The 60,948-nt window shown below is 39.2% G+C and overlaps 2 protein-coding genes across 7 annotated transcripts; both read left to right on the forward strand.

Moving 5' to 3' along the window:
* The first annotated feature begins 12,720 nt into the window (after positions 1 to 12,720).
* SNM1 (DNA repair metallo-beta-lactamase family protein) lies at positions 12,721 to 37,070 on the forward strand. Of its 6 annotated transcripts, XR_015693577.1 has the most exons (10): positions 12,722 to 13,652; positions 29,792 to 29,972; positions 30,643 to 30,882; positions 30,991 to 31,135; positions 31,369 to 31,503; positions 33,449 to 33,512; positions 34,708 to 34,785; positions 34,872 to 34,924; positions 35,045 to 35,798; positions 36,718 to 37,070. XR_015693577.1 is itself a non-coding variant. In XM_087695921.1 (9 exons), exons 1-9 carry the CDS (start codon positions 12,869 to 12,871, stop codon positions 35,147 to 35,149), a joined length of 1,785 nt encoding a protein of 594 aa, XP_087552047.1. In that variant the 5' UTR covers positions 12,722 to 12,868; the 3' UTR covers positions 35,150 to 36,232. The 6 variants fall into 6 exon arrangements, 2 of the variants coding, with proteins under 2 accessions (XP_087552064.1, XP_087552047.1); XR_015693590.1 differs by lacking the exon at positions 36,718 to 37,070 and having other exon boundaries at positions 12,721 to 13,652; positions 31,369 to 31,508; positions 34,033 to 34,785; positions 35,045 to 35,062; XR_015693579.1 differs by lacking the exon at positions 36,718 to 37,070 and having other exon boundaries at positions 12,721 to 13,652; positions 34,033 to 34,785; positions 35,045 to 35,062.
* A 7,483-nt stretch (positions 37,071 to 44,553) lies between these two features.
* LOC148040023 (putative protein S-acyltransferase 7) lies at positions 44,554 to 50,448 on the forward strand. The gene is made up of 5 exons (XM_087695953.1): positions 44,554 to 45,453; positions 47,298 to 47,480; positions 47,596 to 47,895; positions 48,068 to 48,304; positions 49,090 to 50,448. Exons 1-5 carry the CDS (start codon positions 45,352 to 45,354, stop codon positions 49,606 to 49,608), a joined length of 1,341 nt encoding a protein of 446 aa, XP_087552079.1. The 5' UTR covers positions 44,554 to 45,351; the 3' UTR covers positions 49,609 to 50,448.
* The last annotated feature ends 10,500 nt before the right edge of the window (positions 50,449 to 60,948 follow it).

Raw genomic sequence — 60,948 nt, forward strand, 5'->3', positions numbered from 1 at the left:
CTTTGCCATGCAAGTGGGTGTACAAGCTAAGAAGTACCCCTGGACACCCCAAGCCGACATACAAGGCTCGATTGGTTGCTAAGGGTTTTAAGTAGGAGCATGGTGTTGACTTTGATGAAGTCTTTTCTCCTGTGGTCAAGATGACCACCCTATGCTTAGTCTTGGCCTTGGTTTCATAACTTGACCTGGACTTGTACCAAATGGATGTCAAGATGGCTTTTTTATATGGGGACTTGCATAATGAGATTTACATAGAGCAACCTAAGGGCTTTGCAGACCCTGGAAGGGAATACCTAGTGTGCAAGCTAAAGAAGAATCTATATGGCTTGAAGTAGGCACCGAGGGAATGGTACCATAAGTTTGATGTGTTCATGCAATCACATGGCTACATCCGCAGTGCTATGGATCAGTCCTTATATAGAAGAAAGCCCGTGACGGTTCTTTACGGATTTTGGTACTCTATGTGGATGACATGCTTTTAGTAGGGACAGCTCATGAGAAGCTAGATGCTCTTAACGCTCAACTCAAAAAGAGCTTTGAGATGAAAGATTTGGGACAAGCCTCTCATATACTTGGTATGCGCATTACACGAGATTGATCTCAGGGACTACTCTATCTATCACAGAGGGAGTACATTCATAAAGTCCTTGAGTGCTTCTGCATGCAGGATGTTAAGCCTATTGGTTGTCCATTACCTTCTCATGTGAAGGTTTCATAGGCTGATTGTCCACAAACAGATGAGCAGAGGGCCGAGATTGCCAAGATTCCCTTTGCATCAGCCATGGGCAGTCTTATGTATGCCATGATAGCCACCCGTCCAGATATTGCTTTTGCAGTTGGGGTTGTGGCACGTTATATGGCTACACCTAGCAAGAAACATTGGGATGTCAAGAAGGGTATCATGAGGTACCTGAAAGGCACAACAGATATGTGTCTTTGTTATGGCAGCTAGGATACAGGAGCCGTGGGGTACACTGACTCTGATTATGTAGGACATGCAGATAGTAGGAAATCCACTTCTGGCTATGTGTTCACTTATGTTGGAGGGGCTATCTCTTGGATATCTAGGGTGCAGAAGTGTACGGCCCTTTCTATTATAGAGACAAAGTATATTGCAGCCACAAAGGCTTGCAAGGAGGCTATCTGGTTAGGCCGTTTGATTGCAGACCTCGGTATGACAGATGCTATGCCTACACTGCATTCGGATTCTATGAGTGCCATTCAGTTGGCCAAGAATCCGGTCTTCCATGCGAAGAAGAAACATATTGAGGTGAGGTATCACTTCATTCGCGAGGTCGTTGAGGACAAGTCTGTTGACCTTGTCAAGATTCCAACTGAGCTGAATCCTATAGACTTGCTCATGAAAAGCCTCACTATCGAGCGCTTTGCCTTCCTCAGGAGATTGATGGGCATTGGATGAGATGACGTCTTTTTCCTCATCCTGTTGTACATGTGTACATATTGTACTATCTTTTCTTTTTTCTCTCACTAGGGCAGATTCGCCTTTAAGTGGGAGGTTGTTGGGGGTAAAGGTGCCTCTGTCTAGCCGTCCGTGTATTACTACACTGACAATACCTGCCACACTGCACATTGTAGGTGACATGCGCCCATCACAGTCACTTATTCTTTATTCTTTTAGTGACAGTTTGAAGAAAGGAAGACCCGACCACACATTGTGGTTGTTGGAGTTTCCATTTCTTGACTCTCTCTTTCTTGCTCTTGCTCTCCCGACATAGCTCTCGCGTGCAAGCTTCGATCCTTCTCACCTTTCAAGCATGTGCATGACTTTATAGGCAAAGGTTGCTTCTGTGCTTACCACAGCTAGGTTATCTTATGCTTTTGGGCTGAGACCCTTATGACGGCAATCTACTTGGTTAATCAGACGTCATGTTTCTCTTTGGATGTTATTACTCCGCATGAGGCATGGAGTGGCATGAGACCCTCCTATGATCACTTGAGGATGTCACATGAGCCTATGTCACACAGATGCATACTCCTTGGTTATGGAGATGGTGACTTTACGACTTACAGGTTTTGGGATTTAGATGCCCAGTAGGTTCTTTTATGAGACACAGACACCTCTCAGGCCTCTTGATGCGCGTTCAATACGCTTTATGGCTGATTCTACAATCGTATGTCAGTCTTTCGCTTTGCTGAGACCACATATTGTCTTGAGACCCCATTTGACTTGTGTTCGGGATGCTGGCCCTCTTTCGATGATTGACCTTAGAGAGTCTATATGCTGTTCGCTATCTTTTATACATTGTGCTGATGCTATACACCACTCTGATGCTTTACAGTCGTGCACTTATGAGTTGTGTTGCTTGCTTCATGGAAAGTAGCCATGGATTGCTCTATTGTCTAGAACTATGGGATCGCTTATCTCCTAGGTGTCATGAACTCAGGGATGCTTGACTCTTCTTGTGAGGAGGTTCCCGCCACTTATTGCACAGCTCGCTTTCCGATTGGGTGTTGGGTGAGATGTCATGATTCCTCACCCTGTCGCTTTTCTTTTGTTTTGTTTTTTCACTCCCTGGCATAGTGGCCTTTTAGTGGGAGGTTGTTGGGGTAAAAGGCCCTTGGGCCTACCCGTGTACAGTGACCACCCATATTCTTTATTCATATATATATGAAAGTAAGGTTGTCATAACATTGTTGACAGCATCTACATTCTGTATACTCTTCTCTTCTGCGTCTCCTGCATCCCTTTCAATGGTAAGGTAAGCACATCCCCAGGTAGTGCATCTTCTTTTCTTTTCAGGTAAGTCCAAACAATGCAAGCCACCAACTTCGGAGGCCCCATCATCATCAACTCACTGTATTGTTGTAAGCAAACTCCAATAATAGAAGATATTTCTCCCATTGTGACTTATGTTCACTAACATAAGCTTTCAACATATCCAAAAGAGTGAGATTCATCACCTCTGTTTGGCCATCAGTTTGAGGATGAAAAGCTGAGGAGAACTTTAAAGTGGTTCCCAAATTCTCAAATAAAGAACGCCAAAAGTTACTTGTGAATTTGGAGTCTCTATCTGAAATGATCTCAGAAGGCATACCATGTAATCTGAAGATATGTTGAATGAAAAGTCTTGCAGCTTGTGCGGATTTCAATGTTTTATGACATGGAATAAAATGCGATTGTTTGCTGAATCTATCAATTATGACCCAAATCATATCATGACCTTGAGGTGTTCTTGGAATACCTGAGATGAAATCCATTGTGATAGATTCCCATGGATCTTTGGGCACTGGAAGAGGTTGCAACAATTCTGGAATCTTCTGCCTATCATATTTGGATTTTTGGCATACCAGACAAGCCTCAATGAAGTTATGTGTATCTCTTCGTAATGTTGGCCAATAAAAGTAGCGCTCAATTGCACTTAGAGTGGCTGCCCTCCCTCTATGCCCTGCATAAGGGGGTTCATGACTTTCTTTAAGCACCTTTTGTCGAATAGGAAGCATGACACAAAGGCGATTGTTCATGAGAAGGTAACCGTCTTTGATGGAATAATCTGAATGAGAACCTCCTTGCTGTAAATTTGACCAAATTGCTGCAAAATCAGTATCTTCATCATAAGTATTCTTCATTGTTTGAAAATCTTCATGATGAGCCACTGTAATAGTTGCAATACGAGGCACTCTAGAAAGTGCATCAGCAACTACATTTTGTTTCCCTGGAGTGTACATAATTTGAAAATGAAACATAGACAAGAAATTTTCCCATCTTGCATGTTTCTCCTGCAAATGCTTTTGAGTCTTGAAATACTTCAAGCTTTGATGACCAGTTTTAATAAGGAATTCATTGCCTAAAAGAAAAGCACCAAATATTCTAGCAAGGTGCTTCAAAGGCTCTAGCAAGGAAATCACAGGGGGCAATGTAATTCATTTTATAAGAGTGCCACGCTCCCTCTTGTGCAAATTGTAAAGTCTAAACGGACGTAGGTGAAGGGATAAGGCAACTAGAAGGGAATAGGGAAAGAGGACCTTGGTAAGATGCCCGGTCATGTAAAAAATGGAATGGGTGCCCAAGGGATTTTGGGCTTGTATATAAACCCAAAAAGTGAATGAGGAGCTCATTCTTTGGTGTGTGGCAAAAGTGGTCTCTTCTTCTTCTCTTCTTCTCTCCTTCTTGCTTGCTTGTGTGTGCTTGAGAGAGGGAGTGTGGGAGTGTAAGGATGTGAGGGTGAGGGATCATGGAGAAGAAGCTCTCAATTATCTCCTCTCTTCTCTTCTCTTCTCTTGTCTCGTGCACGGCTATGGAGGATGGAGCTTGGAGGCAGAGGCTCGAGGTTGCATCACGAATCGTGGAGCTATGGATTTTCTTGTGGGAAGAGGCTACTCATTCAGGGCATCAAGATAAGCTCACTACACCCCCGTAGGATTGAAAGCACGTCGGCTAGGTGAGAGATAGCCATTTGTGTTCTCTTGAAACACTTGAAGCAATAAGCGGTCCATGGAGGATGAGCATGAGCTCCCATTACACACTCCTTATTGGTTACTTTCAGAAATCTGAAAGTTTGCCAACCTTAAGCATGTTCATTAATTACTTAAGTATCATCATCCCATTTTGACCAATTGTAAGGCTATCTGTTAGCTATAAACACATAGATCATTTTCATAATCTATTATCTCATATTGTTCAACATCACATTTGAGCCTACTACTTATTAATATAAACATGATTTCATATGCTTTCACACTTCTTGGCTATTGTGTAAATTATTAGACACTGCCATTACCCATAGTGATTGGTAAGACTTCCCTATCATGGTCATGGCCTATGCCAAGGTTAGACCTCAAATCCTTAAGTTTTGGAAAATACTTTCATCCATGGTAGATATTAGTGATGTACAAAATGATGGAGCAGGCTTAGTGGCCCTTCATCAAAGGGACCAAAGTTATTGACCCATCCAACCCTAGTGATGTAGAGGATGATGAAAGTGCCCAAGCCATAATCGTGCTTCATCTGGATGTTCATCACATTGACCAGCTCTCCACTACCAAAGGAGAAATGTGATGAGCTTGAAAGGCTTTATGGGGCTAAAGGAAAGGACTCTAAATTTTTCCTTAAGATCAAAATTTTAAGCCTAGAGTATAAGCAAGGAGAAGACTTGGGTAAGTTTATTTCTCATATGAAGGGGCTCATGGCACAACTATCCTCAGTTTGAGCTCCAATTCATGATGAATATGCCATTGCCATTCTCTTAAAAGCTATAAAGAAGGTGTTCCAAATCCTTGTAACTACTTCTATCCCTAATCCGACCCTAGAAAGCACCATCCAATCTTGTTTGGATGAGGAGAAAATAAATCAGAAAGAAGGCAACACTGGTCAGGCATCTACTTCAACATGCCTGATCAACTCTTGCTTTATACCATTTCCATTAAATGCTCCTTTTGCAATAAAAAGGGACATATTGCAAGCAACAGTTGGAAAAGATATATTGACCAAATGAAGTGCAACAAATGTAAGAAGACAATTCATATCATGAGTAAATCCCCTACCACTCTTGAAGTACCAAAAGAATTGGAGGTCAACTATGTCTCCACAACATGTAATGATTATGTCTTCTAGATCTATAAATCCTCTACCTATAAGCACTCTTGTAGCCTGATTTATAAAGGCGTCCCATTTGATTGAGGGGGGAACATTAACATGTCTTGTAATCCAAGGCCACTCTAGCATTGAGGGGGGGTGTTGAGAGATAGGCATGTGAATCCATAGTATCCAAGGGTGGATAAGGGTAGATGAATTCGAATGGATTGGAGGGTAGGGGAAACCCTAACCCTAGCCATCCAGAGGCTATTTAAACAGCCTTAAGGGTCACTCTCAAGGTGTATGAGAGTACTCCTATTGTACTTATGAGTAGCTTACTAAGCAAGATTTTGTTCTTGTACTTTGAGCTCTCTTCTCCCTCTTGTGCACACTTTCCCATTCTGCTACTATGATATTCTAACATGGTATCAGAACATCTCTTATCCAACAAGCTCCATCCAACTCCATCTCACATTAAGTGCACATGAGTGTTTCATTTCTTTGTCATGCTTCTTAATCTCCATTGTTGTTTGCCATACCCACCTCTATTGGAGGACCTAGGGAGAGAAAAAGAGAGCATACCAAGCCCTGGTTTCTTCTAAACACCTCTTTCTCTACTCAAGGCATAGTAGAGTGACGTGACAAAGCTCAACATTATGCAAGTAGGAGGTTGGGATTGACAAAATTCGTGAATCTAGTGCAATTTTTGTAGCAAGGGAGATGACCTACAAATACTCTCCCTATTGAACCCCATCGAAGGGGCTTTCATAGGGCATTTGTAGCCCCCCAAGTGGGCTAACTCCACCTTAGGGGATTTCCTAAAATTCCATCTTTGCTACTCACACAGAGTGAAATCATAACTGTGTGTTTTGTAAGCAACCATAGCCAAAGCTTCAAAGCTTGGTCCTTTTTTAGTTTTATTCTCACTGAAGTTACTAATAGTGATTTTAATCATTTATTAATCCTCCATGTAGTTCACGATAGATCATAAGGCTCCAAGTTTAGAGCATTTTCAACGGGGCATATCATGAATAAATACTCAACCATCCCCAAGGTACCAAAAGAACTGAAGGTCAACTATGTCTCCACAACACCTGATGATTAAATCTTCTAAATCTATAAATCCCTACCTATAAGCACTCTTGTAGTCTAATTTATTAAGGCATCCCATTTGATTGAGGGGGGAACATTAACATGTGTTGTAATACAATGCCACTCTGGCATTGAGGGGGGTGTTGAGAGATAGACGTGTGAACCCACAATATCCAAGGGTGGATAAGGGTAGATGAGTGTGAATGAACCAGAGGGTAGGGAAAGCCCTAACACTAGCCATCCAGAGGATATTTAAATAGCCCTAAGCATCACTCCTAAGGTGTGTGAGAGTACTCTTGTTGTACTTGTGGGCAACTTACTAAGCAATATTTTGTTCTTGTGCTTTGACCTCTTTTCTCCCTATTGTGCACAATTTCCCATACTACTACATTGATGTTCTAACATCCAGTAGCTCACAAATAATTACAACAATGTGCCAACCACCTCACAATAAAGTTTCCAAAACATGTTTGCTCTCCTATTAATTCGAAGTCCCCCACATCAACGTGCCAACCTGATCACAATAGAATCCTCATGAAGACTCGTGAGGGCCACTCTACTACATATATATTGTTGGTAGATACTCTAGAATACCTACTGTAGCATCATGGCCACAGAACGTGCTGACATACATGACTCCATAGTCTATGATCAAGATAGTGTTAACGATGGACTCTCCATATCATTATCACCGGCTACACATTAGTGTGGACAAGTGACCATATGATAATGAGACATCATCAACCTCCTTTGATAGCATGCTAGAAGCCACATCTACAAGGGAAAGGGGTCAAAAATTTTGATGACCTATTCTTTAACAAATTACATGCTTGACTATTGTCAATGTTAAAAGAATTTATTCCAACAAGAATACTATATTCACCAACAACAATGGTTCTTCTTCGATAGCATTTATATCACCAACAACAAGACACTATGCTTCAATTGTCATGGCACAGTATTCATTGCACACACTTGAGTGCATCAACCATTATAACACTTGGTTTACTATCATCAATTAGCTTCTTAATCTCTTACACTTTCAATTCAATCTATGTGAGGCTCAAAGCCTAATTGCATGGCATTGTGCTTATTCAAATTTTTGAAAAAAAGAGAGAGAATAGAAGAAAATAAAAGGGAACGTGCATCCATGGCCATTGCACAATACCTAGGATTTTTGAAATAGGTACATTTGGTGGCTTGGGTGCCTTAACTTGGTTAGACCTATCTCCCTAAGTCACTCACATTATCCTCCTCTTCTTTTTTCCCTTCACCTAGTGCCAACACATCCATTTTGAATGCAAGATGGAAAGTCGCTTCAATAGGAAGAGACCAATTACTTTAGATGCTACTAGCTAGTGATCCACTGGAGAACCCTACTTTCCAATATCTATTTGGACTAACTTATCATCCTTTCCTTCCAATCTCCCTATGATCTTCTTCAAGCATTTGTTTTCCTCAACAATGTCAATTTGTACATCTTTGTCAACCCCTGTTTCCTTGCTTTATTGACCCCCATCGATAAGAAGAACCCCACGGAACTATCTTCTAACTAGATACTACCCTATGTAATCACAAGTAGTCACATAGCAATTGCTCCATAACCTATACATAGTTTGCATCCTCACATTTTTGCCTTCAAAACTCTTATTATTTGCTTTTATTGTATTCATTTTTTCTATGCATGGTTGTAACTCATTTCGACCATAACTTTCACATATGAACTCTAAATAGATCATCAAGGTAACCAAATCAAATCGAACAAACTATTTGACTAGCCTATGTGGGCAAAATTTGCAAAGAATCCTCTAAGAAAATTCAAAATGCCAATTTTTTTTTCAAATGCCTCACTTTTTGATATTTTTTGTGTTGCAAAACTGTACCACACCCAAAATAAGTGCTAGCACACTAGTAACAATCTCTAACACTTAATTTTGGTCACTTACATATTAAGCATATGAATTGGCACTTTCCATTGTGTCATATACTAGCTTGCTCTTGACAGGTCACATAAATCACCAAATAACTTATCCCATAGGCGCACACTAAAATCCTAAAACATTGAAGAACCTATCTTTGCCTACACTTTACACAAGCAATGTCTCAAGAACGTGTGTGTGTGTGTGTGTGTGTGTGTGTGTGTGTGTGTGTGTGTGTGTGTGTGTGTGTGTGTGTGTGTGTGTGTGTGTGTGTGTGTGTGTGTGTGTGTGTGTGTGTGTGTGTGTGTGTGTGTGTGTGTGTGTGTGTGTGTGTGTGTGTGTGTGCGTGTGTGCGTGCGTGCGTGCGTGCGTGCGTGCGTGCGTGTGTGCGTGTAAATGGAATTAGATCTAGACATGCCTGACAAAAGTAAAAAATTCAAGGATTCTATGCATCACACGTGATTGCGATGCCCAAGAGTAACTGGCCTTATCCATATGTAAAAGAACCCCAGTCCATATTTAATGTGATAATTAATCAAAGGAACCATTCTAGCAGTTGCAAAATCAAGTGTGGCTTATCTTTCTTGTGCTTTTACAATCTCCACTACATCACCTAAGAACACACTAGTAAAGAGAGGAGGTCACCATCATCTATTAGGCCTATTGTGAGAAGGAGGTTACCTTCTCTTTGCATTTTCACATTGGTTTCTTTAGTTTATCACAATGTGTGTATGTGGAGAGAGAGAGAGAGAGAGAGAGAGAGAGAGAGAGAGAGAGAGAGAGAGAGAGAGAGAGAGAGAGAGAGAGAGAGAGAGAGAGAGAGAGAGAGAGAGAGAGAGAGAGAGCTCTATTTACCTTTGAGAAACAAGTTATGGAGTTCAACATCTTGGGTGCATAGCTCATGGAGATTGAGGAGCGTGGAGATACTAAGAGGCATGGCTACCAATTTTGGTGGGAGCTTCGAAGCTTATCAACAAATGTCTAGATTACAACTCAATGAGTCTTGTCATTCCCAATGATATTCTTTTCTTGGTTTCAAGAGTAATGCTCAAATAGATTCTTGGTTAGGCTAAGATTGAGAGACTACCTTGGTGGGGATCCTTTGCGATATGAGAAGCTGAGAGTTTGTTTAGATTCAACAAATGTGGTTTGTAAACTACACCATATTGGATGTTGAAGATAGACTAGGTGCAGGCTAGGCTAGATGTAGGCATATATGTTGTCATAGGATGAGCTAGGCTAGGGATAAGCATAGGTTGGGATCCACTCGACCAAGTTAGGTGGGGCCTAGGCCAGGCATAAGCATAGGCCTATATTATGATCATGGCATATTATTACGATATTGTAATGAGCTACTACAACTACGTTGAGAAGCCCCGATGCATACCAATCAACCACTTGCAAATACTTACATGAACTTTGGAGCTTGCAAAACAATTAATGGAGGCTAAGATTTGCCACAAGGAACACATTTTAATATATTGGATAGGAATTGCCCATTGGTGTGTACAAAGAGACAAGGCTTGGCTCCAACTATAATAACGATTCAAAACTAGTGTTGGTGAAGGCATGAACTAAAGAGCTAGTGGAAGTAAAGAGACAAGGCATCGGACCAAGCTACTACATTTGAAAGGCTAGTTAATATTGAGGGAAAATTTTAGGGTAGTTAATCTAGACAAGATCCTATATTATGAAATTTTGGAGGTTATTCAATAGTGCCCTATAAGAAATTCACATACTTTTATTTTCCCTCTCTTAAAAAAAGTCAAAAACTACTATTGTTGAATAGGTACTTGACAAAAAGTATGGCCCTCGAGTTTTATTGTTACAAAAGGCACCGATGTCATCATATGAAGAAATTTAAAAATTCCCATCGTAATTTCAGATGCGATTTGGTGTAGATATTGGTATTTCTAGCACTATTAGCAATCTTTGCACTTTTAGCAAGCACATGAATTGCTCCAATCACCCAAGTGCGAGACGACGCCACTACTCAAATCTTGTTTCTAGCATTTCTTAAATCCTGCAAGAGCTAGTTACTTCTTTGACTTCTTTGTCAATCACTCATAGCTACTCTTCATGAGGTTTGTCTCAATCATTGCTCCAACATTTCAATTGCTTATGCAAACTTTCATCGCGCATCACATGGGAATTTAAAAAATAATGATTTTGAATGAGAAAGCCTACATTTCTATCTTTTTCATGTGGGAGGCATGCTACTCTTGGAAAAAGGCATATAAGTTGTTGATCATGGGCTTAGGCAAATGCAAAGATGATGCCTTCTCATTCAAATACCTACAATATGCCTATTACACAAAAGCATTCATGCAATTAGGACTTGGAATGCCCTTGAGGTAAATATCATTACAACTTCTGAACAAATAAAGTCTAAACGCATGCATTGATTCACAAAACTAAAATGTGCATGCTTTTATTAGCACCAACCAATTGTCTTTTGGAAGTAATCATAGGCAAGATGTGCAACTACTATGACCGACAACTATTCTCCAACAAAATGGCTATGTTGGCTTTCTCATTATTGTTTAGATGTTTGATAATTTTATAGTTTCCTTACACATATTGTAGTTGAGTTGGTAGTTTTAGGAGATGGTAAGTGTTTCCACCTTATCATGATACAATGACCTTTGTTTTATATTCTTGCTATTTTGGAAATTAATAGAGAATGTGTGGTGTGTTTGGACAAGGCTTATCCATATGTTGCTTGTGACCATGACAAACAATCTAATGCCACATGATTTTGTTTGAGTGCTCATTGCTTGTATGTCCTTTGGCTCAATTTGTGGCGAATAAACAAGTTTGTAATGTTGGTAAGCTCAAAAGTTGCATCAACTTTTGTAAAGCTAATGAACTATTTGCTATGCTTGATAGATGATGACAACATGCAAAAGGCTACAATGACTCGTGAACAAGAGCAACCTTTCGATGTTGGGATGATCAAGAACAAAAGTAATTGTCCTTAAAACTGCCAAAAATTGAAATTTTAAAATGCATGTATATCTTGCATAAAATGTTTTGGATGACCAAATCAAAGCTTTTATACACAAGAGCCATACCTTTGATAGATATGCTAAGAAGGAAAACAAATTGTTTTTCACTGACTAGGAGTAACACTCGAAGTTCTTCGAATGCTTGGATGACAAATTGTTGAGTTATGGTTTCCTTTGTTCTCTTCCATGTCAAAATCCAAATATGGTTAGAAAAAGTGGTGTACCTAAGAGGTTAGCTTCAATACATGTCTTTAGTATGAATATTTAGATTGGGATAGAGTCTACTTTTGGGAGCGTGCCTGGTTGTTTTCTCTTTTGTGAGGTACTATTTATCAAGAGGATAATGCTAGCCTCTAGTAAGAAGCGTAGTTGCATATTTTCACTTTATCCAACATTACATGTTTTGCAACTAGTGTACATCTTAAAATATGTAAATTTTATACGAACTGCTTGTCTTCAAGCATACAGTTGTAGGGTGAACATGGATGAAATACTCATGAACACATTCAAAACGAAATTTTGTGCCAAGACTTGCTAGCTTAAGGGGTCGTGGGATAGTGTGTTTAACCCAAGGTCAAGAGTCCATTCTTGCAGGTAGCGGTGAAGCTACCTTATGCAATGGAAAAGTGATTATGGCTTAAGTGGTAGTGGGATAGTGTGTTTAACCCAAGGTCAAGAGTCCATTCTTGCGGGTAGTGGTGAAGCTACCTTACGCAATGGAAAAGTGATTATGGCTTTAGTTGGTTGGTTGCGAGGATGGACATTGTAATGGGACCGCATGTTGAGTTGGTAGTTAAGGACTTGAGCAATTAGAAGTCTTGATGTAAGCTTTGAAAGCTTGACTACACATGTGCTACTAGATTTATAATGTACAAAGACTTAGATAAAAACTATCCTTTTGATATGCTTGTTTAGAATTTATGCACATAGGCTAATTAGGAGCTCTAACCAATTGGGCTACACCAAGTCATGGTTCAATTTACTAAACTAGACATAAACAGACCAGTACTGTTGAAAGAGTGTAACCTAGGGATCGAACTCACACACCCCAAATCCTCAACCCACATTCCATCCAGCTCGGTTAAAACCCCATTGGATCAATTTACCACATCACCTACAACGAGTAATAGTGGACCCTTCATCTGGTTGATTGAGTCGAGGAAAATATCTGGGATTTTCTGAAAATTTGAGTGAGAAAAATGGAAAGGGAGGAAACTTGAAGAGCAAGCGCGCGGGAAGCTGTCGTGCGTCATCAGCGGCGTGGCCATGGAGGGCTCGTTGCCATCGTCTTAGTGAGAGAGAGAGGCGCTCCTTCCATGGAGTCGTCGCCGGCTTTTTGCAGGGGAACCAACTGCTCATGCACACTCTCGGAAAGCCCTTCATTTTCCGGTCAGAAGCGCTGCTTTGACCTCCTCGACGATGAAGACCTGCTCCTCCTTGCGGAATCTCTCGACGCAGAGAGATCGGCACAGGCTCTCAGCGGTTTTGAGAAGAAGCTTAGCATCAACATTGGCAAAGTAGAAACAAGCACCAGATTGCTCCATTCTGAAACCCTTGTCCGCGAAGGCTCCCATGTTGCCGATGAGACCAGCCATGCCATTGATGAATCTTCAGACGGCCAGAACTTTAAAGAATCATTCTACAGCAGCGGCACGGATTGGAGCAGCCTCTATGTGGTTGACGAGTATGGGATGCCGTCGTGCAACGGTGGAGATGAACTTGATACTGCCGGGAGGCAGGAGGAAATTTCGGCGAAGCATGATACCAGTAAGGTGCAAGTGGATGAATTCAATGCCAACATAATTCACATTCATAAAGGAAATAGACATGGCAAAGGCTCTGTTGGCAATTTAGGGGTCATGGATGGGAAGCTTGTGCAGAGCACCCTAGCCACTTGTTGGGGCTTAAAGCCTTCAAATGGAAGCAAGTCCAGCATAAGATCTGAAGAAGTTACTGTTACAAACTTCAAGCCTAAAGCATTACCCACAATATCAGCAGCAAGTCTGTTCAAACCACAGGCGGCTATTGCACAGAAAGTAATTGAGAGAAAAGAAGTCATATCAGGAGGCCAGAGGTGCCCATTTTACAAGAAGATTCCAGGTATGATGGAAGTTATCTTTCTAAACTACTGCTTGTTCACTAACACAAGCAACTTTGGTGAACATGGAACATTTGAGTTCTGATATCATATGGTATCGTGCACACTCAACTCTGTGGACGGTGAACATGGTTAGTTCTTGGGATTTTCTCTCACGTTGGTACTTGCTGTTTTTTTCAACTACTATCTTGTGTTGGCCACATTCTCTAGCAGGTTTGTGACCTCTTGGTTGAACATCATCGTTGAACCTGAGTGTCAACTTTCTGACTCCTAGCAAAACCACCATTCTCTAGCAGCTCTGTGACCTCTTGGTTGAACATTATCACTGAACAACTTGAGTGTCAAGTTTCTTCAACTCCTAGCAAAACCACCATGCAATATTGATTTTAATGAATGAATTGATGCCTCATCCTTTCTACCCAGGAAATACTAAAAAGAGAGCCATGGAAAAAGTACTAGCAAAAACATCAAATAGTACAAGGAGCATGAAGGTGAAATTGTCCACTTCTTTGCACCTTGCACATCGCGGAAAATAAAAATCATATGCTCATTGGATGCACCTCAAAACAGAGTGTTCCATTGATAACCAACCAAGGTGTCACAAAACTGCACACAACATATTCAATAACACTCCAAACTTTGTAAGTAGATACTTCATTGGGCCTTGGCTTGTCTTTTGACTTCATCTCTCAACTTCATGTAGCATCAATCTTCAATGCCACTAAGGATGTTCATCTATGATATTTTGTGACTCAATCCTCAATGTGCATTCTACTTGGGGTCCAATCTCCTCTTTACCACCCTAAGAAGCATTGCCAATTTTATCCCACATTATCTCACACCAGTGCCAGCCATCGTACCATTCCTTGCTGCCAACATCATTCTTTCCTTCATCATATCCTCATTGCCATTGTCTTTTGTTCCTGCCTTGTTTTCCTTGGCCTCTACTCGCTGTCATAGGCCCCACTAGCAATTGTTGCCATGGTCTATGCTTTGACTGCTGTGTTTCTATCTTCTGTGTGCATTGTCCATGATATCCAGTTCCTACAGGTGTTTCCATTACTCTAGGCTGCCGCATTTGCACTCCCTGCTTGCAGCCCTGCCCCTTTGATACTCTAGCTGCTGCATTTTTTTCCCTCTAGCCCTCTCCTTTTCGGGTCATTAACATTGGTGGCTGGTTTTTGCTGCTAGACTCCTCTAAATTGGTAGATCTGCTGTGTTTTTTGGCTTTTTGCATCACTTCAGCCTTGGCATCCCTTTCTACATTAGGAATTGTTGAGTTTTGGCTCCCTTCTCTACATAGCTGCCTAGCATGTTTTTGTCTTCATTTGGCACTCAACATTAGCAGCTTGTGATAGTGGAGATTATTTTTGACGGATATTGATCAAAACTTCTTGAACCCATACCTATGATAGACAATGGTTGTTGGATAGCCATCCACTCCTTGATCTTTTGTTGAATCCCACCTTACATACTCGATTTGTTAGCATTGCTTGTTAGGGCATATGCTATTGCAATGGTTTAATGACAAGGTGGTGGTTCTTTGAAATGAGGATGTATGTTAGATGTTTGCAATTGATGGGCACATTGTAGACAATGTAAGGATGGTCTTTGCTCAAGGTCAATTTTGTAGAGAGGCAACCATTATTTGGGGAGGTTGTTGAGATGGCATGTGTGAGAGGGGAAGCCATAGCTCACCATTTCACCGTCATGAACCGCTAGTAACTAAAAATCATCATGAATCCATAGTAGCCTTGATGAAATGCAAAACAACAAAACACATGAGATCATGAAACAAAATTTGTATTTTTTTAGTTCAAACTTTCTTAAAAAAGTGAATAAGCACACAATGAATGACTCACCGTTGTACGCAATTGTCTCGTGTTTGGTATATGGATTCCATTTCTCGAGCATTCTTTTGAGTTCTCTTCTTTGTAGTGTTCTTTTGTGTTTTTCTCTTCTATCCTTCTGTTCAACAGTTTATTTCAACATCTATTTATGCTTCCATTGCTGGATCCACTTTTGACAGATCCTCTATGGGATAGCGCACAGGAAGGGCAATAAGCTCCCAAAGATCGAAGGTGTCAAGCATGCATGGGCAAATGTCTTTTGATGGCACAAAGATGCAAGCTTTTTCCTCACTTTTGTTATTGCCTTCCATCTAGGAACATGTACTAGGACAAAATCTTGTAAGCTTATGAAAAGGAAGAATCGAGCTTGAGAGTTGGGTTGATCCCATAGGGCTGTATGATCCATTGATGTTCCCTCACAAGCATTTTCCATGGAATGGGGTACAGGAAGGATAACAAGCTCCCAAAGATCTAAGGTTCCAAGGATGCATTCCATCTTATATGACTAAAGCAAATAGTTAGAACCATCAAGCCAATCCTCTTTGGATTAAGAAGGGAGAATAGGCACTTGGACAAGTAGTGCCATGTTAGGCATCTTAAAGCCAATAGAATAGACTTAATGTGAAATATGGAGAAAGGGAGGAGGAGAAAGGTTGCTCCAAATGATGAGACCGTACAAAAGGGCTCGATGACCTTTGATAATCATGCCATCATTCAAAGGATTGATAGGAGACCTCATTCGAGTCATCAAAGCCTTGGAACCAAGGATCATATATCTTTGTATAACTTGCAAACACTTAAAGGATATTGTGTTTTGCTACGGGAGAGCTTGAATAGAGGAAAAATTAGCAACACTTGCAAGAAGAGAGTTGGGGATGTCTTGCCTTTGTTGAATGTCACCTATAAAACACCAAAAATTTGCGTTTATAGTAGTGAATAAAAGGCTGAAATTTGAGTTTTCAGCAACAGTGTGGTCTTTTCTTTGGTTGGAAATTCTATGCTCTTATGTAGGTGATGATAAATGTGAAAATGCACAATGGAAGAGAATCACGAACATGGAGAGAGGAGAGGAGAAGAGAAAGTAGGAAGAGAAGAATGATTAGCACTAAACAATTAAAGAAAGTTGAATACAATGAGGACTAATCCATCCTTGCACACAACCCAAGGTGTCAGTGAGGGCCCTAGATCAAGCTAAATAATGATGACAACACCTGTGACGGTGATGGAAACGGTGATGGCAATGGAGACGGAGAGTGTGCAGCTTGTTGTCCACGACATAGACGAAGAAGACTGTAGCCACCTATCTGCAAGAGAGAAAGTGAAGTGATTTGCCTACTATTGCAGATTGCTATATATAGCTGAAAATTAACAAATCTAGCCAATTGTATTAAATGTACCAGCTGCCAAAATGCTGATGTGGCAATTGCAGGCAGTCACTTTGGGGAGAATCACTAGCAGGGTGGGGTTGAATATCATTTGGCAAGGCAACATAGGTTGACAAACACACAAAATTGAGAAAACACAATCAGATCTCCAAATGTCGTTGTTAGACTCTGACTAGGGCCCACAACTAAGAAATGACAAACTAATAAAATAAAGGCAGGCTAACAGTATCAATGGCAACATTGCTCATGTCCTCATCGATACGGGTAGCACACATAGCTTTACCAATGTCAAAGCCTTGTATGGGTTGAAGATGTTACCAATAGGTATGAATGCACTATTGAGAGTACAAGTAGTAGGTTGATCTTATAACTTTGGAGATTGATTCAATTGATGTGGTTATTGGCTATGATTAGTTAAGGACACTTGGGGAAATTTTCCATGGATTTGAATCACATGCAAATGGAGTTTTCTTGGAATGGCAGCAAGTAGTGCTTAATGGCATAAAGCAAAAGCAAGTGGAGTTGATTACCACGAAGAAGCTAACAAGGGAAATCAATGCCATGTTTTGTAGCTTCACTATTCTATTTTCTAAAGTGGATGAAGATCAGCCATCTTATTCTTTGCTGGAGAAGGATCCATGTTTGAGCAAATTGTTATAAGAGTACAATGACATTTTTTAGCCACCTTTTATTAAATCCCCTATAAGAGAAGTAGACCACCTGTTTGACTTGGTGCCAAATACTAAACCCATAAATAAATCGCTATATTGGCTATTAAAGTATGAGCGTGAAGAAGTGGAAAGGCAAGCCAAAGAGTTGCTGCAATTGGGGTTAATTTAGCCTAGTTAATCACCATTTGCTTCTCCAATGTTGATTATTGAGAAGAAGGATGGATCATTTTGAATATATATTGATTACAATGACCTCAATAAGTGTACTATCAAGAATAGATACTCGATTTCTTGGATTAATACTCTTTTAGATGAGCTCAAGGATGCCAAGGCTTCACAAAGATCCCAGATTGGGTTATCATTAAATATACATGTGTTGGGGAGATGAGTTGAAAATAGCCTTCTAGATTGAAAGGGGTCTCTATCACTTCTTAGTCATGCCATATGGCATCTGCTACATTTCAAGCATGGATGAATACATTGCCACAATCCTTGTTCAAAACAATCCTAGTCTTCTTTGACGACATCCTTATCTATAGTGAAAATTAGAAAGATTATTTACAGCATGTGAGGGAAGTATTTCACACGTTAAAGAAGCATAAACTCTTTGCCAAAGAGAGTAAATATACCTTTATGGCAAATGAGGTTGAATATTTGGGGGATAGTTGGCAAAAATGGTATTAAGGTGGATCCTAAGAAAGTACAATGTGTCAAAGAGTGGCCCATTCCCACAGATACTACTTCTTTGAGAGGATTTCTTGGACTTTCTTTATTCTATCAGTGGTTTATGAAGAATTTTGCTCATGCAACGACTCCATTGACCAACCAATTGAAGCGTAAGGTATTCTTTTGGGATGTAACTGCTACTAAAATCTTCAATGAGTTGAAAGCTCTTCTCATTTCAGCACCTATCTTTGCATGTTTGTATGTCTCCAAGAAGTTTACTATTTGTGTAGATGTAGTGGTTGCGGAATTGGGGCTATTTTATCCAAGACCATGGGGTTATTGCATATGAGAGTAGGAAACTCAATGATAAAGAATTGTAAATTCATATGCATGAACAAGGGATGCTTGCAAATTTTCATGTTGTTAAGAAATGGTACTATTACCTACATGCTAGCCATTTTAAAGTCAAGAGTGACTATCAAGTTCTTAAATATTTTCTCTTACAACCGAATCTATCTCCAAAGCAAAGATGGTATTTAGCCATATTGCAAAACTACGATTTTGAGATCTCATATATGGTAGGAAAGGATAATATTGCGGCAAATGCATTATCATGCTTGTGGGTATATTTAATCTCTACCATCTTTACCATGCATAAGGTTTGGATTCATGATAATTGAGAGGAGTATTCATGATAATCGAGAGGAGTATTTGTTAGATGATCAAGCTACCAACACAATGAAGAAATTATAGCGGTGAAGGAGAAGAGTATTCAAATTTTAAATTGCACAATCTTTAGTATAAAGGAGGAGTATATTTGATGTCTCAAATAACTTTGGATCTTACAAGAGATGCATTCTTCATCATTGGTGGGTTATCATGGGTTGTTTATGGTGGGTGTAAAGGTCCTTTGTTATGATTCCCGTGTATATATTTACTCGTACATGTGCACACATTCTTACAGGTGTAAGTGTACCATACCCTAAGTATAAATACATTCTTTTATGCTTTGTGTGTATCACATTGGTACACACCCTACTCACGTTTTTGCTCTCTATACTCTCTATTGCTTTGCACACACCATTCTTGCTACGCACACCCCCTTGAAACTGGTATCTAAGCTTCTTCAAGGTGTGCGTGTTTCCTGAAGTCCATGTGAGTTAGATCCAACTTATTCAGTGCAAGAAAATAATAAGGTCATCACTTTCTAGGTCACATGTGTGCTTGGATTGTAAGTTTACAAGTCATAAACCCTAAATTTGGTATAGGTGAGGTTGTTTTTTCTCAGGCAGGGAGGTGCAGGTTGCTTTTTGCTCAACAAGTAAGCGCAGGTTGTTTTTCCTTAGACAAACAGTCTAAAATCCGAAACTGAGATAGACGACAACTGGCAGTACCTTTTGGAACAAAGCGACAGTTGTCAGGCCCTCCTGTGGTGACGTGGCAGTCCTGCTGTCAGTTTTGGATTGACATTCACTAAACCTAGAGCAATCTCTGGACACTACATCAGTCAACTCTTTTGGGGTTTTCTTTGATTTTTCCCAATGAATGCTTGTGCAGTGACATTTGACCCCAAACTTATAGACTTTGTACATATTGGCTTTGGGATATTTGGGGCTTTTCATGTATCAGCAAAATTTTGCTCAGCTAAGTTGAATTCACTGACATTGGTGCACGTTTGGACTCCAAAAATTTGGGGCTTTTGTAGAATTTGTTGAATTTTTGCAACATTTGCCCTTGTTTGGCACTTGGAAGTTGGGAACTTGTATTAATACAATTGGGGTAGATTTGTTGGAGAAATTTTGGGACTGTTCACATCGGCGATGTATTTTGCGCTAATTCATACTTTGGCAATGAAATAACAATAGATTCATTGTTGAGTGGGAGAAATTGTTACTTGGGATGTATCAAATGTTGTCAAAAGGCAGCTTCCTTTAGTACATGTATTGCTGAACGCTCATTGTGCAGTGAAACAGTGGTATATACAGCACTTGGCTTGTTGCATATGGGCATTACAGTAAATGTATTATTGAAGTGGGAGTTGTCTTTTATGCATACTTATCACATTTTGTGCATGTATATGCTGTAATCAGTTTATTTGGACTGAAATTGCAGCAAATTATCCGCTTCTTGAGCACCTTTGGAAGTGCCTTTTGTGCATTTGCTGTTATATTCAGCAATCTTGCTATTGATTGACACTATTCAGCACTTCAGTGCAGAAATTTATTGTTGAAAATGGATGGTAGTGCATCCACTTTTGACACAAATAATTTTGAAATTCGGAAATTTGATGGCAATGGCTTTGATCTTTGGAAAGATCATATGTAGGTTTTTGAACTTTGAAGGATTGTGATAATGCGTTGTAACAAGAAAATCCTATTGCTTTGTCAAATGAGGAATGGACTAAGATGAATAAGAAAGCTATTGCTTACATCAAAATGGTGGTCATAGATAATAACTTGGTTGATATCAAGGGCCTCTTCACTGCATGTGAAGTTTGGGTGAAACTCAAAGCTTCATATGAGAATATGATTCCTGCCAATTAGGTCTATCTCATACGGAAGTTGGTTAACTTGGAGCTTGATGAGTCCAAGCTCTGTCTCAAAGCATTTGAATGCATTTATTGGGATTTTGAGCTAGTTACAAGATGCAAGCTTGCCACCTTTTGATCCCAAGTCGAAGGCTATCTTCTTGCTCATGGCTTTACCAGATTCATGGGAAGCATTGGTTGTCTCTTTGAGCAACAACCCCAACTCGACTTTTGATAGTGTTTGTGGTTCTATTCTCAATGAGGAGATTAGATGCAAGGCAAGTGGGGGTAGTAGTGGATCAGCCTATAATGTAAGAGGAAGGATTGAAAATAAGTCAAATGTTACAAATAAACACAAAAATTGTAGCAAAAGCAAGGAAAAATAGCAAGATGGCACTTGCTACTAGTGTGGATGCAAAGGGTATAAAAAGTTTGATTGCAGGTATTTTAAAAAGGAACAAGATGCAAAAAGTAGATAAATGCAAAAGGCAAAAAAATGAGAAAGATAGCAACTCTATCCCTAGAGAAAGAGAGAAGACAAATGTGGTATCTAAGATTGTCATTCAAGAGAGAAGAAAACAAAGATACTGTAGATTTATTGGTTGTGTCTTTAAATCCACATGCTTTAACAATAATAGACATGTATATCACTAAAAAGGATGTGATAGATGCTTTGCTGTTTGCTCATGATGGTTTGTTACAATTGTGGATTGTTGATAGTGGTGCTTTGTTTCATTTAACTTTGTCTTTGGGGTGTTTCTTATGCAATAGGTCATCTTTGTAAGATTGAAGTACATCGAGTAGAAAGAAGTGAACACGACTGATAGAGAGAGGAAGTGGTCATATCACGATAGTTTGCATGATAGAACGTGAAGTGAAAAGTACAAAGTACAACCCTTAGACTTTAGGGTTGTGAAAGTGACTTAAAGTGTGTTTATACATAAATGTGGGTATTGTGTGGTAAGTGATTAAAACGTGTAACACAAATACACAAATGAAAATAAAAGTGATTGGGGGAAAAAACCTCTCTTATGGAGAGTAAAAAAGTGTTCCAATGTTCTACAAGCGGATCATTGACACTCCTGTGTGAGTGTAGGTGTGAGTAAAACCTAATAAATCTCCTTGGAGTGATAGGTGATTAGTATATAAGGGTCATCCACCAAACAAGATCAAATTTAAAGCATTGCGGAACGCTTCAAATTTGTCACGAGGAAGAGCTTTGGTGAAGATGTCTGCCACATTCTTGTTGGTAGGATAGTAGACAAGGCTGATGTTCCTTGCATGTATCCTCTCTCTGACAAAGTGATATTGTATCTCAATGTGTTTCATGTGTGTATGAAACACATGGGATGTAGGAGCAAATGTCTCCTCATAATCAATGCCTTTCTTTTGCCCATAGCCTTTTGCCACAAGCTTGGCTTTGTACAAAACTCATAGAAGGGCTGTTCATGCGCAGAAACTCCGAACTGCAAAGTTGTTCATTGGAAGGTACTCTACGCATACGTAGGTTTGTTGAAGTATCTTCAGCATATGCAGAAGGATAAAACACAGATTTTTCAAAGATTTCAAATCCCGCAATAGTCGAAGACGAAGATTGTGAAAGCCACACCCAAAAATATATAAGCCTTGTATACCCCATCTTGAGCTACGCTCATCCCGCTAACTTGATTTTGAGAGTGAGAGGTCTTTTGAGTTTTACAGGATGACGGAATCCCATATGGATGATTCAATGGTGGCTGAAGGCGACCGACCTGAACCTACGATGGAACAAAAGCTGGACTTAATTATGATGCAGTTGGATGAAGAACGACGAGCTAGGCAAGCATTGCAAGTTCAATTGGCAAATTTACAAAGATCTATCAATGAATCCATCCCCTTTTCATTTCAGCTTATAAACCCATTTAGTACCAATGTAATGTAACTCGAATGTTTGATTCTTCATGATAGAATCATATTCAGCTTGCATTGCTGCTATCCAATACACACTCTTTTGTGCATCCTCAAAAGAATCAGGCTCATCATCATCATGTGTGTTTGCTGCCATCACAAACTCCATAGCATTAGCATAATCATGTAGACGTGTTTGTATTCGAGTACAACCAACAAGAGGAGCATTCAAATGACTATTTTGCATAGTTTGCAAATACCATCTAGGTATGTGCCTAGCTTCTTGATTATGTCCATGCTCTTGTTGAACTTGTTGTTCAACATCTTGCTGAATATTCTAAGTAGCCTTAGGTTGAATTTGCTGAACATTTTATTCATTTAATGGAGCTCCAACTATATCATCAAAAGAAATGGACAACAGCTCTTTAAACACATCTTTTGCAACCTGATGTGTCATAACCAACAAGAGATAATTTTGATTTTTCATAAAAAATCACATCTCTACTAACAAACTTGGAAACAAGATTGTACAATCTGTACCCTTTGCTTTCACTACTATACCCCACAAATATACATTTGACAGCCTTATTGTCCAACTATTTTCTCAACGCTTTTGGAAATATGAGCATATGCAAGACACCAAAGGTATGAAAGTGACCAACTGAAGGTTTTTAATCGTTTGAAGCCTCAAAAGGTGTAATATTTTTCAATGCTTTAGTAGGGCATCTATTCAAAACATGATAAGCACACATAATTGCTTCCATCCAAAAAGCATATAGTAATTTCTTAGCTTGTAGCATTTGTTTGGCTATCACCACGAGTGACCGATTCTTCCTTTCTGCAATCCCGTTTTGTTGTGGAGTATATGCAGTAGTAAACTAATGTGCAATACCTTTTTGCTTTAGCAAGGAATTTAGCAATGAAGACATATATTCCTCCCCTTGGTTTGAACGGAGTCTTAATCTTATAGCCAAATTGATTTTCACGAGAGTTTAAAAGCCAAAAATGCATCATACACTTCTGACTTTTTAATCAATTAAAAAACCTAACAAAAACGTGTAAAATCATCAATGAAGATAACGAAGTAAAAACATCCACCCAATGACTTTGTTTGCGTGGGTCTAACTTGGCCTTAGCTCTGAAAGCAACATCACGAGGGAAAGAAAACTGATGTATTTTTCCCAAAATTCATCCCTCACAAATGTGCTCAAGAGGTCTCTCTAAGAGAGGTAGTCTCTTAGCATTTGAGTATGCTGCATAAGCATCAAACTAACTCACATGTCCTTACTTTCTGGTCTTTGGCTGTGAATGTTATGTACATGTACTTGTTAATAGCATAACTAAACTCGACATGAAATCCATTAGAACGGAGATGAATGTGAAATGGGTTATAGAGTTTGGATTCCAAGCATGAAAAATGTAATTTGCAACCGAGATGTGGTATTTAATGAATCAAAGTTGTTGAAAAATGCCACATCTAGTGACTTAGACAAGAAGAATGAAATTTCAGCATGATCAGCCACTTGAACAGCCATCAGCCATTGAAAATTCAACCCAGTTTGATGTTGGTTTTGATGATCAACATGTTGTTATTGAGCTAGATGAAAATAGAAGGATGTTGAAAATCAGCTTGGGTAGCATAATCAGCATGATGAAAATGAATCATAGCAATCTGAAAATGTAGTTCAGCAGCCAAATAATAAGGTTATTGACATTTGTTTGGATGTAGATCCATTGTTCGAGAATATAGATCATTGGGTGAGAAGGTCTACATGTGTTAGAAGACCTATAAAGAGGTTTGATCCCTCTTTGGACTGCATTTTACTCATAGATGAGGGTGAGCTTCTTACATACAAAGAGGCATAATCTTGTGGGTTAAATAAAAAGAGAGAGCTAGCTATACAAGAAGAAATGAAATCTTTGTATTAGAATGATACTTGGGATTTGGTCCCATTGCCCAAAGATAGGAAAGCCATTTCTAACAAATGGGTCTAAAAAATCAAGTGTGTAGATGGCAAACCTAAATACAAAGGTAGGCTTGTGGCTAAGGTTTATACACAAAAAGAGGGGATTGACTTTCAAGAGATGTTTTCACCTGTTGTTAAGATGATCATTCTCAATGTATGTTTGCCACTGTAGCATCTATGGGTCTGGAGTTTGATTAGATGGATGCTAGAATTGCATTCTTGCATGGTGATTTAGAAAAAGAGCTGTATTGAAGTAGCCAAAAGGCTTTGTTATGCTAGGAAAGGAGCATTTGATGTGCAAGCTTAAGAGAAGCTTGTATGGTCTAAAGCAGACTCCTAGATAGTGGTATAAGAAATTTGATGTTTTTATGCTCTCACATGGGCTCAGGAGAAGCAATGTAGATCACGGCTTGCATACAAGGAAGGTTGATGATGGAAGTCTTATTATTCTTGTGCTTTATGTGGATGATATACTTACTGCTGGTAAGCATAAGAGCTAAGTTAATGCATTGAAAAGACAGCTGAATTTAGCCTTTTCTTTGAAGGATTTGGGTGTAGTTGAACACATTTTGGGCATGCATGTAACGAGAGAGAGAGAGAGAGAGAGAGAGAGAGAGAGAGAGAGAGCAGCAGAAAAGTGCATGAGCAAAGTACATGACAAGTTCTCTATGGTTGATGCTAAGCCTCTTGGTATACCGTTACCACTGTACATTAAGCTTAGCAAAGCAGATTGTCCAAAAGATGATAAGGCAACCAGTACTATGAAGGGTGTTTCCTATGCTTCAGCTTGTGGTTTACTCATGTATGCTATGGTTGCCACTAGACTTGATATTGCTCATGCAGTAGGAGTTATGAGCATGTTTATGTTAAACGTTGGCAAAGTGCATTGGGAGGTAGTGAAATGCATCTTCTGGTACCTTAAGGGCACACAAAGAAGACGTATACGCTATGGAAAGGATACATTAGATCTACAAGGATATGTAATGGAGACATGGTTGGTGACTTGGATACTCGCAAGTCTACTAGCGGTACATTTTCACCTTGACTGGTGGGGCAGTTTTATGGTGCTCTAGATTTCAAAAGATAGTAGCACTCTGTACCATTGAGGTTGAATATATTTCAGCCATTGATGCACGAAAGAAGCTATTTGGCTTGGGTGTTTAGTCAAGGATTTCGGGCTTCCCACCAAAACACCTATACTTGGATGTGATAGCTAGAGTGCTATATGCCTGGCTAAGAATGCCATGTTTCATGCACATATCAAACATATTCATGTGCAGTATCACTTTATCAGATAGGTTTTGGATAGTAGTTGAGTCACACTGACTAAGATCAAAACACAGGATAACCTCGTAGATGTTTTTACTAAGAGCCTTGCAAAGTTTCAACATGAGCATTGCATTCGACTTGTGGGAGTTGGTTAAAGGTTCACTCCAGGCCTTTAAAGTGGGAGGTTGTTGGGTGTAAAGGTCCTTCATTACACTTCTCGTGTATATATTTACTTGTACATGTAAACGCACCCTTACAAGTGAGGTGTACAGTACCCTAAGTATAAATACATTATTTTATTCTTTGTGTGTATCACACTGGTATACATCCTACTCACGTTTTTGCTCTCTCTACACTCTCTATTGTTGCACACATAGCACTCATGCTACGCATACCCCATTCCGTTTAAAACCTTTGATAACATTCATAAAAGTTTCTGTTGGAAAGGGATTTGGAAGGATGTCAAGGATTATGCTTGCAAATGTTGCCTTGTCAACAAAACAAGGATTCCACTCTTTTGTCCAGTGGTTTACTTGAGTCTTTACTTGTTACTCATAGAAAATGGACACATATTGGTATGTACTTCATTAAGGGGCTATTAACCACTAAGCACAAGTTGAATAGTATTGTTGTTGTGGTAGATTGATTGACTAATATCGGCACACTTCATTCCTATTGAAGCCCAATTTTCAGCAAAGCAAGTTGCAAAGTAATCCATGGAAGATGTCTTTAAGCTTCATGGACTTACATCGAAGATTGTGCCTAATTGAGATACCAAATTCATGGGTAATTTTTGGAGAAGTTTGTTCACTTCCATGGGTACAATTTTGACTCCGAGTACTGCCTATTGTCCCCAAACAGATGGACAAACCAAGCATGTAAACCAATGTTTAGAAGTCCATTTGCAACATTTTTGTCATGATACTTAAATTTCATGGGATCAATGGTTACATAGTGTGGAATTTTACTATAACAATACTTATAATGTAAGCATTGGAATGTCCTCATTTGAGGCACTTTATGGATATAAAGCACAAGTACCCTCAACCCTCTTTCATAAAGATGTGAATCCTCAAGCGAAGGCCAAATTAGAGAAGATGGAAGTGTTAATGAATCAATGTAAAGAGAATATTCACTAGGTACAAGATGTAATGAAGGCATATGTTGATGAGAAGCGAAGGCATTTGGAATTTGAAGAAGGAGATTAGGTTTTCCTGAAGGTTCCCAAATTATAAAGAAAGTTGGTGATCTTGCCTACAAACTTGAATTGCCTTCCATTGCTTAAATTTGTGATGTTTTCATGTCTTTAGCTTAAAAAGTATGTAGCTCCCAAAATCAAGGTACTTCAGTAATTACTTTCTTTGGATGAAGATAGTCTCATCATGTATGAACTTGAGAATATAATTGGAAAGCGACAGAAGGTTTTAACGAATTGTACAATGCTGGAGTATCTCATTAAATGGCATGGTTTGCCTATGGAAGAATCAACTTGGCAATCATCATTTTGTCTTAATTCTTTCCCATGGCTTTTGTAGGAGAAAGATTGACTTCACTGAGCAGAACACGTTGCTGTATTAAACTTTTACAGCAAATTAAATTGCCCCAACTCAATCAAAATTAGATTTCGATGCTTAGAGGGGATGCCTACTATTGTCTACTTTGTTGTATACCTCGTTTGTGCGATTCAGAGCAACCCATGCAAAGTTATGGCCATTTTACTATGATCAACCCTGTTTCTCACAGTTTGCAGGAAATTCTTCGTCAATCTTGTGTTTGTGTTTCTTTAATGAAAGGTCTTTATCATATTCATTCAGATACTTCTTCAACATGATCTACATCTTGCGGAGTCATTTCTTTGTAGCTTCCATTGTACTCTTTCCATATTTTAGTTTTGAGGACAAAACTCTTTTAGGTGGGGATGGCTTGTCATGAAGCACATTTACCTTAGCCTTAGTCCTAGGAAACTTAACCTAAGTTATGAGGACTAGGGTTAGGTATGATTTTGAAGACTATCATTTGAGGATCTCCTTGCAACCTCCTGAAAATTGGAGTTTCTTATGTGATTGCTTGCAGTATAACGTAAGCATTTAGGCCATACATACCCACGGCTGAATCATGACTTGCCATTGCATGGAATATGGAACCGCCTCCAAAGTATATTGGATGCCCAAATGTGGGATGCATGCTTTGCTATCCAAAACTCAATTGGATTGGCATTTTCAAGATTGCTATGAGTTACGGTGCTTGCACCATAGCCATGATTTGCTTCTTCTCATTGTTAGCATTGGGTGCTTCTTGAGGCTGAATTGCCTCACCTTTTGGCAACTCATGTTGTCCCGAAGTTTTGAATGATGATTTCTTCTTTTTACCCTTGCTGTCTTTAGTTGGAGAATGCACAAATTTCACAAACCTAGAAACCTTAGCATGTTGCGTATAGCTGATGTCCTCATTGTGCTTTGAATTGGGCATCATAATCATCTCCTTCTGCTGGTCATTAGCATGTTGAGGCCTTTTAAGGACCTACCTCTCATTCAACTCCAACCTTCTCAGCATGTTACTCGTGTAGCGTGCCCATACCAAGGTCGGATATTGCATTTCTTCTAATGCTCAGTGATCCTTCAGATTGTGATGCATCATCATTGCTTGAACCTATATCACTAGGATCATCACATGTTTGCTGATTTGCACTCAATTGATCACAAATTTAGCAAATTGCAAATGCATTGGGTTGCAGCCAAGTGCCTCGGGCCCACCTACTCGAAGGAGTTGATGTATCTTGGTGATGGCACCATGAAACCAACATTTCTTCTTGGATAGGATGGTAGATATCTTGATTTAACACAGTTTATAGTAAGCATAGAATTCACAAATTTGAAATAATTACCTCACCACATAAATCTTGGACAGCTGACACTTGATTGGCCCCAACAACTGGTGACCCTTCTAGTATTTCTTTATCTTGTATTGCTCCAATTTTTAGTACATTGAGATGTAGGCTGAAAACTCCACAAATTTCAATACTTTGGGCTGTCACAAATGAGCAGCAGCATCAGGATTCTATTTGCCCCTTGATTCTACCACAATTTGGGCACAAATTGAATGAAGAACACTTGTATGTAGCCCAAATCAAATGTGGACGAGCAATCCCCTTCAAATCAGCTGCAATTTCTTCTATTACAGTTGCTACTCTGACCATCAGGTTTTCAATTAACCGGCCCACACTTTGAGGTGGTTGAGAAACCCTAATTTCTGCTATAAATTAGGGTTTTGACAGAAGGTACACCTTTGTCCACCTTCAATCTACTGAGAACGGATGAGGATTAATAAGAGTGAGGAAGAGAGATTATGCGGATGTTTGAAGAGGCAAATCTGCTGCTCTCCATTGTCAAACAGCCCCAAAAGCTGTCACCTACAACTCTAGGCCCACCTGTAAATTACTGGCTATGGCAGGTATGGTATGAAAAAATCTGATGCAGTACACCTGCAAATTACCCACACTTTGTGTCAACAAATTCTTTTCATTTTAGATCTAGCTTGTGACATTCCCACAAGGATGCCAAGACACACTTAGAACAGTATTGCACCATCATATTGTTTGACCTATTTAAGCATCTTTACACCTCTGCAAATTTGTGGCGACTCACAAAATACCACAGCTGTCATGATCTTTAAGTGATGGGGCGAGGGCCCTTTCCAAAGGGAACTTGGGTATTACTGTTTTTTTGGTATAAATTGGAGGGTGTAAATTCTGGGTGCAAGTTTTAGTTTAGGTAACTGATTTAGGTCTAAATCCTTATTACTACTTGCTTGTAATGATAATGATTACTGTTATTGATCATTGTAGCAACATGTACCAGTACCACTTGCCAATCATTGAGTTTTGAACCATGCCTAATGCCATTGCATATTTTACTGTCAGGCACAAGCTTCACTGTGGATGCCTTTCGTTATGGAGCAGTGAATGGATGTAGGGCTTATTTTCTTACTCATTTCCATTCTGATCATTATGGCGGCCTTACAAAATCGTGGTCTTATGGTCCAATATATTGCACTCCCATTACAGCTAGATTGCTGGCACTTTGTTTATATGTAGATGAAAGGTGTGGACCAAAATGTTCAGACTTTGACATGTTCATTCTGTAGCTTGTTTGTATTGTTCTGCATTGTGAATTCAGCATAATGATCTTTTTGTTGAAAATTATCACTTTCGACCCTATTTTTTTCAATTGCCTGCACTCCTTACTGCTAGGTTGCTGTATACGAAGACGAAATGTATGGCTGGAATGTTGACTTTGACCATTTTGCTGTGCAGCTTATTAAGTTGTTCTGCTTTGCAAACTCACCGTGTTTAATCTTTTCATGCGGATGTGTTGTTGCATCCCACTGTTTCCAGATTGACCTTCATACTTTCAGCTTCTCTTGTATACTGAGATTCCTGAGTTGACACTGCACAAAGAATGAAATTAAATAGTAGGGTTATGTTGGGAAGTCCATACTTTCGTTTTAAAGGACTTAGAGAATGTTGGAGTGATATGGAGAATGTACACAAACTTAAGGATGAAATGTTGGGATCATGCAAATTAGAAAATGATGCATTTTGAGAGATGATGCATTTTGAGAGCTCCATCCTTTCATTATGAAGGATTTGCAAAAAATAGGAGTTTCATTGGAGGACCCTCAGTGAACAACTGGGCAAAATGGTTGGTGATAAATGTAGATTGCCATCTTTTTACTTTCTGGCATGACATGTAAACTTTTCTTTTGTAACAGATGGATTTTTCCTATGGCTCTTGGTATTACACATGTGGTAGAAGGTGTGAAGGTGAAATTTTTGGATGCCAATCACTGTCCAGGGGCAGCCATCATCCTCTTTCAGCTTGGGACTGGTGAGTCGATTTTACACACTGGAGATTTTAGAGCCTGCAAGGAGATGCAGAGCTACTCAGAATTCAAAGAAAGTCATATCAGCACTATTTATCTGGATACAACTTATTGTAATCCAAAATATAAGTAAGTTTATGATGGTTTTTAAACACAGGATTAGGTTCATACAATCGAGTAACACATGCTTCTTCTGATTTCTTTTTCTGCATGTTTCTTCTGCTCTATTTTCTGCAGGTTCCCATTGCAAAAAGAAGTTATTGATTTTGTGATTCAGATAACAGAGGCTGCATTAAGGAAAAGTAGCAAAACTTTAGTCATAGTTGGAGCTTACAGCATTGGGAAGGAACGTGTATATTTTGGGATTGCTGAGTTTTTTAATGTGAGTTCTGGTGTTCTATAGTTTCGTGTCAAACTTCTGACAAGTTCATACTTAAATGGTTTAATCTTTAGACAGGCTAGATAGAAGCATGGGTGTTGACCCTGACTTGGTTTGTACATAAGTACAGAATTAGTGATAGATGTAAACACAGTTCTAGGACAAGATGGAAATGCATCTCATTATTCCCACAACATATCTGAAAAGATTACTCTCTGTTTTTAAATGTTTTCTAGGTGCCAATTTTTGTGGATAATCGGAGACGACGTATCCTGAAAGCGCTGGACTGGCCTGAACTTGTTCGCAGACTTTGTACCGATGCGAGCAGTACAATGCTACATGTTCTGCCCATAGGACACTTGCGGCCTCAGGTCAAGTAATGGCATTACTTCCAAGCCAATGGAGAAGGGCATCCTTGCTCCATTTTAGCTTCTTACTTCTATTTGTGGTGCTGTGAATGTTGAAAGCTCAAATGTCCATAATAGCATACAATTATCACCACCTTATGTCTAACTTTCGTGGAGGATGCATATCTTGGTAAAGCTATAATATTGGTAATAAGAGAAGGGAGAATATGCACAACTGAAATAGGGTGTAGGCACGATTATGGTCCAATGCATGCCTTGACACTCCTTCCTGTCTGGAAACTTTTAATACAACAAAAGAACAAAAGACACTGCCCTGCCCAATAATATACACGAGTCCCTTGAGATTTTAGTTAGCATATTGGATGGGTGTCTTTCCCACCAAGATTTAGTCAAGTTGGGAGAAGTTTCTGCTGGCCAATTGATTAGAAAACCAGGAACTCAACTAACATTAAGAAGTTAGAACCTTTCATACAAGGGTGTTATAGGGTGGGCCTAATTTCATGGGGCTAAGGTGCACAACTGGCAGAAGTTCTGCTTCAATAGCACAGACTCATCATTGTGGTAATAAGTTCGCTCTAACCATTTTTATGTGGCACATTCCTCTTGTTCTATGGTGGTTAGTTTGGCGAGAAAGCCAATGCTGCCACTGCTCGCATGTGTCAGGGAGGTGATATGTTGTTTAAAAAGTCCAGTGGATGAAAGAGAGTAACTTCAAACATGTAATAATCCTTGTTGATCACTACATTGTGGGTTGCAATGTCTCAGTGATGGATGACAGTCTGTCTTGATGATTCCACATGATGAATACGGTTCCAGGTCTTGCCAGAAAGCATGGTTATAGTCTGGAAAAATGCCCTGAACAAGGCTGAAGGTGAAGTTTTTTGTACCATCATAGCATGGTGATGGAAGATCCAAATTATGGGACATATATGCAATGGCTGATCCAAAGTGCCTTGAATGTGTCTGTAGTTTAACCTACTTTGCCCACCTCACACATTTATCAATCTTTTCTGTAATAACTTATTATTAAAAGAGGCATGGGCTAAAAACAATGCATGTGGTGATATGAAGACAAGCACTCCCATTCCCTCAAGCTTATTTGAGATGATGAGTTGGGCTTCTGTCCTTTTCTGCTGTAAACAGTAGCAAGGGATATACCCTGTATTCAATTCAAGTGCCTTATTGTGAGTGAGATCCATGATGATCCATCTAAATGAGATCACCATCTCCACTGGATAGATGGGCTGGTGATTGATGATTGTGACTATGGCATAGAAATATGTCAGTCTGTGGCTGTGCAAGTCCATGAGCTCTGGCAATTACATCTCAATCTGTTAAGGCATGAGTATGAGTTTTATTGATCCTGTGACTCTGAAGCATCTGTGCATTGGATTCCAATGTGTCAGCAGATCCATCAATGAGTGTCTACGAACCACGACACGGTTTCGAAAGTAACTTGCTATGATCTGTATGTAAATACCATTTCTTAGAAACTTCTTAGTTGAACCTGCCCGAGCTGGCAAACAATCCTAAAGGCAATGCTGTGGCGTCTAATGTTCCAGACAAACAACATTTTGGGTAATGATCTGTTCTGGTAAGCTATATACCAACCAAAAAGCTTGAAACTTGCAAGGCCTAGACTATATTTGTCATCATCTTTGGAAGACCATCAAAGTTGGGGAGGCAAGACTTCAGTGTTCTTGATATAAACTTTTCATGGTCTGTTTTCTCAACCATTCATGATAACCTTTCTAACTTGCTTTACTGTTGAAAGATGGTTTGGACAGTGCATCTTGTATCCCTCTGATTGATTTTAGTCTCTGTATCAAGTGCTGCCTTTCTCAGTTGTGTGAGTAATGTTTAGTATGTGTATTCAATTGCTATCATGGAAATTTTTGTACACAGCTGATTAGACTCTACTCTGTTATATCTTCTTTGGAAAAAGCAGAAGCTGAGAGCCTACTTGGCAGGACTTCCAAAGTTCACCTCCGTACTGGCATTTCGCCCAACTGGTATTGCCTACTTTTGGTTCTTCAGTCTGCAGTTTTTGGATTCAAACCGGCTACTACTAACTTGGATGGATGTTTTTTAGAACAGTTGATTGTACCTAGTTCTGTAGTGTGATCAGTTAGATGTCTCATAGTACATCAAGTAAAGAATTGTACGGTGTGTATAGCATTGGTTTTGTAAGTTTGTTGAAAAAGATCTGTCATGCAGCATGCTTACCCACTAGATGCGACTAAGGACCACTTCGTATTATGTGCAATGATTAAGGCTACCTTTTCAAGTGCTTTAAGGCAAGAATATCATTTTAGGTATCACAAGCTAACAAAGGAACGTGAGACAGTGAGAGATAATGTCTGCAAGTGGCTGAATCGGACTATGGAACATCTAAGCTCATTCATGCAGAGACCTCTCATTCTGCATGTCCACATTCTCTGTCGTGACAATCAGAGCTGCTTGGTCATAGCCAAGGACCCAATCTTCCATGCTTGCAAGAAAACTGAGGTCTTACTACTTTGCTCATTGCAGATCCTTGATTGGGAGCTGGAGTTTATGTAAAGTCCTATCAGGGACAATGTAGGGACTTTTCATAGAGGTTCTTACTTTACATCCGATTCATCATTATTTTTACCCAGAGAAGTTTGCCCAGTAGGTTTCTATTTTGGTTAGATGGCTGCTTTTTGATCCACTCAACCTTTTATTCGGGTTGCCTGGTTTTAGATTTTGTAAGCTTTATAAGGCTAAGACGTTGTTTCTTCAGAAAGTGCAGAGATCTTCAGCCTTCCTGTGTACTTGTGCTGGGGCTGGTTCGTTTTTTCATCCTTCCTGCACACTAGTGTAGGGGCTGGTTTTTTGTACTCCTGGTCACTTGTCTAAGCAGATTGTATTTTTTAGCCTCACTTTTTCATGCTCTTTTCTTGATCATTGGCTTTGTGACAGTAAGAAGACAACAAAGCAGGCTAATGTCTTTCCAGATAGTAGAGATAGAAAAACCAAAGTCAGATTCACAGTATTCATAGCTCGATTGTGGTTGGAGATTCGACGGAAGGATTTTGTATCAAATGCCCTGAGATACTTGTGCTTGGTTATTAAAAGTAGTACCATTACACCACAAAGCTGGGAACTTTATTTATTGAAGGGATCTGCACCCATGAATTGATTTTTGTAAGAAAGATGGTGCATTGATTATTGCTTTAATTGTAGGATGGACGTATTCTGAGAAGATTGGTAATCAACTTCACCTACTGAAACCTGTAGTAAGTGGGCCAATCACACTCTATGGTACGTCTTCTGTCTGTTGTACGTGCTCAGTGTGAAGTCCATGTTTTGCAAGGTGGTGTGATTAACAATCTCTCTTATATTGGCAGGTGTTCCATATAGTGAACATTCAAGTTTCATTGAACTTCGGGATTTTGTGCAGGTCGGAGATTGTCAACTGTTGCTCCAATTTTTATAAGATGTTCCATGGTGTGTCCAATATTTTGTGCTATGTTCAAAATCTGATCACGATCATCGTTGATCTTTTTTTTTCTTTTCCCAGTTCGTTCAGCCCCGGAAGATTATTTCTACAGTGAATGTAGGGCGGCCGCAGGAGAGGGATCGCATGCAGTCACATTTCCGTCAGTGGTTGAAGAAAAGCGGCTGAAGGGGTTGCATTAGTACACGCGAGCCATGCTCTTTTGGGCTGCTGTTTGCTTCCGTACTGGGGTTAACACCTTGTTGACAAAACATACCAAAGGAGCAAGCAGGGTTTGAATCAAGCCCACCTGATCATGGAAGGGGGTTGTGTGCTCTAGAGGATTCAAACTTATACCTGCAGTCTTCTCAACAAGGACCTTGCGCGTGCAAGCGAGCAGGAGCTGAGCACTCAACTGTGGATTTTGGCATGGAATGGCTGGATTGGTTTGTTTTCTTCTTCAAGGACATTTCCAACATTTGTTCGAGCAGTCAATTGTAGTTCTGGCACGGAATGGTTGATCTGGTAGAGGACATTTTTAGCATCCATGTGCGAACCATTCTTCCTGCATGCGAGGAGGATGGCACCTATGCACCAAGACAAGGGATTGTGTCAGAATAGACACAGATTGTGTATTCTCCATACCACAATATCTAGATACGAAAGTACAGACTTCGTGAACAGAGATATTAAGTGCTTACACTCTTCCAGTAAGCATCTCCTCTTCTGAGCAGAAATAACACAGGATGGTGTAGTCACCTCAAGGATCAAATACAAAGTGACATAATCGCAAGAGTTGTGCAGAAACTCTAATTCTATAGGACTGTCGAACTAGAAGGTATTTCATTAACTGCATCCTTTGTTCAAAACTTAAGCTCGCCCTTAAAATGGCAGGACTACACTAGATTGGTGAATGTTTATTTAACAAATATACACAATGCTTCTGCCATAGGGTAATTAACATAACTTTGTTATTGGTACTAGTATTGGGGGTGCGCTACGGCACAAATCTATTTGGAGTCCAAAATTGTGTCTGAGAATTATTGAGGCACATCAATATCTTAAATTGCTTGCAAATGCCTCTACCAAGGTAGCAGACCATTAGAAATCATTCGAAATGCAAGTCACTCTGAATTTGAGTTTTGTAAAGCTTTGTCAAATTCTTACCAAAGTTATGGACGCTTCTCTTCGACAAGAGGCACAAATGATGTAAAGTCTTAGCACTTTCTCTCACTTTAAATGCTTGAGATAACTCGATTCACAGTGTGTGCCAACTCCCTTATTTTGGGGCTTGCTTCAAGTATATGTTATCAACTATAATCTGAATTGTTTTCCTAGCAGTGGAGTTGCAAAATAAAAGTGATGAGAGGTGTATTAAGAACTTGTTGAGCTTGTTATAGTGTGCCATGGAGCATTAGATGATGTGTCAGCACATGTTGCAATACACTAGGTGTCTACACATAGATAAGTGTCTTAGATCATATTGACTTATGTGTCTCTTTGTATACATGTGCATGCATGCATTTATGCACCAATGTATGCGCGTGAATGGAACTTACACACACACACACACACGTACGTTTGTATGTGTGCATGCACATTAATGTAGCATGTATGTGCATATCCATGGGAAGTGGGATGAGTTGATACATGAGAGAGAGAGAGAGAGAGAGAGAGAGAGAGAGAGAGAGAGAGAGAGAGAGAGAGAGATCACAAAAAAAAAAAGCAAGATTGAGATCTTGATGAGATGGTTGCAGGTACACATGGTCTTGTATGTACTGGGGATGACACCCAACATGCCATAAAGCATAAAGGGATTGTTCCTCTTATGATGCCTGATGGCAAGAAGAAAGGCTTGCATGATGTATTACATGTACCGACCATAACAAAGAATCTGTTGTCTGTGGGTCAAATAGTAGAACAAAATACATCCTTTTAGACACCTTAAAGGTGTCTAGGTTAGAGACACAAATCAAAAGTTTTAAGTTACAATCCACTTCAGATGACTTGGCACAATAGAAAACCCATAGCAAGGTGTTGTAAGCACTAAAAAGAAAAACCAAATATTAAAGCTATCAAAGTTAAATAAAGTCATAACCAAAAAGCAACTTAGCTCTTTTATGATAACTTTGCTACATTGTTGAATTGTCCATTTGCTCGAAAAGTGACTCAATACGTAGGTTGTTTGAGCTCATCTAGTCATATTTATCATTGAGAAAGTCCATTGTCCCTTGAACATGTTTTTTATAGTTGACAACACTTACCAATTTTTAGATGATTGTTGGGTCCAATATTTGAATGGTTTATAAAGAATGAGCATTTGTAGCTCATCAAGGTATTCCCAACTCAAAAATTGTTAACCATTATCACTTGTATTCCCATCCTTTGTGGAAACATTTGGCTCCTTAAAGTTGATTTACCCTTGCTTTGATAGAATTTAAAGGATGGTTGCTCAAATTTGCGTATCATAGCCTTTGAAGTTTCTAGATGTGGTTGTGTAGTTGTTATTTGTTACTAGTCTCTTGATTGTTCAATGGTAAATATAAGATTGTGGGTATTATTAGAGTCCTTGTTGGAATCACTATCTTTAGGTGGACATTGCATAGCAAGCCACCATCTTTGGTATACTTCCATTTAATGTATATTATTGCCAATATTCTAATCACTCCTATTAGCATGGTTTCTTAATACTTATAGATTTGCATTAAGTGGTGCCTTGTAGTAGATCTCTTTTAGTTGAACATGGTTGTCTTCCATAGCTATGTAGATTGCCTAATTAATTAGCCCATTTGCTCCCTCTTTTATGTTTTTAAAGGGGCTTAGACCTCTCCTTACTACATCCATGGGAGTTGTACACATGCAAAAACCTACACTTGAAATCACTCTTTTATTGCCCACCATGTTGTTGAAGGCCATAAATTGAAGCACCTTGCATGTTATGGAATAAAGAAGTGCATTCTTTACATCCACAGTTGGTCTTGCTTTAGGTGGAAGAGAATAGGAAGAAGGGAAAACCCATAATAGAGATAAAACACAAGCAACACTTGTCTTACATTACTTAGATTGAAATAGTTGTACATTCAAGGTCAGGGCTTAAATTTTCCACCATCTCAGAGCTAGTTCATATTACAATGTTTTTCACTCTATGTTCTACTAGTTGATCTTGGCATTTAGAAAATGGGCCAATGTCATACGTAAAATAGCCCTTTTTTGTCCCCTTTGCTTTTTCAAAGAGGTTAATGTATCTCCTATTATAACCATGGGTTCTAAACATACAAAGACCTACACTTGAGCTCACTCGATTAACTAATTACCATGTATTGAAGGTAACAATAAGAAGTCCCATGTGGATCTAATCAAATAAAGAAGCCCATTCTTTATGTGCCTAGTCAATCTTTTTAGGTAGAAGAGGAGGGATAAGAGTTTCCTAAAAAGTCTTCTTACATCCTACTAGTCCCTCTTGGGAGTTCAAACTCTATGGCTTTCCTTGATTGATTGGTTGATGGGACTCTATTGGATTTGCTTCTTTAGACTAGTGCTTATAGCTTATGATAATGTGTTTGGACCTATTAAATTCTCTTGAAATAGTGGATGGATGTCAATAGTGGTTAATGAATACTTAAGATTTTGACCAACAAACTTGCCAAGTGCTTTTGATACATAATCAGTGTTAGAAAAGTTTAATAGATAGGTTAGAGAACAAACTATTTCCTTTAGTCAAACAAGCTAAGCTATTACTCTACCTCTAATAGTTAGTAAAATGTTTCATAATTGTGATGCATGCTATGTTAAAACAGAATTCACCACATTAGTGCTTCTACCAAGATCAAATAAAGCTCGCAAAGGGTCACAAGGGTGATTGTTTGTTGTACTCAATTGAACCATAAGAATCTTTCCCAAATAACGTAAGCTTATCATGGGAATAAATGAATGAGTTGTCCAATCTAACATTCAAACATGGAGATTTAGGTTCCAACCCGTATGCGGTAATGGACCAATGTCAAACATATTGAAGAAGAGTAGCCAAATAGAAATAAGCTCACATGAATTGCACTCAAGGCACAAAAGGCATGATTCAACAAGACTAGCAACATAGAAATAATCTAAGATAAATTACTTGAGATATAAAATGCATGATTCAACAAAGGCCATCATGCCTTACGTAGTCCAAAGATCCACTACAGTTTGCTCAATTCAAACAAGAGATTCACGAGCTTAGGTTAAGATAGAATTGAGGTAATTATGAACACAATCCTAGGCTAGGAGCACTTTAAAAATACAATGAATGCTAAATAAGAGCCGCTACAACATATGGACCAAATACTTTTACTAGTAGCTTCGGAACACAAAAAATTAAACATGTAAGGAAATATCATTTGGTCAATAATGCCAAAGTAATGCAATAGCAAATCTAGCAATTGTAGGCTTTTCTAGATGTCAGCATCTCCCATCTAATTGTACATGTAGAAAAAAGCTACATGCATTGCAAATTGCAACATTTTGAATTACAGTTATAGATTGCAATAATTAAATTATAGAGTGCAATGTTGAATGTGGTCAAGAAGAATGTATGCGCATAAGTTCATACAAAATGCATATAAACTTCTTCTATTAGTATTGCATTCCAACTTTGAGAATACACATCATGATTGCTATAAATACATAGATCGGACACATCGTGATTGCATTCCAACTTTGAGAATACACATCATGATTGTTATAAATACATAGATCATACAAAATCCTACACTAGTCATGCATCTAATCATTGTTGTCATGGCCTGCATTATCATATCCACCAAATCTTCCTCATTGTGATCACTACCACTCATTTCATTCATCATTTTCCTTTGGTGATTAGTACCGGTCAAGTCTTTGATACCATGATGGTTGCTCTCATGAGTTTGTCGTCCTTATATTCAATAAACATCACAAAGTTGGTAAGAAATTGGGAATGTATCAAGAAACATACTTTTAAACTCTATTGCCCATGCAAAAACTTATGTTTGATGCTCCTCTATGTAGCACATATGATACTCTCCAACCCTACTAGGAGAGGTTGTGTGCCATAATTTTTGCTTCTTCATACTCCATCAATGTCACATCCCTTCCCACCACAAGTTAATTCAATTTTATTGTAGTGTAGCATCTAAATTAGCAAGTCCATGTAGTACCATTTTAATTTACACTAGAGTGCCACCTAATGTAGCCTCTTAATTCATGTGTTCACCATATCTATAATGCATCAAAGCATAGTTCAATTATGGAGCTTCCAATGTTATTACATCTACTATTGCAAGACAGTGAACAAGAGAAGCAACATTGCTAATGGGGTAAATCTTCCTATATAATGCAAACTAAACAAGCCAATGGGCAATGTTGACATGCACTATGTGTGCACATGCTTTAGCTTTTAGGACCAACACAATGGATGAACTTTGTAATCTCCATCAATATTATACAACTACTATAACTAGATATTTACTCAAAGTTGTGAAAGCTTTCTAATATTGTTATGCAAAAGACCATGTTTGCTAACATGCAACCTAAGTCATTAAAGTCTTTGCTTGATAGAATGAGATGGTATACAAAATATAATTTATCAAATAGTACCTAGTAGCCTTATGCATCAAAATCATACCATCACACTAATACATGGGTTTAAGGTGAAACTTTAAGATTGGGAGCTTTCTTGGCACCAAACTTTGAGATTGAAGTTAATATGATTTCATCACTCGATTATTCTTTTCTATGGATTAGCTTTCTTGAGTTATGTTGGCACAACTTGCAAGCATTTTTAATGACTTTAATATTCCAACAAGTGAGCACCTTTAATCTCTTTTGGCTTGTCATGCTCAACTAAAGCTAATGAGAGACTATAAAATTACATTAAGGTGTTCATGATGATTTTCCATAGTATAACGTTGTTACATGCAATTTTTGTTGCCAACAAGTATGGGTTGAAGAATAGCATAATAAACATGATTATTTGAGCCTCTTCATTTGTTGCATAGTAGAGGAGGTTTAAAGTTTTGTTTGCCAATATGATAGGCACAATAGGCTAAGGAATAAAGCCTTGGAAAAATGAATTTAAAAGTCTTATAGGTAGTCCAAACATACACCACTCCAAGAAGAAACAACAATGATTTACATATTTAGACTATGGATATTTAAAATTATGAAAGTGCAAGGGTAAAGGTTAGCATAAGATATTTGCCATGTATGATAATGTAAAGACAAAGTTGGAAGTGACATTCTTGAACAAATGCTTTTTGTGTTGAAATGATTTTGTTGAAGGTATTCCATGCACCAATCGCCTTTACCACGTGCATTTGTTCATGTATTGACCCAATATGTAGGCCCTCAACTGTGAATGAGATTGTCATTGTGAAATTATATATATTTTTTCAATAGAATATTCTTAGGCTTTTCTTAAAGGTGCTTATCCATAAAATTCATGCTATCTCTTGTACAAAATCATAGAGATTGAGCATTGAGTAAGTACACTTCATAATAGTTACATTATTGGTATGGAAAATTTGTTCCAGTAAGACAAGCCATCAAAATATTTTTGAACATTTTATGTAGGTAATATTGAAAGAGACTTCTCATGATGTTATATGTAAAAGTGCAATAGTAAGGGATGTAGACAAAACCATTTCACTTCATAAATAGAAATGATGTTTTCTTCTTCTTAAATAGGAGCACATTGATGCTTTCCAAACTAAGGTTGGGTTCACATGCGGCAGTAGAAGAAAAAAGGGGAGGGGTGCCATCCAATGTGTGTCCTTTTCATTTGAAGACAAAAAAGCGGTTTGGAAGCACCACAACTTCTACCAGCCTCACACCCTTGGAAGAAAAATTAGTTGATGGAAGATGTTTAATTTTACATGTGGCAAAATTTGTTTCAACAAAAGTGTGCATAAAATTTTGTGGTTGGTTGCTTTTGAATAATAAAAATTAAATTTTTGTGCACTTCTTTTGCTAATGTGAACACTCATGGTAAACCTCTTTTAGATTGCTTAAACTTCCACTACCTAATCGTGAACTTCGCCTAAGTTTTCCATGGGCCCTATGCCAAGCATTATCAGCACTAAACCATACATGCCTAAGACAATATAAGTTGGCTTCACACAAATTTCACTAACCTTTGGGAGACAATCCCTAGTTGATAGAACAAAGCTTGTGAGATGATTTACAAGCCAATAGAGGCCAAGCCTCTAAAGGATAACTGACACTTCTTTCCGTATATATAATAGCCTCCACACTAATCTACTTGTTGATGCTTAATCCCTTCAACACACACATGTGCAGATGTGCACACACGCATGCACACACAAGCATTCAACATACTCTCAAAACCGCTTTAACTACTATTGCCATTTATGTTAGATTTTACTTAAATGTAGTATGAAATTATTATCCTTGGTACTAGCCTCCACCACAGTTGAGTTTCTCCTCCACCTCTAGTGATTTGATAGAAATTAGCCCATATCTAGATAATTACTGCTTATGACTTGAGTAGGGATGCCATAAGTGATGATCCACATTATGCTTGTCGAAGTTGTTGATTCTAATCTTTTTCGAGTGAGCAGTCACTTGTGTAATTATTGTACAATTGAATCTCTCTTTTTATGCCAATATTCTAATTAAGGTGTTTGTTGACTTGGTAGGTGCTTTCCATTTTCAAGTGACTAGTTATTAGCCCAAATGGCAAGCCAAACTGTTTTGTTTAGTTAAAGTGTAGTGCTATACTATTGTTATTCATTGTAGGGTGTTAAGACACATTCACACATGTGCATGCTCACACACTAAGCACGCTTGTGCGCGCGCGTGTGTGCGCGCACACACACACACGCACACGCACACGCAAATGCACACACGCACGCACGCACGCACGCACGCACGCGCGCGCGCACACACACACACACACACACACACACACACCCCAATAAAGAATGCCATAAAGCAATGGGTTTGACTCTTTCTTTGTATTTATAGATTGGATCATTCCTTGAACAACAACAATATCATCCATTTTCAAAGGGAATGTTTGATTTTGGTATGAGTTAGATGGTTGCATTATCCATACCACCATCTCTTTGACTTCTATAAGCCCAAAACACGACCAAAGAATCAACGATCTATGAACACACAATGTTTAACATATGAGAGAAATATAGACAAGGATATGTTTTCCTTGTCTTATAGAGTTTTAACCTAATATTGAGGTTAATGATTATAAACATCAAAGTTAGTGAGAATGGTTTTGATAAGGTATTTGAAATCAACACGAGCCTATCCAAGTTCAAGGCCACTAATGCCCTTCCAACAACTTGATGTTGCCATTAAGAATTTTGACCAAATATAAATGTATACTAGTGCGATAATTAATCCTTCTTTCCCTCTACACATGACACTTTGAGAAGTATAGACATTGAAAAAACCTTTCATGGATTCACCTTTTTGTTTTTATTCTAAGTTTGCTTGCGCACTAACCTAGTTGAATAAGATGCCAATCTAATGTAATCCTACCATACTTTGGAGCATCAGCCCTCTATTTATGGATCCTACTTCTTGAACACCATTTAAGGTTACACTATATGGTTGCATTGGAATATAACAAATTAGTGTTCAATATTTTATTTTGACATAGAAATTGTCTTATGATTCTTGTAATGCTCATGCAAATCATAAACACCACCAAATTTGAGGACTATTAATAAGTTTTTTGTCTTTAGCTTATGAAGGATACAACTGACTTTATAAGGTTTTAATTTCATGGTCAAAGAAGCACAAAATTGATGACAATGACTCACACAGATCTTCTAATCATTCAGGAGATAAAATAAATATAGAAAAAAGTTAGTGATTTCAAAAGTGAACTTTAAAGATGCAAACTTTGGGACTTGTTCATGATGTCACCTAAGAATGTACATTAGCCTTAACCACACGAGGAGTAAAAAAAGACATGTCTGGCACCATGTTCAAGTCATTGCATGAGTCATTATGGTTATAGTGGATTGACATTGCATACACCATTCAATCTTATCGAGCTAGGCAATAAGATTTTACATGCTCTATGAGATGAAGAAAATAAGAGTCAACTAAGTAATATATTGTACACATTGTCATAAGATATGCAATATAAATGCCTACCTAGCCCCCCACGTGTTGTTGGGGGGGGGGTTTTGGGGGAGAGAAAAGGAAGAAATCTCCGTTTGGTCATGCATTAAAGGTCCTTGTGAAGTTGTTGTTGATAGATTGTTTGTGTTAGCAACAATTGATTGGCCTATACCGAGCCATCGACACATTTGAGGTTCTTGTTGATTCATTAACACTGCTTTTGTTATTGCTAGGCCTACTTTTTCATTGCGATTGTGAGGGTCTTCGGGGTTAGTCAGACCCCACTCTTTCCCCTCCAACTCTTATGACCATGTGGGAGTGAGGTTAACTCATGCCTAGTACCCCCATTGAAGCCTAGTGCAACACGATCATGTGAACTCATGCGAGGATGATCTTATAAAAAACGAGAGGGTGGGTGACTTGGCACAAACATGTTAGGCTCATCAATCCTGCGCATGTGCCGGCCATCATCCATCATCATCATCATCGCCCGAAGGCGCGCTGGTGTGAAAGGGCCCTTAGCCCAACGTTTTCCTGTCGCTCCCCATCATCATTGCTACACTCCTCTGAGAGACACAGAGAGAAGGAGGGAGAGAGAGAGAGAGAGATCGCAAACGCAGAGAAGAGGCGCACTAGGGTTTCGCGCTGGCCGGATCTGGCATCCCCTTCCAATGACACAGGACCCCGTCCCCGGCCTCTACTGTGCTGCGGGCTGCCATCTCGTGGCTGCCCCTTTTGCAGAATCAGGTTCTACTCGTCCCGTCCTTTTCCTGCAGCTTCCTGTCCAGTGCCCCTGACCTGTCTTCCGGGGGGAAATTCCCCTCGTCTGAGGTCGTATCGGCTGTTTTTTCGGGAATCACGGAGCAAGAAAGCATCAGATCTTGCAAACTTTCGATGCGTCTTGGAATAGTGCTTCTTCTTGGCCAGCTCCAGAGCTTTATAGGATTACGAAGCTTCTGTATGCTCAAAACTATGGTGTCAGGTTCTCACAGCTCCTCGCACACTTTTGGATGCTAGGTACATTGTATTGACAGCAGATTTTGCGGGGAATTGTCTCAAAAGTATGCGGAGAATGTGTTTGAAAGTGTGCTAGTCCTGGATGCACCTGCATTTTTCCGGTTCGCCTATTGTCCGGTTCACCTGATTTGCAGAGAACAACAAGACACAGGTGTTACATTGGATTCTTGGATTGATTGATTGCTGGAAGGTTGGGATTTTGTGGAGCTGGGAGTAATCTGGACAGGGGTAATATTGATGCTGCTACGATGTATGTTACGCCAAGTCCACAATTGAGCAATGTGCTGAAAAATGATGCAGCAAGAAATATGGCTGGCAAGCGAGTTTACCAAGTTTGGAAAGGCAGTAATGTGAGTACTTTCCTGCTTGCATTTTGGTTAAGTCGCTGGAAGTGTCTTAATGGTGCTTGCTTGTATATTTAAATGCTACAATTTGTCGAATCAAAGCACTTTAGATTAGCTGTCCTGCTCTTCGAATTCGCCTGGTCAATGCCTCGACGTGAAAGGAAAAGATCTCCTTGAGAGACCAGTTGATGGAGTCTGCAATTTGTTATCTAACCAAGCTTGGGCAGTATATTTGTTTGTCCTCAAATCTCTTTAGTATGTTGATTGTGATAACTTCTGTTCAGTTGTCACCGCACATGAACAAACCATTCATTTAACTATTTGCAGTGTCAGCAAATATTGAAATTACAGCCAATTCACAAGCCACACAATAAGTGCTTGTGCACACCAGTGCTGTACAAAAATCTGCACTAACGAACACTAAAATATCTGATGAATTCTCTGTGCCCAAGCCAACCAGAAAGTCTTGCATGTTACCTTCCTTTTCTTCTTAAAAAACGTTCTACCACCAAATAAATGATCCCACAATCTCTTTGATTATCGATTACAATCGAGGTAGGAAGGAGGGAAGGGAGGGAAAAGAAGGGGGGGGGGGGGTTCTTCTATCTTTAGAATGGAAAGTAAAGCCAAATGATGCACATGTATTTTTTGAGACGCAGAAAAGAAAGATAAAAAACTTCAGAATAAGGTAAAAAACTATAGCCAAACTCTGAGGACACTGCTAGACACAAGGAATCTTTGCGTGGAGTGCTGGAACATGTTAAAGAGACTAAGGCTCTCTATTAAGTGATCATATAGCAATGAGGTACTGTGATTTGTATGTAGTATGAGGTGCTGCAACATGGTAGGAAGACTAAAGCTGCGTTTTTGAGTGGTCATATAGATGTGAGGAAAGGAGTCACATAAAAATGCTGACATGAACACACTTGTGTGCATGTAGACATTGTCGTGAGTTGCAGTATATTTTACTTCCTTGCAAGTTAAAGCATATTTAACAAACATGAAAGTAAATGAAAGATGCAGGACAAGCCACTACAGTCACTTTGCTCTCCATGCATTACTTAGTGCTTCCATATATGTGTATTATGCTGTGCACCTTTGCAAAACGATCCTCGTCTAGAATCATCACACACTCGGTTTCTGTGTTTTTATGTTATGTTCATCTGAAAATGAAGGTCTTGCAATGTCTGAAACATTTCAAATCTTGACAGTTCTTGTATGTAGATCACAGTGATAGCTTATGCACATGCTTCTCAATAAGGAGTACGGCTTACCAGTGCATTGCTTCTAGTGATTGACTTGTTTGGAGAGCCAGATGTTTACCATGATTGGCCAAAGCTTTACAACAGTGCTGTGCATCAGCTTTCCTTTTGTGGGCTAACGTACCTTCTTTTGTGAATCTGGGAAGCCACACGGGTCTCCTAGGAACATGTATAATAGCTTGTAAGCTATTCCAGTCCCTGGCACAAAATTGTGGCTGTGGTGCTATGTCTGAAAAGTGTCAAATCCTACAATGTGTTGGGATTTCATGTCATTTCTTTGTTTGACGTAGAGGTATATTTTTTCAACATTTTTCTGTTTAGGCTTGTTGTATGTCAAAAGAAAGGTCATGTGTAGTGGTAGCGTTGCAAAAGCATATTATTATGGTCTGCATGAACTAATTCAAGGAGTTTAAATGAAAATTCAAGCTGGGTCTATCTCACTGCTTCACAAGACTCTTATTGTTTTTGCTGTGAACAGTTGTAAATTTGTGAAAGTGTAGTAATTGTTGGCACTTTTCCTTGAATAGTGGCTTTCTGGCTAGTTTTATACTGAGCTATATCCATTCTTTTTTGGTCATGTTTTTGCAGAGGTTTTTCTTGGGTGGAAGATTGATTTTTGGTCCTGATGTCCGATCTTTACTAGTAACCTTTGTCCTCATTGTGGCACCAGTTGCCGTTTTCTGTGTCTTTGTTGGGAGACATCTTATGAAGGAATTTCCAAACCATGCTGGTATTGCGATCATGGTGGTGGCGGTCGCTCACACTATTGTTGTTAGTATCTGAGTACCTTTGTCATGTAAAGTGGTCTTAGCTATCATAGACATGCTGGTGCTTCATAGTCGTGAATATTGCACTTGCTGACTGAGCTGTTTTGCTAATTAATTAGGTTCTAGTGCTTCTTTTGCTGACATCTGGTAGGGATCCTGGTATTATTCCTCGCAATGCACACCCACCAGAACCTGAAGAAGAAGTAAATTCATCATCTGATTGGAGCGGGAGCCAGACACCCAAATTGAGACTGCCACGAACAAAGGACGTGGTGGTGAATGGGGTTACAGTGAAAATAAAGTACTGCGATACTTGTATGCTGTACAGGCCTCCCCGATGTTCACATTGTTCTATCTGCAACAATTGTGTAGAACGTTTTGATCATCACTGTCCGTGGGTTGGACAATGTATTGGAAGAGTAAGTTCCTTGTACTTTTTCACTTATGGGTGGTTTATGTAAGGTTTGAACAATGGCACTGTCTTTTTAGCAGTCCAATGTCTTTTCTAACTGCTTTAGAGGATAGAGGTTGCTGCTTGCTTTTAAATTTTATGTCTCTGACTACTTGATTGTCTTGCCATTCTTACTGCAGCGCAACTACCTTTACTTTTTCTTGTTTGTCTTGTCAACCACACTATTATGCTTCTATATTTTTGCAATGTGCGCACTGCGTATAAAGAAGCTAATGGAAGGAGACCCTCCACATACTGTCTGGAAAGCCTTGCAGAGGTCACCTGCCTCTGCATTTTTGATGGTGTATGCATTTCTAGCAACTTGGTTTGTTGGTGGGCTAACTGTGTTCCATGTTTACCTCATCAGCACAAATCAGGTACGTACAATTACTGCACTATACTGTTGCTCTACTTTCACTGCTTTTCTTATGAATACAATGAAATCAAATTGGATAGTGAATGCCTGTTTTGAGGTGTCTCCAAATGCACAATCATACTTACTGCCGTATGTTGTTAAGTAGGTGAAAGATGTATGGCTGTGTACTTAGTCTTTGAAAGTGCACAGCATACTAGCTAATGTGGTAGCACAGATCTTTAAGACTTTGCCAATCTCCCTGTGTATACTGGCCTGATATGTTTATATCTTGCATTATCTAGTAAATTCCAATTCATCCTAGAGCTAGTTTGCATTTGTATCACTGTACTTGCTGTCGTTGAAAGTCCACATTACATTGGCCTAATAGGATAGCGTTATGTACCGAAGTTCAACTTATAACAGGAGCTAGCGTGCATTTGTCTTACTGCAGAAAATCTTCAAGGATTATAGGATTAATATTTGGATAATTCTTCGTACATAGGATAGCTATGATATGGGTTTGTATATACACATATATAGCTATGATTTTTTTTTGGGTGGGGGGTGTGTGATGTTATGAATGTATGTGTATATACATGTGCGCATGTGTGTGCATATATGTGTGTATGTATAAATAATTAGTATGTATATATATGCATATGAAAAAACATGCATGTGTCGAGAGAGAGAGAGAGAGAGAGAGAGAGAGAGAGAGAGAGAGAGAGAGAGAGAGAGAGAGAGAGAGCGCTATTTACGAAAAAAAAAAGAGAGAGAGCGCGCTAATGTGCTAGTGTGTGATGTTTGCAGACTACTTATGAGAACTTCCGATATCGTTACGATAATAAGGTGAATCCTTATGATGAGGGTATAGTCAATAATTTCAGGAGTATCCTTTGCTCTGGAATTCCTGCATCAAAGAACAAGTTTCGAGCAAAAGTGCAACAAGAAGCTCCCAGCTATGCTGCACCTAATACTCAGGCAAGGGAGAGTGTAGATATTCTGAGTCCTAACAGGAAAGCTATCGGTGACATAGAGATGGGTGATCAACCTGGGTGGACTGCCATTGTTGGCACTGATGCTTTTCAAGATATACATAGCCGGAATGGCAATAATAACAAGGCATCAAAACAGGGGTATGAGGATGCTTTTGCTGAAGCTCTTGGAAAGCCTCTTCCTCTTGAAACCCGTGACATTCGGAGTGCAGTAAATCCCCGGCGAAGTAGTTGGGGCCGTAATTGGGAAATCTCTCCAGAGATTGCAGCTCTCTCCTCGGGTACTGGTGAAGGAAGTCAAGTGGGTGGTGTAACAACAGGCACAAACAGGTAATGTTGGATTTTAGGATTATCTGGGTCATTGAAGCAAAGTACCATGAGTTCCTTTTCCATGCATTTGTGACTATCTGTAAGGTCAGGATTCTCATGGCAAGCTCCAGCTTTCCACTTTTTGACTAGTTATGGAGCAGGCATTGTATCATCAAGTATGATACTTTCCCACGGCTTTCCCCTTGAGCCAGTTGAGTTGCGAGTTGTGACGCTATTCTATGTGCCAGAGGCTTATTGCACCTTAACTGCTTGGAACGATTCAGCAAGAGGCATGGACATGCTGATTTAACCATCTACAAGGGGAGAATCATTTGGTGTGCTGTTCTGGCTTGTTTTAAAACCACTGGTCTTCCTCTTGATGAAAAGAAGCCACTTGCTGCTGCTTTAATTCTCTGCTGGTGGTGTTGTGTTGACTCTTTGTTTGGAAGTTTTATACGACAGTGTCAAGTTTGATTTTAAGCAGTAATTGTTTCGATGAATGAGGCACGGTCCCGACTCTCCCCAATATATACATTGTACTCTGCTGTGCGACTTATGGTCCCCTAGATATGCAATGTAGCTCCTTCAAGGGTGCTACTCAGTGACCGGTGCGTGTACGTGACAACTATCTGGGAGGACTGTTGTTATTTGTGCCCTTTTGTGAAGAGTGGCTGAGTACATCATAAATCACTTTACATAGCAATGTCAGAGTTACAGCTACCTCAACCTCTGTCTCATACTGTGTTTTTTTTGTGTAATGTTTTAAAAGGATTACATGGCTGGCTGTGTTTTGAAAAAATGACATGATCTCAAAGGCACTCTTTATTCATATTTTTATTGCCAAACTTCTACTTGAAAAATTGTAGGTGCGAAAATGAGCAGTTGGAGATTCAGATTGTCAATTCTAGACCAGTGAACATCTCTAGTTCCTTCGCCTCTGAAGTTCAGAATTGCTATTCACAGAATGTGTCTATGATGACGTCTTTAAGTTAATGAACTTAACGCACCATGGAAGGGAAGTAAATGGATTTTTCAACTTTAGAGGAATGAGTGGAGGTAATGTGAAGGATTGTCTTGTTTTTGATCTTGAAACTCATCAGAGTGAGAACATACTTTTTATTGTGGAACTATAGTTGATTTACATGAGCACTGGTATTGATTGTGAGGTAACACTCTCAAGTTTTTCTCCAAAATTTCAAGAAAATCTTTTTGATGATATACATGAGTTGGAGATTTTGAGAGCCCTTCCTTTGCAAACCTTCTCATGATGCTCTATATCTGATGGTTTGAGAGCACATGCACAAACTCATTTCTTGCCTTGTTGAGTCTTAAGTTTGGTGACTATGTGGATGACCATTGTAGATGGTTTGCAGCGTGTCAAGTGCACTTGGGTTGGTGGGGCACTATTTATCAAGTGTTAGGGGGACTGAACCTACACACAAGACAAGACAAGCCATATCCAGAATGGGAGGAATTGGATATTAGACTCACCTTCCAGCCATAGAGCCAATTAGGCTCACCCTTGAGCTTCGGAGCTAGTAGCACTTTGGGTCATGACCACATCCCAAGGTTTGGCATCCCATACCACCAATCCATTGCTTCGGTATATGGATGCATCGGCCAATGGGTTAAGAGTCCAAGAGTGCTTATCACAAAATGGGTGCGTTTGTACATTGGGACAGTGTGGGTTGGTGCTATGGGACACCAACCCTTGGGATTGCCAAGTGTCGTTAGCTCCCGGGGGATCTCGTGTGGCTCTGTGGCTAGGAAGTCGCTTACATCCTTGTCCCTTTCTTAAATAGAAAGATTGGTTGGTGTAGTAAACCCAACACTTAATGACTTCTTGGGAGGTTACATGTCTCAAGCATTGTGTCATGTGGGTGGACTTTGGGAATGCATGCCTAATGAGTATAGTGCAACTTTTCAAAGCCAACCCAAATGTTCCTTTAGAAATTAGGCAATTAACAATTGAAACTTTTGCTTGCTACTATTAGTCACCTCCTAGTTGCTATTTTAGTGCATTGTCAGTTACTCTCCATTGTCTTGTCAGTGCTTGTTATACATTGTACTCTTCTCGTGGTCTTTTGGAATTTCACATCAATGAGCAAAAGATTCAGAAGAATATTTTATAGCTTGAGGACTTTTTAAATGTGGTATGTTTCATCGGTGCATTTACATTGCAAGTTAATATGTCGATATTGATTTTGGAAATGTGTTGATACAAATAGATGTAGTTGATTCATCAATTCATTGCTTGGCTTATATCAATTGGGTTTTATCTTACATACACAAACATTGGCCTTTGCATATATTAGATACCTCAGAAATCTCACTACACATACATATTTGTATACTAATTCCAAAAGAGTTCCACTTGTTCATATGCATACCACGTCACATACAAGTATACAAGGACATATAAATGCATGTGTATGTATGCAACAAGTGAGATGCATTACAAGATATATCAAAGAAGTAACTTCAACATGGGTTTGAATGAAATTCACAAGATTAAAGATGTTCAAACATTAAAAATTTGCTAAATAAGATATTGGAGGTTAGTTTTTCAATTTATATGATGGTTAAATTTAATAAAACTTAAGTGAAAATTCAAGACTAATATTAAAGGTAGTTGAAAATTTGTAATTCACTTAAACAATTTGAAGTTTATTAAAAGAAGGGAGATGTATGTTTGGAGAAATGATGGAAGACACATTAAATTATGTAATTGAACTATTATGTTTTGTTGGAAACATATTAACATTCAACTTACAAAAAAAGAATCAAAATACGTGCTTTTTAAATAGAAAGCAACCCTTACAATTCACATTGAAGAATACAATTACAACAATCAACACGTTATACTTCCACATAAAATACCCTTATTCATTGATCATCCATACCAAATACACGAGGAAAACTTCTTAGATGTTTAGTTTGTCATGTGCATGCTAAACAAAAGGTTTATATTGGTTGCATGAACAACCCCAATAAAGTATTAGTGATTCATGAGAGACTCCCCTCAAATGGTCATAGTTGTTAGCAAGTGTCGTAAGCTTTACTTTGCCACATCCCATGAGTGTGCATTAAGCCATGGTACTCCAAGCATCGTGCTCTCTCTCGATGAAACCTAACACTAAACTTTGCTTTTGCATTGACTAGGAATGGGACCTAGTGTTTGGTGACACGTTCTCCAAAGAAAGGATTACAATAAAAAGCAAGTATCCAATCCCCATGATCAATGAGTTTATGGGTTGATTGTGGGGTGCAACAATTTTTCTCAAAAATTGATCTAAGGTCAAGATACCTACCAAACTTGCATCAAAGAGGAAGACATCCCCAAAACAACCCTTAACACAAGGTATGAGCATTATGAATTCATCATCATGTCTTTTGGACTTGCTCTGGTTGCCTTTAACTGGTCGTGCATGATATCTTTTGTTTCTACTTCGACAAAATTTTCCTAGTATTTTTTAATGATATCCTTGCTTACTCAAAGGAAGAAAAGGATCACATGCCTCATTTGATCCCAACCCCTCTAACATGCAAGATAATAGTTCGATGACCTTGGTCCATCTCAAACATTATCTTGGCACAGGGTGCACCCAACACGTAGTTGACTCCTTAAGTTGTGTATGATGCATAGATCATAACCTTTGAAAGACTAATGTGTTGCATCACCAAATAATCACAAACATTGGTATCTTGGAATACCGGTAAGGCCAATCGACCAACCTCGTGAGACTAAGTTCCTAGCATGATCATATATGGTAACTTATTGACATCACGAAGGAAACTCTAACACCTGATGTTGTACTCTATGAGCTCAACTTGAGAACCATCGGACATTTCCTTATTCTTTCAAGGATTTCAACCTACAAAATCCACCTCTATCTCTCATCTAGCCTACTTACATGCCAAACATATCTAATGATTAGATATGATGAGAGAATGTAGTTACCAATCCCCACTACATTATAGTCATTGCATCAGCAAGCCATGTCCTCGATCCACACTTACACTCCTTTTCTCTTAACCTTGCTTCTATCGTTATCCACGAGTGAGAGGGGATGCCAATGATGAGCTTGAGGAGATGAAGAGAAGAAGCAAGCTTTAGGAACCATGTCTCTCACTCTCCAACACTCTCAACTCACACACTCTTACCCATATTCACAACTCACCAAGATAATGGGATGGAGAAGAAAGGGAATGATTACAAGGAGCTTCTCATTGCCATGTCCCTCACTCTACACACACTCTTCACACTCCCTCTCCTTTACTCTCACTCAAGATAATAGAGTAGCAAGGAGGTTAGAAGGCAAAGTTTGCATACATATGAATAACTTGTTCCATTATTTTCATCTCTTTTATACATGAATGCTAGGGTTAGGGTTTCCCATCCCCTTTGGGCATCAACCCCTTTTTGTAACTATATGATTGGACTACCTTAGTCTTATTCCAAAGATTGAATGATGCCCATTGGAACCACATGCAACCACATGGTGCTATTCGATTTGCATGGAGAGAGCCTATCTCTCAATGGAACATCCAACTAAATTTTACAAAAATATTTTTTTCTAAAAAAGAATTGTCTCTCTTGTAGGTAACATTATGCCCCCTTCTAACCGAGTGGCAGTCCCATGGTACTCATGCCAAGGGTAACTTGCTGTGTAGGTGAGAAGAGTAGGGATAGTTAGTGAGGAGTAGGAGAGATGGTGGATTGCTGTTGAAGAGTTAGGGAAAGAGTCTTCAAATGGTGATGCTGAAGGATTTAATGCTTTGACAGGTTGTCTCAAAGAGAGGTGGAGTGACAACTAGCTAATGATTGATGAATCATGGTTGTTGTGGGCCATTGATCTTGATGGGACTATGATAGGTCTAATGTTCCTACTACATCACTTGTGCTCTCCCAAAGGGGTGATTCTACCTTGTGTAGTGGTTGGTATACATGCATGTGCAATTGGAAGTTGGGTCAAATTCCTAGTAAACTTAGAATGTTGTCCCACACTTGAGGACCTAGTTGGTGTGAAAGTTATGATATTGTGCTATCCTAGGGTGATAGGTCATCTGAGCAAGCTTGGGATGTCTTGCCCTTGTTGAACCATGAGATTAAGATATGATGGGTCGGGCTAGGGGGTTACCCTAGGTGCAGTGAAAGTGTAACATGCTTTTCTATTTTATTTTACTTCTCTCTCATAAGAAAGAAAGAAAGAAATATAAGTGAGTGGCTTGAGTGTTTGTTGAAGGCATCCTTTATTGAGAAGGTACTCCTTGATGGATTTGTGTCATTGCAATAAGGACTACGGATAGAAAGGGTGTGTGCACATGGTAAACTTGTTGCCCACCATGTCTTTTAGCAAATGTATAGAGAATGTGGGTAGCAATGTAGCTCTAAGGTGAGGCCAAACCATCATTACTTAATTGATGCCTACATTTACGTTGAAGAATAGTGGTGGGAGCCCATTCTCATATGGTGTCATGGTTGTTGTAGCAACTTGATGTTGTGAGGTAGTTGGATGTGGTAATGGAGTCAGGGAAGTTGGTGAACTTCCTTACAAAGTGGACGAAAGAGGGCACTAGATATGTGGGCTAGAATATGCAGGTTTATTAGTATGAGTGGCTCTTATCTTAGGGATCCTTGGAAATTTTCACCTATTATATTGACTTTCTTTGTACTCCTTGCCATGCTATTTTGGGTCAAGGCAATAGAGTGGGTTTGCTCATCATTAGGGAAAATTTGGACTCACTTTTGAGCCATTTAAGCTCTTTGGGATTCTAGGGAATATTTCATAAGGATAAATGAGCGCGAGGCTACTATTACAAAAATATTGAGATTACTTTTTAGTGGGAGTCCATAACTTGAGCATATGAACTCCAAATTTATCAAAGGTTGGTGTATTAGAATCTTCTCGTCAAGACCTCTTCAATGATGTGTTACATAATATAGTTTTGAGGTACAATGGATATAGTTATCCGTGGGCCACCTTGTTTCAGTACAATGATGACATGGCAATTCTTATAAGGCCTAAATGTGAGTCCAAATTTCCCCTAATGTCTTCTTCACACGAGTAACAAAAGGCTTCCTATGCTCTTTTGTTATTCTCTAGGATGGGGTATCACCATTTAGTAGAGTTGGCCATGCTTCTCTTGGCATCACCTTGAGGCACCTACCCTTGCTCCCTTGTGCTCGACAAGATTTTTTTATAGACAATGAGATTCAGGGGGTCTATCCACTTCATTGCAATGTTCTTTGTTGTTTGTATGAGCAATCATATAGTGTGTATTGGAGTGGTCTTCTCAACATTCTTTCTTCATTCGTCTTGAAGTAAAAACCTACTAAGGTGCTCGATTTTTGCTTCTTCTAGTATCTTTGCACTGTTTTCTCTAGATTTTCTTCTTCTTTCAATGGTAGGAGCTTAGGGGGGATAGGGTATTCTATCACCTTATGTGATTAACCTCTTAGGGTTTATATCATTGTAGTATATGCCTCCTTCTACATTGGGTCTTCTTCTTCTTCTTCTTCTTTTGTTAAGCACTCTTCTAATTAACTTGTGTTGAACTCTAGTATCTCTGGCATATTAATGGGGGTTGTTATGATTGTGGGCAACTTTATGGCAATGGGAGATGTTAAGTGGGGTGTTTCAAGTTGTAAAAGACATGCTGCCCTTTAGTTCATGCTCTTCATATCCTTTCTTTCTTAGGTGGCAAATTAAGTATTATTTGGTTAGTTCCTTATTCATTAGGTTGATCTCTCTTATTATCTATTCCATGCCTTCCAAGGTGCTTGAGATAAATCCTAGTTGTGCTTAAAGTGCTTTAAAGGTCTTCTATTTTGGCTAGTAGCTATTGTTTCTTATAGTCCTACATATGCAGTTTTCCATTAGGCTAGTAGCTATCCACTAGTAGCTATTGGATAACTTCAAGAGGATTGTTTCATAGAATCTTTGTGTTTCACTGTCTACTTGGCAACTACTTGGCAAATAGTCCCTATTGGGCTAGTAGATATTGTTTCTTATAGTCCTACGTATGCATTTTTCTACTGGTCTCATGCATATATATGATTTGTTGTTTGTCTTTCGTGAAAGTCTATTTTGGCTTTTTCTTAGGCTAATAAGAGGGAGACCTCTATTATTTGCTAATCCATTTTGAGCAGTTATTTGCACAGCTTGTCCATCATCTCTTCCTTAATCTTGAGCGTCATATCTTTCTCTCTCGTAAAGCTTAAAACCCTTTTTTTGCAACTATAAACCCTTGTCCTTGAGTTGAGTTTGGAGTTCCTACACTTGGTCTTTTGAATCTACAAGGAACTTCTTATATGCTTCTCAAGTCCCATCTAACTATCTCTGAAGTTCCTGTTTTGGTGCTATCGCTTCAACTTTATCCCTATTGAGTTCTTCACATAGCCGCTCTAGAGCTCCCACTCTACCTGTTGTGTTCTAGTCTCCTATAGGAGGTTCATGTGTGCTCTTGGATTTCTTTGAGCATGGTTTGTTTCCTTGATTCACAATCATGGTGTCTTTTGCCCTTGTGTGCTAGCTTATATGCACCATCATGCTTTCTTGCTACGTCATTAGCTCATGGAGAGTTGCCAAATCATAGGACTGTGATTCCTTTTTATATTTTACTTTCCCCTAGGAAGATTCCCCTTTTTTTTTGCTAGAATCCAAGCCACCTCTTGTGAGATGGATTGATTCTTCTTATATAGTACTTCTTTGATGGAGGCCCTAATTGCTTATTCATGCTCTTCCTAACTTTGCTTCATTCGGGCTTCCAATTTGTTTCATTCCTTCTTCAACCTCTTTTTAGTATCCCTAATTCTATCTCCCCCTCATTAGATTCCATGATGATGAGCTTAACTCAATTTCTTCCTTTTACTTTTTCTTATGCTTATTTGGCTCATTAGTGGGAGTGGGAGATTTAGATTTTCCTCTCTACCCCTTCTCTTTCTCTTGAGTACATTGTTCTCTAGTGTAATCCCTTGGCAGTTGATTCTGGGGCACATATGTGGATGACATAATTTGTAGAGGGATTCCAACACAAATAGCTATGACATAGGTCAATGTACTTCCATAGTTGATGATACTGTTTCATGTCTTAGTGCGGTTTAGCTTCTGTGTTGGGTCCTTTAGGAGAACTTTATGTGCCTTTGCAAAGATTTTGTTATGCATTCCAACTAGATCTAGCCAAAGGGCATTTGAATCTAGATTAATGATATTTCTTGTTAAAATGTCCTCTAGTAGCCATTTTGGGATTCTAGCTAGAATGGTGGCAGTGTTGCTATCTGTGCAATGACCCCAAGTTCTTCTTTAGTGATGGCCTTCAACATGACTCCTTTATTATTTAGTACTAAATCATCTCATCTTTGTGAAACTTCGATTATTTGTTGCATTCTATTGTATTTTCATGTTCTAGCCCTTATACCAAGTGTTCATGCCACCAACTTCACATGCTGACTTCAAAATTTGCTACCCTCTCTACAAATTGTTCATCATATCTTAATGTATAAGAAAATTTGTTAGATATGGTGTCTATGTGGTAGTTCTTACTAAGAGCTGAGTACATCATGAAGTGAACATTGTTTACAGTGGTGGCTTAGATGTAATCAATGAAACCATAGTTGGTTATAAGCTCTCTAGTGGTCTATACCAAACCTTCCAAGTTGGTCAGAAGCTAGAAACATAAAGATCCCACTCCCCACTTGCTCACCTACAAGTCAAAATCTAGTCTTTGATTTGTAATGAACACCATCTTATTCTCATTGAAGGGTCTTTAATCCGTGTTAGGCGAGGGACTTGCTCAATTTTTGCTGTCTACATAAAAGATAAATATTTATTAGAACTAACTACTAGTATTCAAGCTTAATCATGTTATTGTCATGGCTAGGCTCAAATCTTTAATGGCAAGAAGCTTTGCAAAGGTTCCAAAAGTTGAGTTTGGCTATAATAAGGAAATTTTGCGAGATCACCAGGTTTGTAGGGCCAATTCTTTTGCCATTTTGTAGATCGAGTGATAGTGCCAATTCTTCTTTAAATGGTAGGGTGGGGGGGAGTGGCTTGTGGTCATTGATCTTGAAGAGGGAGGCATGCTAAGACCTTACCCATTAGATAGAGGGGCTGAGGCATGAGGTATATCACGGGGTTCTCTTGAAGTGGTGGTTAGGTAGAGGCGGTGGGGATGTAGATATCAATGGGGTCATTGCTGTGTGGTTATCTAGGTGCACAGATTCTAGGGGAGTAGGCACCTTAGGGGAAACTAAAGGTTTCACACAAGAGTGCCCAGGTCGATATATGATTATAGGTCTAGATTTATTGTTAGGGTCATTAGAGGTGGATGCCTTATGCCAGTGCAATGTGCTTTGCAGTTTGTGAGGCAAGATTGTCTTCCTATGATTTTCCTTTAGACAATGCAGTGGCATGGGGTTATTACCACTATGTTTCTTGGTTTTGATCGTATGAACGGGCTGGTATAGGACAAGGTAATGATTCCTGATGATACAATTGCAAGGGCATGGTTTGTTTAGGGAGTTAGAGGTTTTTATAGCCTTGATAGTACCCTTTGGTGCATAGGAGAGCCTTGGGCATCCACCATTGATATATCGTACATGGTCTATGATGAGTAAGACAATGTTTACAGTGTGTCTGTTGAGAATGAAAAGCGGTCCAAGTGGATTGAAAAAATTTGAGATTGGGATGTGGGTCTCTAGTGGATTTGAGGTAGTGGAGTGTTGGTGCTCACAAACTATTGATTTTGAGCTTGAGCAGTGAGAAGCTACAAAAGAAGAGCTACAACAATTGTGGGAATGATTTGTTGGGATGGCAGGGTGAGATCACTGATTAGCATGGGTCATGGGGTTAGTGTTAGTGATTGGCATTCCTTGGATAGGTAGGCAGGAGTTGATGCTAGTAGGACATGTGGCAAGGCAAGTTGAACAATTGTAGTCGCAAACTGTAGCAGCAATTTTTCTAGTTGGATGCATTTAATGTAGTCGAGTTGCATTATTTGATGCATGATTAGTGGCCTATTTATTGGCCCTAATTTCCAAACTCTTGCATAGTTGTACACTCAATTTTCAGGCTCTGCAGACGATGGAGACTGCCCTTGGGGTTCACGGAGTGTGCGATCTTTGAGGTAGAGACATACATAGATATTCTCTCTGCACTTATATATATATCTCCATCCTTATACAACATCCTTCACTATAGATTTTTTGGATTATACTGTCTCTTTCTCTCTCTCTCTTCTCTCTGTGTTCACTCTTTGTCTTGGTCATACACTTCCGCATTGCTTCACTCTGACATGGTATCAAAGCATTGAAGGATTGACCTACTTGAAGAGGAGATTTCAGCGTGACACAAGGCTTTGTTTTCAGTGTTCAAGGGTGAGTAGGAGGGCGTGCATCAGAACAAGGCTGAGATGAGCATAGGCGTGCAAGAAAGGAGCAATTTTGCTAAAGCTAATGCTAATTTTTGCTATTAGAGAATGAAGAAGACTGCATTTTGGGCCTTCAAGTGCAGATTTTACCTTTTCATCGCCTCTGGTGGGTGAAGGAGCAGGATGAGTGTTGAAGACCCCTAGCAGGCTACTTTTACATAATCACAGGGGATTGCTTTTTGTGTTTTTTGCAAGCATTATAGGTGAAGATGTCTTTTGAGGCTGAGATAGTGTTTTAAGTGATCATGGACAAGAAGGTGCCCTTGTTACCGACTCTTCCATCAATCAAAAGCTCGATGGCAATAACTACTGCATCTAGTGAGTTATAATGCTTGCCATTTTGGAGTCCTATGATCTAGTAGAGCTTGTTATGGAGGCTATTCACCGTTCTTCTTCGCAAGATGAGTTTAGACTCTCTTCCAATGATAAGTTGGAGTTGGCAAAGCCTCAAGCACATTAGGAAAAACTCAATGCTTGCATCCACATGTTTTTATTTCTCTCATATACTGCAATTGTTCTCTCTCATAATAAGCATTTGACGGTGGCCCAAGAGATATGGTTGGAGCTTGATCAGATGTGCACTCATACGAGCATCATGAAATGAATTTCTTTGGACGTGTAGATGAGAACCATGAGTATCAAAAAGTCATCTTCTATGTAGGAGCATATCAACGAGCTAAGGCAACTTCAGATGCAGGTACAAAATGCAAGGAAGGTGATCACTTTTAAAGACATGGTGATAACTCTTCTTTCACACAATTACTACCCGTTTCAATGGTTTTTATTCCACCTTGACTGCTTCAGGGTGGTCTGAGACTCTTTGGTTGGGAGGAGTTGATTCCTATGGTCTTGGACCAAGAGGAGAAATTGAAAGGGACCAATGCTTGTAAAACTGAGGCCTTTGTTGGTCAATTCTCTCAGAAGAAGGGGAAGG

This window comes from Lygodium microphyllum, chromosome 2 (assembly GCF_053477565.2).
Source record: "Lygodium microphyllum isolate KBCC chromosome 2, Lygodium_microphyllum_v1.1.10, whole genome shotgun sequence".
Lineage (NCBI taxonomy): Eukaryota > Viridiplantae > Streptophyta > Polypodiopsida > Schizaeales > Lygodiaceae > Lygodium > Lygodium microphyllum.

Bases quoted from the DNA above. Each gene is read 5' to 3' on its own strand.
- LOC148040023 (XM_087695953.1), top strand. From the start codon at position 45,352: ATGTATGTTACGCCAAGTCCACAATTGAGCAATGTGCTGAAAAATGAT. The intron at 45,454-47,297 runs GTGAGTACTTTC...ATGTTTTTGCAG, and splicing joins AAGTTTGGAAAGGCAGTAAT to AGGTTTTTCTTGGGTGGAAG. The intron at 47,481-47,595 runs GTTAGTATCTGA...CTAATTAATTAG, and splicing joins CGGTCGCTCACACTATTGTT to GTTCTAGTGCTTCTTTTGCT.
- SNM1 (XM_087695921.1), top strand. From the start codon at position 12,869: ATGGAGTCGTCGCCGGCTTTTTGCAGGGGAACCAACTGCTCATGCACA. The intron at 31,504-33,448 runs GTCAAGTAATGG...TGGAAAAAGCAG, and splicing joins TAGGACACTTGCGGCCTCAG to AAGCTGAGAGCCTACTTGGC. The intron at 34,925-35,044 runs GTCGGAGATTGT...TTCTTTTCCCAG, and splicing joins AACTTCGGGATTTTGTGCAG to TTCGTTCAGCCCCGGAAGAT.